We start from the raw sequence: 72,089 nt of genomic DNA, 5'->3' as shown, positions 1-72,089 counted from the left end.
ACATGTACTTAAAAACTGTATTTAAAAGAAAATAGATATACCAATTACTGTGAAACTGCTTAACTCCAATAACCAGGCATTAACAATCTTAAAATTAAAAATAATCACCAAAACTATCACTTAAACAAATACAACAGAGTTAGTGTTTCTTCTAAATGTCTTTAACACATGTATAACGTATATATTTGAAAATCCACTAGTCTGCAATTACATTCAGAGTCTTGGTACAGTAAAGTTGGTACACCAGCTTTTTGAAAACAGTACCATTACATATGTGTTGATGATGATACTGTTGATTCTGATGATACTGGTTTGCTAGGCTTCAATTAGCGCTCACTGCTGTGCATCAGGTTGTCACATTTCCGGGTCGCCATGTTTCCAGTTCAGTTGAAGCAAATATCTGAGTCAGCTTTGAAGGTGTTCTGTTATGTCCCAATCTATGCTACAAAGCCACAAATCACAAATCTGTAACCACCACACTTGTGGCCTCACCAGTTCTCGGTTGAGCACAACATCATGACTGACTAACACGTGCCAGTGAATTTGGGTCATCTTGCTGCACAGCTCGTTTAAGATCTATTCAGAAACGTCCTATAATGTTTAGATTAAGCTCCAAAAGCTCCAGTTTATGGCTCTCCAGATAGCCCATGCTGGATTTGAGATGCCATGTTCCTCGAGATAGTTGCAGATAGTTTGACATTTGCATCCAGGATTTGCTGGTGCTTTGTGGAATTCATTGGTCCTCCACTTGTGCAATACTGCCAGTGCAACTGGTGGCAAGACAACCCCAAATCATGATAGATCCCCCAACGGCTTCACAGTTGGCAAGGTGTGCCTTTGTCTGGCCTTTGTTAGATGTTCTGTAGCAGACTTTAAACGCTGAGTTTGGGACAAATGTAGGTTTTCTTGTTGTGATGCTTTCTTTTAGATTATTTTTTGTAAGGAGCTCTGCACAGTGGCAGGTGCACCGCCCACTTGACTCAACTTGCATGCAGGTTACTGGCAGGATTTTGGGGGTACTTAAGTACATTAGTTACAATTGGTTACTCTGTGCCTTTGCCATGCTTTAACTTGTGTGTAGGCTGTGTACTACTTCTTATACATATTCTATATATATATACAGTGGAGGAAATAAGTATTTGACCCTCCACTGACTTTAAAAGTTTTAATACAAAAAAATAAATGAAACGTCTCATAATTTTATGCCAGTTTTATTTTAACTGTGACACATAGAATATCAAAAGAAAAACTGAGAAAATTACATGAAATGAGAAATAAAAATTAACTTGAATTTCATTGAAGAAAATAAGTATTTGACCCCCTAGTAAAACATAATTTAATACTTGGTGGCAAAACCCTTGTTGGCAAGCACAGCAGTCAGATGTTTCTTGTAGTTTTTTATAAGGTTTGAACACACTTCAGGAGTAATTTTGGCCCACTCCTCTCTGCAGATCATCTCGTGCATTTGGAAACGCGAAGCTTCAGCTCTCTCCACAGATTTTCTATGGGATTGAGGTCAGGAGACTGGCTAGGCCATTCCATGACCTTGATATGTTCCTATGAAGCCACTCCTTTGTTTCTTTGGCTGTATGTTTTGGGTCGTTGTCATGCTGGAAGACCCATCTATGACCCATTTTCAGTGCCCTGACAGAGGCAAGGAGGTTGTCACCCAGGATTTTGCGGTACATGGCCCCGTTCATCTTCCTGTCGATGCAGTGAAGTTGGCCTGTGCCCTTAAAAGAAAAACACCATGCTTGACGGTGGGGATGGTGTTCTTAGGGTCATATTCTGTATTGTTCTTCCTCCAAACACGTCGAGTTGAGTTGAGGCCAAAGAGCTCAATTTTGGTATCTTCTGACCACAGCACCTTCTCCCAGTCTCTCTCCGAGTCATTAATATCTAAATTGGTGAACTTGAGGCGTGAGACATGAGCCTGGGTTTTTTTTGGAGACTGTGGTCCCAGCTGCCTTGAGATCATTAACCAGCTCCTCCCATGTAGTTCTTGGCTGATTTTTAACCTTTCTCATGATCAATGAGACTCCACGAGGTGATTTCTTGCATGGAGTAATAATACAGTTACTTAAGAAATGATGGCATCACTCAGGATCCAAGTTCAGGGAATCAGTGATATTCCCTTAATACTAAGCTGTGACCTGCTTTCATTTCTCTTTAGACAACAAAGACATTTTCCTTTCAGTGTTTATGAAGTTTCCCACGCTGTCTCCCTCCTGCAGTGCTACACTACACCCTACATAAAGCTGGCTATTCAATGGTAAGATTTAAACATAGCTAAACATTTAGGGTCTGTGCTTTAAATCTATATGAGGCAAGTCTAGTCCTAGTGAACTGAGTTAGCACTGATGCTAAACAGCCTATTAGCCTAATATCACTTACTTATTAGCCGTCCACAGGGTGAAAAATGTTGTGCCTCCTCAGTCATTTATTTTGCCCCTTGTGTAATTAACCCGGCAGGCAGCTGGGTGTGGTTACAACTAAGCCTCCCAGGAGGAAGTCCATTTGCCCCAGTGGGGAACCTTCTGAGCCTGCTAGGTCTTCAAAGAAGGCCTAATGATTTCTGAGAATTGAAAAAAGACCTGTCTGTAATCTTGGTTCAGTTGAATTCAGCATGCTTGCTTTAAACTAGTAGTAAACGTATTTAACTGATCTCATAGGATTAGGATTGTCATACAGCTGGGTTTTTCTGAGGCCTGAACTGAAGGCCTGGCTCCAGTTCTGTTTGACACTCTCTTCCCTGCTGAAAAGTCCAGCTCAAGACCAGTTTCTGCTGCTTGTCTTTGATTGTCAGTGTGGTTGAAAATCTGATCATCCAGGTGAAAACATACCCCACGCTCGTCAACCAGCTGGTTAAGCTATTTACCAGTACGGCATATGAGCATGACAAACGTAACCAAGCTGGTCATCACACAGGTTATACTGGTCGACTAGATTGGTCAGCTCAGTCATGCTGGTTGACCAGCTAAGCCATCACATACCAACATACCCTATGCTGGTCATGAGCTGAACTGGTCAACAGGCAGTGGTGGCTCAGCGGTTAGAGCTCTGGCCTATTGATGACAGGGTTGTGGGTCTGATTTCTGGGCTCGGCAAGCTGCCACTATTGGGCCCTTGAGCAAAGCCCCTCTCTCTTTCTTGTCTCCGGGTGCTGGAGTTGGCTGCCCACTGCTTTGGGTGTGTGTGCGCACTGCCCCTAGTTCACTAGTGTGTGTGTGTGTGTGTGTGTGTGTGTGTTCATTACCACAGATGGGTAAAATGCAGAGGTCACATTTCGCTGTACACAGTACAGCGACAAATACGTGCACCTTCACCAGACATGGTCAGGCATGGTCATGCTGGTCAAGCACATTGACCAGCTTGGTCATACCAGTCTGTTCAGTCTGACCTGCTGGTTTACACTAATTACACTAAGTATTTCTAGGTATTTATGTTGTAAAGCTCATCTGGTTACTAAATCATTTGAAGTTGCAACTTGCACCTGTCAGTATACAGGGTATAAGGTATTCAACATCCCTGCTGTATTCTGAAGCAGCCCGGCTCTGATGGTAGGGCGCTCGACAAAAGATAAGGTCCTTACAACACCAGTTCCACGTGTTACAGGGGGAGGTGAGCCAACACACCTCTTTAGAAGACATACACCCAAGAGTAAAGAGGGTGAGCAGTCATTTAGAACCTCTCTATGTTCTTGTCAGGACAAGCAGTGATCCAGCGTATTAAAGATGTTGGCTTAACCATAAACCCTGCCAAGTGTTTCTTGCAAAGCATGTAGTTTATGTTTTAGGAAATAGTCTCATCAAGCCACAAATACAAAAAATTCTGAGCCATTCAGTCTTGAGTTTTTTTGGGGTCTTGCTGGATGGTATAAGCATTTCATTCCACATATTGTTAAAAAAGAAGCATGATGGATGCTTGTACACATTTATTGATCTTTTTCAAATATTTTTATTAATTATTAAAAGGTATTTCCCTTAAGTATAACTGTATGTTGTAGCAGCTTGGCTCTGATGGTTTTTACTTTAAAGACTGGTTGTGAAACACCATTGACACGAAGGAGAAGAAGAGATCTTTGCAGGGCAGGTTGAGCATAGCGTTAGATGAAAGAGCTTCGTGGTCATGTGGTTTCCCACTGAAGAAGGTTCTCTGGTCCACAAAGCTGAATTCACAAAATACTGCACAACCTTGTTAAGTCTTGGAAATACTGATCCACTGGGTAACGGTGTAAGGGGTGGCTCTAGGGCAAGGCCTCCCCCTGCTACCAGGGGGAGGCCTCGAGTCACCCCAGCCAGTGATTGAGCCCAATTCCCTACACCTGGGCAGTAGGTTATATAGGCACACAGATCCAGTTGCCCTGGCTGCTGGATCTTTTGACTCTGGTGGTGTGTGTGTCTGTGTGTCTGTGTAGTCTCGAGTGGAAGGCTGAGTGTGTATATAAACAAAGGCTGAAGCAAGAGCTTCCGGTGGTGAGAGAGGTCGAGCGCTGGACGGACCAATCAGTGGCCACGCTGCAGGACGCTCTTGATGACGCGGACTGGGACATGTTCCGGCGCAGCTCCGATGATGTCAACATGTTTACGGAAGCGGTTGTGGGTTTTATCGGGAAAGTAGCGGACGACACCGTCCAGAAATCTACAATCAAAACATTTCCCAATCAGAAGCCCTGGGTGGATAAAAGCATCCGGGAGGCTCTGAATGCCCGCACTGCTGCCTACAACACGGGACTGATCAGCGGAGATATGCAGGAATACAAGTCTGCGTCATATGGAGTAAGGAAGGCGGTAAAGGAGGCGAAGCAGCGCTACGGGAGGAAACTAGAGTCCCAGTTCCAGCAAAACGACTCTAGGAGCCTGTGGCAGGGACTGAGAACAATAACGGACTATAGGAGCCCACCCTGTGGACTGGGAAGTGCAGACTTATCTCTGGCGAACGAGCTAAACACCTTTTATGCTCGCTTTGATGCTGCAGCCGGCAACGTTAACTACAGTGACACCGGCACAGCTGATATAGAGGAGCACGTCAGAGAACAAAGAGCCTTCACCATCACAGAGAGAGATGTACGGCGGGTGTTCAGAAGAGTGAATACCAGGAAGGCTGCGGGACCCGATGGCATCTGTGGTCGAGTCCTAAAAGCCTGTGCAGATCAGCTAGCCCCGGTATTCACGGACATCTTCAATCTCTCACTGACGCAGGGGATTGTTCCATCGTGCTTCAAACAGTCCATCATCGTTCCTGTCCCGAAGAAACCACAGCCAGCCTGCCTCAACGACTACCGCCCAGTCGCCCTCACATCAGTCATGATGAAGTGCTTCGAGAAGCTGGTGAGAGACTTCATCACATCCACGCTGCCCGACACCCTGGACCCGTTTCAGTTTGCATACCGTCCAAACCGTTCCACAGATGATGCCATCGCTCACCTTCTCCACACATCGATGACACATCTGGATGCTGGGAGGGGTAATTATGTTAAAATGCTGTTTGTGGACTACAGTTCAGCATTTAACACTATTATTCCCTCAAGACTCACCACAAAGCTGGAAGATCTAGGTCTCCACCCATCCATCTGTGACTGGATCTCCAACTTCCTGACTAACAGACCACAAGCTGTTCGGGTAGGCAAGCATGTCTCACCCACCCTCACCCTCAGTACCGGAGCCCCTCAGGGCTGTGTCCTTAGCCCTCTGCTGTACTCGCTGTACACCTCAGACTGCAAAGCCACTTCCAGCTCCACCAACATCATTAAGTTTGCTGATGACACAGTTGTGGTGGGCCTGATCTCAGGAAATAACGAGAAGGCCTACCTGGAAGAGATTAGAACCCTGGAGAACTGGTGCCAGGATAATAATCTCCAGCTAAATGCCAGCAAAACGAAGGAGCTGATTGTGGACTTTAGCAGGAAACAGCAGAGGAGCTACCAACCTGTCCACATCAGTGGAACGGCGGTGGATAGGGTAGGAAGCTTCAAATACCTTGGAGTGACCATCTCTCAGGACCTGTCATGGAGTTGCCACATCAACACCATAACGAAGAAGGCTCGTCAGCGCCTATACCACCTGAGACGACTGAGGGACTTCAGACTGCCCTCCAAGGTACTACGATCCTTCTACTCCTGCACCATCGAGAGCATCCTTACGGGGAACATCACAGTCTGGTTTGGGAACAGCACCAAGCAGGACAGGCAAGCGCTACGACGAGTGAGACGTTCAGCAGAGCGAATCACTAGGATGGAGTTTCCTGACCTGCAGTCCATCTACAAGAAGCGGTGTTGGACCAAGGCCAAGAAGATTGTGAAGGACCCCAGTCATCCCAACAATGGACTGTTCTCTCTGTTGCCATCGGGGAAACGCTTAAGAACCCTGAAGGCTAACACAGAGAGAATGAGGAGGAGCTTCTTTCCACAAGCCATCCGTGCCTTGAATGGGGACAGGGACTTAGGACACTAAATCAAAGTATCTACATACACAAACTGGACCCTCACTCACTACAATACACAACCATGGCTCACGGAAAACACACTACGGACAACAATGAAAATATTTCTTTTAACTCACACATACACTCACATACAGATAAATATGTACATATGTATATGTATGTGTATATATATATACACACACACACACACACGCACTATTTCATCTCTGTATATATATTTGTATATTTGTATTCTGTACTTTTTTTTGCTTATATTTCTATATTTTCATTTTTATATTCTATTCTTAACTTAAATGTAACTTATTCTATTTTTATTTTCTTCATTTTTATTTTATTTTTCTTTTGCATTTTTGCACTTTACTTCATTAAGTTAAGGTTTAGTTAAGTTTAAATGTAGATTTTTATTGTATAGCTTGATGTGAGCAGACTGTCAAAAAAGCATTTCACTGCAAGTTATACTGTGTATGACTATGTATGTGACAAATAAAATTTGATTTGATTTGATTTTTTTTTTAGTGTGTCACTCCCCTTCATGTGTCTCTCCCAAGTCTGTGTGTGTCTGTGTGTGTCTGTGTGTGTCTGTGTGTGTCTGTGTGTGTCTGTGTGTGTGTCTGTCTGTGTGTCTGTCTGTGTGTGTGTGTACCAGAGGAAGGCAGGAGTGTCTGTCTTCCCTGTAACTTCTCAGTTTTCTGGTTTCTTTTGGGAGATCCTTTTTGCCCCTTAGTTGTATTTCCCTGTAGTGTTAAAGAGGTAGCCAGCTCTCCCCTGGTGTCCTTAGTTTTCCCGCCTTTATTTCGCGTTAGATGTGACGTCTCCTTGTTTATTAAATCCACCCCTTTACGTTTCTTCTGTTGGCCGCTTCGATAACTGGTCTCGCGACGCGGCGGCCTGGGTTCGAGTCCCGGGTGGTTTATGTCTCATTTCCGTTTTACCTGCTCTAAGATTAAAGACTCTGCACTTGGGCCCGTTGGCCACGTGATCGTGGTAGCTCACTCAGTAGCGCGCCGGCCCTCCAACACGGCGGCCTGGGTTCAAACCCCGCTCTAAGTGAGCACCACATTACAAACGGTCTACAAAACCAGACATGAATGGAAATCACAGGTTGTAAATCTGACTATAAGAAACTATAGAATGTAATGAACATCTACAAATATTGTTAAGCAGAGAACGGAGGAACCAGCACCTAAAAGTAGTTTCACTAAACAGTCCTAAACGAAAGGTGGAATCACAGCAATTTCGTTTGATATGTATTCAGAGAGTCAGAGACATGAAGGTGCCACTCAAAACCTGAACTATTAATGATTTGTCAATCCAGTCTTAAAGAGTGGGGGTGGCCACCACATTCAATATAAGAGGCACTTCCTGACTTGCATTCAGACGAAGATCATCACAGGTAGGTGCCTGGCTTTGCTCTGCCATTTCTAAACCTTTTACTGAAATATGATATCTGAAGTAAATATGAAGTAGATCTGTGTACCTGAGAAAGTATATATTCTTTATTTTTTTGGAACTGTGTTATAAAATGGTAGTGATGTCCTAATTTGATTAGTGTACTTTAATGTTGAGTATTGATCTGATTTTCATTTTTATACATAATAAAAGTGGTTTAGCTTAGATATGTTGGAAGTATTATTACCTGAAGATTTAGAAAAAGTCATGTTAAAAAACCCTTTTAAAATGCCTTTTGGTTTCATACCGCTGCTTCTTTTAGCACGGATACAGGGGCTTTCCACTATGTAATGGTGGCGAGCTTAACGGCACAATAAACACTTTTCATGTTTAACTATGAACTAGTTCCACACTGCAGACACTTCTGTATATGAAAAGTGCTTTATAAATAACTTTTATTATTATTATTTCGGATTACTATTTTCAGATATGAAATATTAAATGTTTACTAGTAATAATACCACATCTGGTTGGTGTGGCGCAACAGATAACACCACTACCTGCCAGTGAGCTAGTCCTATACAGTCATATCTAGTTTTGAGTGGTCATATTATTCGGAAAACATATCCTTAATGTAATTCTCACCAATTATATTAGCTTCAATTTATTGTCTAGAATTACATTTTCACTCCTCAACTGGTTAAGAACTATTTGATTAAAAAGAGTCAATTATTAATCAGTCTTATTTCTGTTTTTACAGGATTCCAACATTTTAGCCTGACATCAACTTAACATCAAGATAATTGAAGCAACTTAAATTTGTAAAATAATTTTGCAATACAACTATGTTTATTTATACATTCCACAGTTCATCATATCCTTTTGTTTTTAAAAGATTTAATTTTTTGAAAATGATTCAAAGTTTTTTTGAACAACTACAGAGACTATTCTACTACTATACATCAAATGGACCCATTTATTATGAAAACAAAAAAATTACTCCATTTATTCCCAATAAACTACAAATACCAAATGATAATCCATGCATTATAAAAATAAAGAATGATAAAGACGTGATTGTTAGTGGTTTAGGGACCTACTACGGAGACGGGTGGGTCCTTACCGCACATCATGTTCTAAAAGAACAGTATAATTCAAACATACTTGTTCTCTTTCCCACCAAAAAAGGTTTGGTAGCTTATGAAGCCCAATTCAGTAAAAATTGCAAAACTTACCCAGACAGAGATCAGGCCTTTCTTAAACTGCTTGGAAACACTGATCTACTGGGTAACGGATTACAAAACCAGATTGGAAACGTTCATGAAGATGATCATGTATATTTTTATACAGTAACAGACTCTGGACATTTTCAAAAGCAGGAATGTAGAGTCATTCGCCCATATCCAAATATGAAGCCTCATATGTGTGAGGCCGAATTCATATTGTCTAAAGCAGGTATAAATGGGGACAGTGGCTCCCCTGTTTTCTGTAATGGGAAATGGGTTGGCATGTATCGTGGAGCCTTTAGTAATGCTAGGTGTAATTTACAGTATGGGCGTGTTACAGAAATTTATCCTGAAATGAACCCCTGGGTACTCCCTGTGGAAAGAAATTGGTTTGACCTGTTGTTTGATCAGTTGTTTGGGATTTCTGAAGAAATCTGGGTGTAGGCAAAGTTAAGTTCTGATTCACCAGTTAGGAAAACGGCTTACAAGTACAGAGATGGAATGACCAAGAGAGAGCTCTGGATGAGCCGACCTTCGCTTCATCGAAACACCCCAGACATCTTAATCCATTTTCATGACCTGGAAGCTGAAGCTGATTCAAACACCTGAAAGCCTGAACAACATGGAAGACAACAGCGAGGAGAATGCGAACAGAATACAACTGAAACGTACAAGTTCTTTCTCTCTGTACTTGTAAAATTGTCAAATAAAATTTGTCAAATGAAGAAATTTGCTCAGCACGTTGAGATCATTTTCAACAGCACATTCAGACTAAATAATACCATTAGACCTGGTCATCTTGATCTCATTGGTTGTATTCATGTGTTACCTGTCTCAGGGCCAGGGGTACATTCCTTAGAGGAAGTGAAAAAAGTTTTAAACACTATAAAAAACATTTTGTATGTAATACATACATTAATTTATATCAACACATTAAGCCAAAACAAAGTATTTGCTCAATTCCAATAACAGCATTAAAAATACCAAATTATCTTAAACAAAAAAAATCTTCTTTTAGCAAAATTTACTAATACTATTAGTTAAACCAACACAAAAGAATTAGTGTTTCATTCTTTAACCTTTTATAGTTCAATTAGGTCAGGATTTATTTGTTATTTGCACAACATGTCATGACCTGTGGTGAGGCTCGGGTAATTACTCTATGGCAGGATAACACTAATACTAACTACAAAGGACAACTTTGTATTCTTATGGAAGTTCTTATGAAACTCTATACTACTGTTGTATACTTGTATTTCTGTGCAGAGAAGAAGAAAAGAAAATGTATATTCTTTAAATTAATGGTCAATCTAGGCAGTTGCAGTCTCATTATTTCTGTTTTTACAGGATTCCATCATTTTAACCTGACATCAACTTAACATCAAGCTAATTGAAGCAACTTAAATTTGTAAACTAATTTTGCAACACTTCAACTATATTTATTTATACATTCCACAGTTCATCCTATCCCTTTGTGATATTTCTAAGTTTCTAAAATGATTCATTGTTTGAAAATGATTCAAAGTTTTTTTGGAGATCAACTACAGAGACTATTCTACTACTACATGTCAAATGGACCCATTTATTATGAAAACAAAACAATTACACCATTTATTCCCAATAAACTACAAATACCAACTGATACTCCATGCATTATAAAAATAATGAATGATAAAGAAGTCATTATTAGTGGTTTAGGGGCCTACTACGGAGACGGGTGGGTCCTTACCGCACATCATGTTCTAAAAGAACAGTATAATTCAACCATACTTGTTCTCTTTCCCACCAAAAAAGGTTTGGTAGCTTATGAAGCCCAATTCAGTAAATCAGGCCTTTCTTAAACTGCGGATCAGGCCTTTCTTAAACGGATTACAAAACCAGATAGGAAACGTTCATGAAGATGATCATGTATATTTTTATACATTAACAGACTCTAGACATTTTCAAAAGCAGGAATGTAGAGTCATTCGCCTAAATCCAAATAGGGAGCCTCATATGAGTGAGGCCGAATTCATATTGTCTAAAGCAGGTAGATATGGGGACAGTGGCTCCCCTGTTTTCTGCAATGGAAAATTAATTGGTGTTTATCGTGGATCCTTCAGTACTGATAGTCCTAGTATGGAGTATGGGTGTGGTGCAGAAGTATATGCTCCTAAGGACCTCTTTTAATTCCCTGCTGGAAAAATAACCCTTAGACAAATTAGATTTTCTAAGACTAGAGAATGATCAGCATGGATGAATTTCTCAAGTTCACAATATGGAACAAAGATTTTGGCATTTAATGCAGAACCGCGGCTTTTTATAGCTGTGCTCAGCTCAACATACGAATAATGACGGGCAGCATGCTGATTTGGCAAAGAGATGGCTTGCAAGTACAGCGATAGGAGCCTGCAAGTATGCGCTACGACCCCAGATTACTTAACCCACCTCTGTGATCTTGAAGCTAAAGGCTTGAGGCTGAACACCTGCATGCCTGGACTACGTAGAAGACAAGACAATGATGACAGAACGCTTGCAGTCTCTTTACATTTTCTGTACTTATAGACAAATTGATTTGTCAAATAAAGACATCTGCTCAACACGTTGTAATTATTGTCTACAGCACACTCAGGCTTCACTGATACTGATTAGACCTGGTTGTCTTGGTTGTGTCGGTAGTACATCCGTAGGCACAGTACAAACCACGTTTCCTCTCAGCAGAAGTGAAAGCAGACACAGATGTAAGCTAAAGAGAAGATCCGGCTTCAGCTTCAGTTGTTGAACATGTACTTAAAAACTGTATTTAAAAGAAAATAGATATACCAATTACTGTGAAACTGCTTAACTCCAATAACCAGGCATTAACAATCTTAAAATTAAAAATAATCACCAAAACTATCACTTAAACAAATACAACAGAGTTAGTGTTTCTTCTAAATGTCTTTAACACATGTATAACGTATATATTTGAAAATCCACTAGTCTGCAATTACATTCAGAGTCTTGGTACAGTAAAGTTGGTACACCAGCTTTTTGAAAACAGTACCATTACATATGTGTTGATGATGATACTGTTGATTCTGATGATACTGGTTTGCTAGGCTTCAATTAGCGCTCACTGCTGTGCATCAGGTTGTCACATTTCCGGGTCGCCATGTTTCCAGTTCAGTTGAAGCAAATATCTGAGTCAGCTTTGAAGGTGTTCTGTTATGTCCCAATCTATGCTACAAAGCCACAAATCACAAATCTGTAACCACCACACTTGTGGCCTCACCAGTTCTCGGTTGAGCACAACATCATGACTGACTAACACGTGCCAGTGAATTTGGGTCATCTTGCTGCACAGCTCGTTTAAGATCTATTCAGAAACGTCCTATAATGTTTAGATTAAGCTCCAAAAGCTCCAGTTTATGGCTCTCCAGATAGCCCATGCTGGATTTGAGATGCCATGTTCCTCGAGATAGTTGCAGATAGTTTGACATTTGCATCCAGGATTTGCTGGTGCTTTGTGGAATTCATTGGTCCTCCACTTGTGCAATACTGCCAGTGCAACTGGTGGCAAGACAACCCCAAATCATGATAGATCCCCCAACGGCTTCACAGTTGGCAAGGTGTGCCTTTGTCTGGCCTTTGTTAGATGTTCTGTAGCAGACTTTAAACGCTGAGTTTGGGACAAATGTAGGTTTTCTTGTTGTGACGCTTTCTTTTAGATTATTTTTTGTAAGGAGCTCTGCACAGTGGCAGGTGCACCGCCCACTTGACTCAACTTGCATGCAGGTTACTGGCAGGATTTTGGGGGTACTTAAGTACATTAGTTACAATTGGTTACTCTGTGCCTTTGCCATGCTTTAACTTGTGTGTAGGCTGTGTACTACTTCTTATACATATTCTATATATATACAGTGGAGGAAATAAGTATTTGACCCTCCACTGACTTTAAAAGTTTTAATACAAAAAAATAAATGAAACGTCTCATAATTTTATGCCAGTTTTATTTTAACTGTGACACATAGAATATCAAAAGAAAAACTGAGAAAATTACATGAAATGAGAAATAAAAATTAACTTGAATTTCATTGAAGAAAATAAGTATTTGACCCCCTAGTAAAACATAATTTAATACTTGGTGGCAAAACCCTTGTTGGCAAGCACAGCAGTCAGATGTTTCTTGTAGTTTTTTATAAGGTTTGAACACACTTCAGGGTAATAAACCACTCCTCTCTGCAGATCATCTCGTGCATTTGGAAACGCGAAGCTTCAGCTCTCTCCACAGATTTTCTATGGGATTGAGGTCAGGAGACTGGCTAGGCCATTCCATGACCTTGATATGTTCCTATGAAGCCACTCCTTTGTTTCTTTGGCTGTATGTTTTGGGTCGTTGTCATGCTGGAAGACCCATCTATGACCCATTTTCAGTGCCCTGACAGAGGCAAGGAGGTTGTCACCCAGGATTTTGCGGTACATGGCCCCGTTCATCTTCCTGTCGATGCAGTGAAGTTGGCCTGTGCCCTTAAAAGAAAAACACCCCCAAAACATAATATCCAATATCCACCACCATGCTTGACGGTGGGGATGGTGTTCTTAGGGTCATATTCTGTATTGTTCTTCCTCCAAACACGTCGAGTTGAGTTGAGGCCAAAGAGCTCAATTTTGGTATCTTCTGACCACAGCACCTTCTCCCAGTCTCTCTCCGAGTCATTAATATCTAAATTGGTGAACTTGAGGCGTGAGACATGAGCCTGGGTTTTTTTTGGAGACTGTGGTCCCAGCTGCCTTGAGATCATTAACCAGCTCCTCCCATGTAGTTCTTGGCTGATTTTTAACCTTTCTCATGATCAATGAGACTCCACGAGGTGATTTCTTGCATGGAGTAATAATACAGTTACTTAAGAAATGATGGCATCACTCAGGATCCAAGTTCAGGGAATCAGTGATATTCCCTTAATACTAAGCTGTGACCTGCTTTCATTTCTCTTTAGACAACAAAGACATTTTCCTTTCAGTGTTTATGAAGTTTCCCACGCTGTCTCCCTCCTGCAGTGCTACACTACACCCTACATAAAGCTGGCTATTCAATGGTAAGATTTAAACATAGCTAAACATTTAGGGTCTGTGCTTTAAATCCATATGAGGCAAGTCTAGTCCTAGTGAACTGAGTTAGCACTGATGCTAAACAGCCTATTAGCCTAATATCACTTACTTATTAGCCGTCCACAGGGTGAAAAATGTTGTGCCTCCTCAGTCATTTATTTTGCCCCTTGTGTAATTAACCCGGCAGGCAGCTGGGTGTGGTTACAACTAAGCCTCCCAGGAGGAAGTCCATTTGCCCCAGTGGGGAACCTTCTGAGCCTGCTAGGTCTTCAAAGAAGGCCTAATGATTTCTGAGAATTGAAAAAAGACCTGTCTGTAATCTTGGTTCAGTTGAATTCAGCATGCTTGCTTTAAACTAGTAGTAAACGTATTTAACTGATCTCATAGGATTAGGATTGTCATACAGCTGGGTTTTTCTGAGGCCTGAACTGAAGGCCTGGCTCCAGTTCTGTTTGACACAGTCTCTTCCCTGCTGAAAAGTCCAGCCTCAAGACCAGTTTCTGCTGCTTGTCTTTGATTGTCAGTGTGGTTGAAAATCTGATCATCCAGGTGAAAACATACCCCACGCTCGTCAACCAGCTGGTTAAGCTATTTACCAGTACGGCATATGAGCATGACAAACGTAACCAAGCTGGTCATCACACAGGTTATACTGGTCGACTAGATTGGTCAGCTCAGTCATGCTGGTTGACCAGCTAAGCCATCACATACCAACATACCCTATGCTGGTCATGAGCTGAACTGGTCAACAGGCAGTGGTGGCTCAGCGGTTAGAGCTCTGGCCTATTGATGACAGGGTTGTGGGTCTGATTTCTGGGCTCGGCAAGCTGCCACTATTGGGCCCTTGAGCAAAGCCCCTCTCTCTTTCTTGTCTCCGGGTGCTGGAGTTGTCTGCCCACTGCTTTGGGTGTGTGTGCGCACTGCCCCTAGTTCACTAGTGTGTGTGTGTGTGTGTGTGTTCATTACCACAGATGGGTAAAATGCAGAGGTCACATTTCGCTGTACACAGTACAGCGACAAATACGTGCACCTTCACCAGACATGGTCAGGCATGGTCATGCTGGTCAAGCACATTGACCAGCTTGGTCATACCAGTCTGTTCAGTCTGACCTGCTGGTTTACACTAATTACACTAAGTATTTATAGGTATTTATGTTGTAAAGCTCATCTGCTTACTAAATCATTTGAAGTTGCAACTTGCACCTGTCAGTATACAGACAGTAGGTGCTGGAAAGGAGATGGTTGCTTGTATAAAAGAATTACTTTATATTATTATTATTATTATTATTATTATTATTATAAGGTATTCAACATCCCTGCTGTATTCTGAAGCAGCCCGGCTCTGATGGTAGGGCGCTCGACAAAAGATAAGGTCCTTACAACACCAGTTCCACGTGTTACAGGGGGAGGTGAGCCAACACACCTCTTTAGAAGACATACACCCAAGAGTAAAGAGGGTGAGCAGTCATTTAGAACTTCTCTATGTTCTTGTCAGGACAAGCAGTGATCCAGCGTATTAAAGATGTTGGCTTAACCATAAACCCTGCCAAGTGTTTCTTGCAAAGCATGTAGTTTATGTTTTAGGAAATAGTCTCATCAAGCCACAAATACAAAAAATTCTGAGCCATTCATTAAAGCCGTTTTTTTGGGGTCTTGCTGGATGGTATAAGCATTTCATTCCACATATTGTTAAAAAAGAAGCATGATGGATGCTTGTACACATTTATTGATCTTTTTCAAATATTTTTATTAATTATTAAAAGGTATTTCCCTTAAGTATAACTGTATGTTGTAGCAGCTTGGCTCTGATGGTTTTTACTTTAAAGACTGGTTGTGAAACACCATTGACACGAAGGAGAAGAAGAGATCTTTGCAGGGCAGGTTGAGCATAGCGTTAGATGAAAGAGCTTCGTGGTCATGTGGTTTCCCACTGAAGAAGGTTCTCTGGTCCACAAAGCTGAATTCACAAAATACTGCACAACCTTGTTAAGTCTTGGAAATACTGATCCACTGGGTAACGGTGTAAGGGGTGGCTCTAGGGCAAGGCCTCCCCCTGCTACCAGGGGGAGGCCTCGAGTCACCCCAGCCAGTGATTGAGCCCAATTCCCTACACCTGGGCAGTAGGTTATATAGGCACACAGATCCAGTTGCCCTGGCTGCTGGATCTTTTGACTCTGGTGGTGTGTGTGTCTGTGTGTCTGTGTAGTCTCGAGTGGAAGGCTGAGTGTGTATATAAACAAAGGCTGAAGCAAGAGCTTCCGGTGGTGAGAGAGGTCGAGCGCTGGACGGACCAATCAGTGGCCACGCTGCAGGACGCTCTTGATGACGCGGACTGGGACATGTTCCGGCGCAGCTCCGATGATGTCAACATGTTTACGGAAGCGGTTGTGGGTTTTATCGGGAAAGTAGCGGACGACACCGTCCAGAAATCTACAATCAAAACATTTCCCAATCAGAAGCCCTGGGTGGATAAAAGCATCCGGGAGGCTCTGAATGCCCGCACTGCTGCCTACAACACGGGACTGATCAGCGGAGATATGCAGGAATACAAGTCTGCGTCATATGGAGTAAGGAAGGCGGTAAAGGAGGCGAAGCAGCGCTACGGGAGGAAACTAGAGTCCCAGTTCCAGCAAAACGACTCTAGGAGCCTGTGGCAGGGACTGAGAACAATAACGGACTATAGGAGCCCACCCTGTGGACTGGGAAGTGCAGACTTATCTCTGGCGAACGAGCTAAACACCTTTTATGCTCGCTTTGATGCTGCAGCCGGCAACGTTAACTACAGTGACACCGGCACAGCTGATATAGAGGAGCACGTCAGAGAACAAAGAGCCTTCACCATCACAGAGAGAGATGTACGGCGGGTGTTCAGAAGAGTGAATACCAGGAAGGCTGCGGGACCCGATGGCATCTGTGGTCGAGTCCTAAAAGCCTGTGCAGATCAGCTAGCCCCGGTATTCACGGACATCTTCAATCTCTCACTGACGCAGGGGATTGTTCCATCGTGCTTCAAACAGTCCATCATCGTTCCTGTCCCGAAGAAACCACAGCCAGCCTGCCTCAACGACTACCGCCCAGTCGCCCTCACATCAGTCATGATGAAGTGCTTCGAGAAGCTGGTGAGAGACTTCATCACATCCACGCTGCCCGACACCCTGGACCCGTTTCAGTTTGCATACCGTCCAAACCGTTCCACAGATGATGCCATCGCTCACCTTCTCCACACATCGATGACACATCTGGATGCTGGGAGGGGTAATTATGTTAAAATGCTGTTTGTGGACTACAGTTCAGCATTTAACACTATTATTCCCTCAAGACTCACCACAAAGCTGGAAGATCTAGGTCTCCACCCATCCATCTGTGACTGGATCTCCAACTTCCTGACTAACAGACCACAAGCTGTTCGGGTAGGCAAGCATGTCTCACCCACCCTCACCCTCAGTACCGGAGCCCCTCAGGGCTGTGTCCTTAGCCCTCTGCTGTACTCGCTGTACACCTCAGACTGCAAAGCCACTTCCAGCTCCACCAACATCATTAAGTTTGCTGATGACACAGTTGTGGTGGGCCTGATCTCAGGAAATAACGAGAAGGCCTACCTGGAAGAGATTAGAACCCTGGAGAACTGGTGCCAGGATAATAATCTCCAGCTAAATGCCAGCAAAACGAAGGAGCTGATTGTGGACTTTAGCAGGAAACAGCAGAGGAGCTACCAACCTGTCCACATCAGTGGAACGGCGGTGGATAGGGTAGGAAGCTTCAAATACCTTGGAGTGACCATCTCTCAGGACCTGTCATGGAGTTGCCACATCAACACCATAACGAAGAAGGCTCGTCAGCGCCTATACCACCTGAGACGACTGAGGGACTTCAGACTGCCCTCCAAGGTACTACGATCCTTCTACTCCTGCACCATCGAGAGCATCCTTACGGGGAACATCACAGTCTGGTTTGGGAACAGCACCAAGCAGGACAGGCAAGCGCTACGACGAGTGAGACGTTCAGCAGAGCGAATCACTAGGATGGAGTTTCCTGACCTGCAGTCCATCTACAAGAAGCGGTGTTGGACCAAGGCCAAGAAGATTGTGAAGGACCCCAGTCATCCCAACAATGGACTGTTCTCTCTGTTGCCATCGGGGAAACGCTTAAGAACCCTGAAGGCTAACACAGAGAGAATGAGGAGGAGCTTCTTTCCACAAGCCATCCGTGCCTTGAATGGGGACAGGGACTTAGGACACTAAATCAAAGTATCTACATACACAAACTGGACCCTCACTCACTACAATACACAACCATGGCTCACGGAAAACACACTACGGACAACAATGAAAATATTTCTTTTAACTCACACATACACTCACATACAGATAAATATGTACATATGTATATGTATGTGTATATATATATACACACACACACACACACGCACTATTTCATCTCTGTATATATATTTGTATATTTGTATTCTGTACTTTTTTTTGCTTATATTTCTATATTTTCATTTTTATATTCTATTCTTAACTTAAATGTAACTTATTCTATTTTTATTTTCTTCATTTTTATTTTATTTTTCTTTTGCATTTTTGCACTTTACTTCATTAAGTTAAGGTTTAGTTAAGTTTAAATGTAGATTTTTATTGTATAGCTTGATGTGAGCAGACTGTCAAAAAAGCATTTCACTGCAAGTTATACTGTGTATGACTATGTATGTGACAAATAAAATTTGATTTGATTTGATTTTTTTTTTAGTGTGTCACTCCCCTTCATGTGTCTCTCCCAAGTCTGTGTGTGTCTGTGTGTGTCTGTGTGTGTCTGTGTGTGTCTGTGTGTGTCTGTGTGTGTCTGTGTGTGTCTGTCTGTGTGTCTGTCTGTGTGTCTGTCTGTGTGTGTGTGTACCAGAGGAAGGCAGGAGTGTCTGTCTTCCCTGTAACTTCTCAGTTTTCTGGTTTCTTTTGGGAGATCCTTTTTGCCCCTTAGTTGTATTTCCCTGTAGTGTTAAAGAGGTAGCCAGCTCTCCCCTGGTGTCCTTAGTTTTCCCGCCTTTATTTCGCGTTAGATGTGACGTCTCCTTGTTTATTAAATCCACCCCTTTACGTTTCTTCTGTTGGCCGCTTCGATAACTGGTCTCGCGACGCGGCGGCCTGGGTTCGAGTCCCGGGTGGTTTATGTCTCATTTCCGTTTTACCTGCTCTAAGATTAAAGACTCTGCACTTGGGCCCGTTGGCCACGTGATCGTGGTAGCTCACTCAGTAGCGCGCCGGCCCTCCAACACGGCGGCCTGGGTTCAAACCCCGCTCTAAGTGAGCACCACATTACAAACGGTCTACAAAACCAGACATGAATGGAAATCACAGGTTGTAAATCTGACTATAAGAAACTATAGAATGTAATGAACATCTACAAATATTGTTAAGCAGAGAACGGAGGAACCAGCACCTAAAAGTAGTTTCACTAAACAGTCCTAAACGAAAGGTGGAATCACAGCAATTTCGTTTGATATGTATTCAGAGAGTCAGAGACATGAAGGTGCCACTCAAAACCTGAACTATTAATGATTTGTCAATCCAGTCTTAAAGAGTGGGGGTGGCCACCACATTCAATATAAGAGGCACTTCCTGACTTGCATTCAGACGAAGATCATCACAGGTAGGTGCCTGGCTTTGCTCTGCCATTTCTAAACCTTTTACTGAAATATGATATCTGAAGTAAATATGAAGTAGATCTGTGTACCTGAGAAAGTATATATTCTTTATTTTTTTGGAACTGTGTTATAAAATGGTAGTGATGTCCTAATTTGATTAGTGTACTTTAATGTTGAGTATTGATCTGATTTTCATTTTTATACATAATAAAAGTGGTTTAGCTTAGATATGTTGGAAGTATTATTACCTGAAGATTTAGAAAAAGTCATGTTAAAAAACCCTTTTAAAATGCCTTTTGGTTTCATACCGCTGCTTCTTTTAGCACGGATACAGGGGCTTTCCACTATGTAATGGTGGCGAGCTTAACGGCACAATAAACACTTTTCATGTTTAACTATGAACTAGTTCCACACTGCAGACACTTCTGTATATGAAAAGTGCTTTATAAATAACTTTTATTATTATTATTTCGGATTACTATTTTCAGATATGAAATATTAAATGTTTACTAGTAATAATACCACATCTGGTTGGTGTGGCGCAACAGATAACACCACTACCTGCCAGTGAGCTAGTCCTATACAGTCATATCTAGTTTTGAGTGGTCATATTATTCGGAAAACATATCCTTAATGTAATTCTCACCAATTATATTAGCTTCAATTTATTGTCTAGAATTACATTTTCACTCCTCAACTGGTTAAGAACTATTTGATTAAAAAGAGTCAATTATTAATCAGTCTTATTTCTGTTTTTACAGGATTCCAACATTTTAGCCTGACATCAACTTAACATCAAGATAATTGAAGCAACTTAAATTTGTAAAATAATTTTGCAATACAACTATGTTTATTTATACATTCCACAGTTCATCATATCCTTTTGTTTTTAAAAGATTTAATTTTTTGAAAATGATTCAAAGTTTTTTTGAACAACTACAGAGACTATTCTACTACTATACATCAAATGGACCCATTTATTATGAAAACAAAAAAATTACTCCATTTATTCCCAATAAACTACAAATACCAAATGATAATCCATGCATTATAAAAATAAAGAATGATAAAGACGTGATTGTTAGTGGTTTAGGGACCTACTACGGAGACGGGTGGGTCCTTACCGCACATCATGTTCTAAAAGAACAGTATAATTCAAACATACTTGTTCTCTTTCCCACCAAAAAAGGTTTGGTAGCTTATGAAGCCCAATTCAGTAAAAATTGCAAAACTTACCCAGACAGAGATCAGGCCTTTCTTAAACTGCTTGGAAACACTGATCTACTGGGTAACGGATTACAAAACCAGATTGGAAACGTTCATGAAGATGATCATGTATATTTTTATACAGTAACAGACTCTGGACATTTTCAAAAGCAGGAATGTAGAGTCATTCGCCCATATCCAAATATGAAGCCTCATATGTGTGAGGCCGAATTCATATTGTCTAAAGCAGGTATAAATGGGGACAGTGGCTCCCCTGTTTTCTGTAATGGGAAATGGGTTGGCATGTATCGTGGAGCCTTTAGTAATGCTAGGTGTAATTTACAGTATGGGCGTGTTACAGAAATTTATCCTGAAATGAACCCCTGGGTACTCCCTGTGGAAAGAAATTGGTTTGACCTGTTGTTTGATCAGTTGTTTGGGATTTCTGAAGAAATCTGGGTGTAGGCAAAGTTAAGTTCTGATTCACCAGTTAGGAAAACGGCTTACAAGTACAGAGATGGAATGACCAAGAGAGAGCTCTGGATGAGCCGACCTTCGCTTCATCGAAACACCCCAGACATCTTAATCCATTTTCATGACCTGGAAGCTGAAGCTGATTCAAACACCTGAAAGCCTGAACAACATGGAAGACAACAGCGAGGAGAATGCGAACAGAATACAACTGAAACGTACAAGTTCTTTCTCTCTGTACTTGTAAAATTGTCAAATAAAATTTGTCAAATGAAGAAATTTGCTCAGCACGTTGAGATCATTTTCAACAGCACATTCAGACTAAATAATACCATTAGACCTGGTCATCTTGATCTCATTGGTTGTATTCATGTGTTACCTGTCTCAGGGCCAGGGGTACATTCCTTAGAGGAAGTGAAAAAAGTTTTAAACACTATAAAAAACATTTTGTATGTAATACATACATTAATTTATATCAACACATTAAGCCAAAACAAAGTATTTGCTCAATTCCAATAACAGCATTAAAAATACCAAATTATCTTAAACAAAAAAAATCTTCTTTTAGCAAAATTTACTAATACTATTAGTTAAACCAACACAAAAGAATTAGTGTTTCATTCTTTAACCTTTTATAGTTCAATTAGGTCAGGATTTATTTGTTATTTGCACAACATGTCATGACCTGTGGTGAGGCTCGGGTAATTACTCTATGGCAGGATAACACTAATACTAACTACAAAGGACAACTTTGTATTCTTATGGAAGTTCTTATGAAACTCTATACTACTGTTGTATACTTGTATTTCTGTGCAGAGAAGAAGAAAAGAAAATGTATATTCTTTAAATTAATGGTCAATCTAGGCAGTTGCAGTCTCATTATTTCTGTTTTTACAGGATTCCATCATTTTAACCTGACATCAACTTAACATCAAGCTAATTGAAGCAACTTAAATTTGTAAACTAATTTTGCAACACTTCAACTATATTTATTTATACATTCCACAGTTCATCCTATCCCTTTGTGATATTTCTAAGTTTCTAAAATGATTCATTGTTTGAAAATGATTCAAAGTTTTTTTGGAGATCAACTACAGAGACTATTCTACTACTACATGTCAAATGGACCCATTTATTATGAAAACAAAACAATTACACCATTTATTCCCAATAAACTACAAATACCAACTGATACTCCATGCATTATAAAAATAATGAATGATAAAGAAGTCATTATTAGTGGTTTAGGGGCCTACTACGGAGACGGGTGGGTCCTTACCGCACATCATGTTCTAAAAGAACAGTATAATTCAACCATACTTGTTCTCTTTCCCACCAAAAAAGGTTTGGTAGCTTATGAAGCCCAATTCAGTAAATCAGGCCTTTCTTAAACTGCGGATCAGGCCTTTCTTAAACGGATTACAAAACCAGATAGGAAACGTTCATGAAGATGATCATGTATATTTTTATACATTAACAGACTCTAGACATTTTCAAAAGCAGGAATGTAGAGTCATTCGCCTAAATCCAAATAGGGAGCCTCATATGAGTGAGGCCGAATTCATATTGTCTAAAGCAGGTAGATATGGGGACAGTGGCTCCCCTGTTTTCTGCAATGGAAAATTAATTGGTGTTTATCGTGGATCCTTCAGTACTGATAGTCCTAGTATGGAGTATGGGTGTGGTGCAGAAGTATATGCTCCTAAGGACCTCTTTTAATTCCCTGCTGGAAAAATAACCCTTAGACAAATTAGATTTTCTAAGACTAGAGAATGATCAGCATGGATGAATTTCTCAAGTTCACAATATGGAACAAAGATTTTGGCATTTAATGCAGAACCGCGGCTTTTTATAGCTGTGCTCAGCTCAACATACGAATAATGACGGGCAGCATGCTGATTTGGCAAAGAGATGGCTTGCAAGTACAGCGATAGGAGCCTGCAAGTATGCGCTACGACCCCAGATTACTTAACCCACCTCTGTGATCTTGAAGCTAAAGGCTTGAGGCTGAACACCTGCATGCCTGGACTACGTAGAAGACAAGACAATGATGACAGAACGCTTGCAGTCTCTTTACATTTTCTGTACTTATAGACAAATTGATTTGTCAAATAAAGACATCTGCTCAACACGTTGTAATTATTGTCTACAGCACACTCAGGCTTCACTGATACTGATTAGACCTGGTTGTCTTGGTTGTGTCGGTAGTACATCCGTAGGCACAGTACAAACCACGTTTCCTCTCAGCAGAAGTGAAAGCAGACACAGATGTAAGCTAAAGAGAAGATCCGGCTTCAGCTTCAGTTGTTGAACATGTACTTAAAAACTGTATTTAAAAGAAAATAGATATACCAATTACTGTGAAACTGCTTAACTCCAATAACCAGGCATTAACAATCTTAAAATTAAAAATAATCACCAAAACTATCACTTAAACAAATACAACAGAGTTAGTGTTTCTTCTAAATGTCTTTAACACATGTATAACGTATATATTTGAAAATCCACTAGTCTGCAATTACATTCAGAGTCTTGGTACAGTAAAGTTGGTACACCAGCTTTTTGAAAACAGTACCATTACATATGTGTTGATGATGATACTGTTGATTCTGATGATACTGGTTTGCTAGGCTTCAATTAGCGCTCACTGCTGTGCATCAGGTTGTCACATTTCCGGGTCGCCATGTTTCCAGTTCAGTTGAAGCAAATATCTGAGTCAGCTTTGAAGGTGTTCTGTTATGTCCCAATCTATGCTACAAAGCCACAAATCACAAATCTGTAACCACCACACTTGTGGCCTCACCAGTTCTCGGTTGAGCACAACATCATGACTGACTAACACGTGCCAGTGAATTTGGGTCATCTTGCTGCACAGCTCGTTTAAGATCTATTCAGAAACGTCCTATAATGTTTAGATTAAGCTCCAAAAGCTCCAGTTTATGGCTCTCCAGATAGCCCATGCTGGATTTGAGATGCCATGTTCCTCGAGATAGTTGCAGATAGTTTGACATTTGCATCCAGGATTTGCTGGTGCTTTGTGGAATTCATTGGTCCTCCACTTGTGCAATACTGCCAGTGCAACTGGTGGCAAGACAACCCCAAATCATGATAGATCCCCCAACGGCTTCACAGTTGGCAAGGTGTGCCTTTGTCTGGCCTTTGTTAGATGTTCTGTAGCAGACTTTAAACGCTGAGTTTGGGACAAATGTAGGTTTTCTTGTTGTGATGCTTTCTTTTAGATTATTTTTTGTAAGGAGCTCTGCACAGTGGCAGGTGCACCGCCCACTTGACTCAACTTGCATGCAGGTTACTGGCAGGATTTTGGGGGTACTTAAGTACATTAGTTACAATTGGTTACTCTGTGCCTTTGCCATGCTTTAACTTGTGTGTAGGCTGTGTACTACTTCTTATACATATTCTATATATATACAGTGGAGGAAATAAGTATTTGACCCTCCACTGACTTTAAAAGTTTTAATACAAAAAAATAAATGAAACGTCTCATAATTTTATGCCAGTTTTATTTTAACTGTGACACATAGAATATCAAAAGAAAAACTGAGAAAATTACATGAAATGAGAAATAAAAATTAACTTGAATTTCATTGAAGAAAATAAGTATTTGACCCCCTAGTAAAACATAATTTAATACTTGGTGGCAAAACCCTTGTTGGCAAGCACAGCAGTCAGATGTTTCTTGTAGTTTTTTATAAGGTTTGAACACACTTCAGGAGTAATTTTGGCCCACTCCTCTCTGCAGATCATCTCGTGCATTTGGAAACGCGAAGCTTCAGCTCTCTCCACAGATTTTCTATGGGATTGAGGTCAGGAGACTGGCTAGGCCATTCCATGACCTTGATATGTTCCTATGAAGCCACTCCTTTGTTTCTTTGGCTGTATGTTTTGGGTCGTTGTCATGCTGGAAGACCCATCTATGACCCATTTTCAGTGCCCTGACAGAGGCAAGGAGGTTGTCACCCAGGATTTTGCGGTACATGGCCCCGTTCATCTTCCTGTCGATGCAGTGAAGTTGGCCTGTGCCCTTAAAAGAAAAACACCCCCAAAACATAATATCCAATATCCACCACCATGCTTGACGGTGGGGATGGTGTTCTTAGGGTCATATTCTGTATTGTTCTTCCTCCAAACACGTCGAGTTGAGTTGAGGCCAAAGAGCTCAATTTTGGTATCTTCTGACCACAGCACCTTCTCCCAGTCTCTCTCCGAGTCATTAATATCTAAATTGGTGAACTTGAGGCGTGAGACATGAGCCTGGGTTTTTTTTGGAGACTGTGGTCCCAGCTGCCTTGAGATCATTAACCAGCTCCTCCCATGTAGTTCTTGGCTGATTTTTAACCTTTCTCATGATCAATGAGACTCCACGAGGTGATTTCTTGCATGGAGTAATAATACAGTTACTTAAGAAATGATGGCATCACTCAGGATCCAAGTTCAGGGAATCAGTGATATTCCCTTAATACTAAGCTGTGACCTGCTTTCATTTCTCTTTAGACAACAAAGACATTTTCCTTTCAGTGTTTATGAAGTTTCCCACGCTGTCTCCCTCCTGCAGTGCTACACTACACCCTACATAAAGCTGGCTATTCAATGGTAAGATTTAAACATAGCTAAACATTTAGGGTCTGTGCTTTAAATCCATATGAGGCAAGTCTAGTCCTAGTGAACTGAGTTAGCACTGATGCTAAACAGCCTATTAGCCTAATATCACTTACTTATTAGCCGTCCACAGGGTGAAAAATGTTGTGCCTCCTCAGTCATTTATTTTGCCCCTTGTGTAATTAACCCGGCAGGCAGCTGGGTGTGGTTACAACTAAGCCTCCCAGGAGGAAGTCCATTTGCCCCAGTGGGGAACCTTCTGAGCCTGCTAGGTCTTCAAAGAAGGCCTAATGATTTCTGAGAATTGAAAAAAGACCTGTCTGTAATCTTGGTTCAGTTGAATTCAGCATGCTTGCTTTAAACTAGTAGTAAACGTATTTAACTGATCTCATAGGATTAGGATTGTCATACAGCTGGGTTTTTCTGAGGCCTGAACTGAAGGCCTGGCTCCAGTTCTGTTTGACACAGTCTCTTCCCTGCTGAAAAGTCCAGCCTCAAGACCAGTTTCTGCTGCTTGTCTTTGATTGTCAGTGTGGTTGAAAATCTGATCATCCAGGTGAAAACATACCCCACGCTCGTCAACCAGCTGGTTAAGCTATTTACCAGTACGGCATATGAGCATGACAAACGTAACCAAGCTGGTCATCACACAGGTTATACTGGTCGACTAGATTGGTCAGCTCAGTCATGCTGGTTGACCAGCTAAGCCATCACATACCAACATACCCTATGCTGGTCATGAGCTGAACTGGTCAACAGGCAGTGGTGGCTCAGCGGTTAGAGCTCTGGCCTATTGATGACAGGGTTGTGGGTCTGATTTCTGGGCTCGGCAAGCTGCCACTATTGGGCCCTTGAGCAAAGCCCCTCTCTCTTTCTTGTCTCCGGGTGCTGGAGTTGTCTGCCCACTGCTTTGGGTGTGTGTGCGCACTGCCCCTAGTTCACTAGTGTGTGTGTGTGTGTGTGTGTTCATTACCACAGATGGGTAAAATGCAGAGGTCACATTTCGCTGTACACAGTACAGCGACAAATACGTGCACCTTCACCAGACATGGTCAGGCATGGTCATGCTGGTCAAGCACATTGACCAGCTTGGTCATACCAGTCTGTTCAGTCTGACCTGCTGGTTTACACTAATTACACTAAGTATTTATAGGTATTTATGTTGTAAAGCTCATCTGCTTACTAAATCATTTGAAGTTGCAACTTGCACCTGTCAGTATACAGACAGTAGGTGCTGGAAAGGAGATGGTTGCTTGTATAAAAGAATTACTTTATATTATTATTATTATTATTATTATTATTATTATAAGGTATTCAACATCCCTGCTGTATTCTGAAGCAGCCCGGCTCTGATGGTAGGGCGCTCGACAAAAGATAAGGTCCTTACAACACCAGTTCCACGTGTTACAGGGGGAGGTGAGCCAACACACCTCTTTAGAAGACATACACCCAAGAGTAAAGAGGGTGAGCAGTCATTTAGAACTTCTCTATGTTCTTGTCAGGACAAGCAGTGATCCAGCGTATTAAAGATGTTGGCTTAACCATAAACCCTGCCAAGTGTTTCTTGCAAAGCATGTAGTTTATGTTTTAGGAAATAGTCTCATCAAGCCACAAATACAAAAAATTCTGAGCCATTCATTAAAGCCGTTTTTTTGGGGTCTTGCTGGATGGTATAAGCATTTCATTCCACATATTGTTAAAAAAGAAGCATGATGGATGCTTGTACACATTTATTGATCTTTTTCAAATATTTTTATTAATTATTAAAAGGTATTTCCCTTAAGTATAACTGTATGTTGTAGCAGCTTGGCTCTGATGGTTTTTACTTTAAAGACTGGTTGTGAAACACCATTGACACGAAGGAGAAGAAGAGATCTTTGCAGGGCAGGTTGAGCATAGCGTTAGATGAAAGAGCTTCGTGGTCATGTGGTTTCCCACTGAAGAAGGTTCTCTGGTCCACAAAGCTGAATACAAAATACTGCACAACCTTGTTAAGTCTTGGAAATACTGATCCACTGGGTAACGGTGTAAGGGGTGGCTCTAGGGCAAGGCCTCCCCCTGCTACCAGGGGGAGGCCTCGAGTCACCCCAGCCAGTGATTGAGCCCAATTCCCTACACCTGGGCAGTAGGTTATATAGGCACACAGATCCAGTTGCCCTGGCTGCTGGATCTTTTGACTCTGGTGGTGTGTGTGTCTGTGTGTCTGTGAAGTCTCGAGTGGAAGGCTGAGTGTGTATATAAACAAAGGCTGAAGCAAGAGCTTCCGGTGGTGAGAGAGGTCGAGCGCTGGACGGACCAATCAGTGGCCACGCTGCAGGACGCTCTTGATGACGCGGACTGGGACATGTTCCGGCGCAGCTCCGATGACGTCAACATGTTTACGGAAGCGGTCGTGGGTTTTATCGGGAAAGTAGCGGACGACACCGTCCAGAAATCTACAATCAAAACATTTCCCAATCAGAAGCCCTGGGTGGATAAAAGCATCCGGGAGGCTCTGAATGCCCGCACTGCTGCCTACAACACGGGACTGATCAGCGGAGATATGCAGGAATACAAGTCTGCGTCATATGGAGTAAGGAAGGCGGTAAAGGAGGCGAAGCAGCGCTACGGGAGGAAACTAGAGTCCCAGTTCCAGCAAAACGACTCTAGGAGCCTGTGGCAGGGACTGAGAACAATAACGGACTATAGGAGCCCACCCTGTGGACTGGGAAGTGCAGACTTATCTCTGGCGAACGAGCTAAACACCTTTTATGCTCGCTTTGATGCTGCAGCCGGCAACGTTAACTACAGTGACACCGGCACAGCTGATATAGAGGAGCACGTCAGAGAACAAAGAGCCTTCACCATCACAGAGAGAGATGTACGGCGGGTGTTCAGAAGAGTGAATACCAGGAAGGCTGCGGGACCCGATGGCATCTGTGGTCGAGTCCTAAAAGCCTGTGCAGATCAGCTAGCCCCGGTATTCACGGACATCTTCAATCTCTCACTGACGCAGGGGATTGTTCCATCGTGCTTCAAACAGTCCATCATCGTTCCTGTCCCGAAGAAACCACAGCCAGCCTGCCTCAACGACTACCGCCCAGTCGCCCTCACATCAGTCGTGATGAAGTGCTTCGAGAAGCTGGTGAGAGACTTCATCACATCCACGCTGCCCGACACCCTGGACCCGTTTCAGTTTGCATACCGTCCAAACCGTTCCACAGATGATGCCATCGCTCACCTTCTCCACACATCGATGACACATCTGGATGCTGGGAGGGGTAATTATGTTAAAATGCTGTTTGTGGACTACAGTTCAGCATTTAACACTATTATTCCCTCAAGACTCACCACAAAGCTGGAAGATCTAGGTCTCCACCCATCCATCTGTGACTGGATCTCCAACTTCCTGACTAACAGACCACAAGCTGTTCGGGTAGGCAAGCATGTCTCACCCACCCTCACCCTCAGTACCGGAGCCCCTCAGGGCTGTGTCCTTAGCCCTCTGCTGTACTCGCTGTACACCTCAGACTGCAAAGCCACTTCCAGCTCCACCAACATCATTAAGTTTGCTGATGACACAGTTGTGGTGGGCCTGATCTCAGGAAATAACGAGAAGGCCTACCTGGAAGAGATTAGAACCCTGGAGAACTGGTGCCAGGATAATAATCTCCAGCTAAATGCCAGCAAAACGAAGGAGCTGATTGTGGACTTTAGCAGGAAACAGCAGAGGAGCTACCAACCTGTCCACATCAGTGGAACGGCGGTGGATAGGGTAGGAAGCTTCAAATACCTTGGAGTGACCATCTCTCAGGACCTGTCATGGAGTTGCCACATCAACACCATAACGAAGAAGGCTCGTCAGCGCCTATACCACCTGAGACGACTGAGGGACTTCAGACTGCCCTCCAAGGTACTACGATCCTTCTACTCCTGCACCATCGAGAGCATCCTCACGGGGAACATCACAGTCTGGTTTGGGAACAGCACCAAGCAGGACAGGCAAGCGCTACGACGAGTGAGACGTTCAGCAGAGCGAATCACTAGGATGGAGTTTCCTGACCTGCAGTCCATCTACAAGAAGCGGTGTTGGACCAAGGCCAAGAAGATTGTGAAGGACCCCAGTCATCCCAACAATGGACTGTTCTCTCTGTTGCCCTCGGGGAAACGCTTAAGAACCCTGAAGGCTAACACAGAGAGAATGAGGAGGAGCTTCTTTCCACAAGCCATCCGTGCCTTGAATGGGGACAGGGACTTAGGACACTAAATCAAAGTATCTACATACACAAACTGGACCCTCACTCACTACAATACACAACCATGGCTCACGGAAAACACACTACGGACAACAATGAAAATATTTCTTTTAACTCACACATACAGATAAATATGTACATATGTATATGTATGTATATATACACACACACACACACAGACACGCACTATTTCATCTCTGTATATATATTTGTATATTTGTATTCTGTACTTTTTTTGCTTATATTTCTATATTTTCATTTTTATATTCTATTCTTAACTTAAATGTAACTTATTCTATTTTTATTTTCTTCATTTTTATTTTATTTTTCTTTTGCACTTTTGCACTTTACTTCATTAAGTTAAGGTTTAGTTAAGTTTAAATGTAGATTTTTATTGTATAGCTTGATGTGAGCAGACTGTCAAAAAAGCATTTCACTGCAAGTTATACTGTGTATGACTATGTATGTGACAAATAAAATTTGATTTGATTTGATTTTTTTTTGAGTGTGTGTCACTCCCCTTCATGTGTCACTCCCCTTCATGTGTCACTCCCGTGTCTGTGTGTCTGTCTGTGTGTGTGTGTGTGTGTGTGTGTGTGTGTGTGTGTGTGTGTGTGTGTGTGTGTGTGAGAGAGAGAGAGTGTGTGTGTACCAGAGGAAGGCAGGAGTGTCTGTCTTCCCTGTAACTTCTCAGTTTTCTGGTTTCTTTTGGGAGATCCTTTTTGCCCCTTAGTTGTATTTCCCTGTAGTGTTAAAGAGGTAGCCAGCTCTCCCCTGGTGTCCTTAGTTTTCCCGCCTTTATTTCGCGTTAGATGTGACGTCTCCTTGTTTATTAAATCCACCCCTTTACGTTTCTTCTGTTGGCCGCTTCGATAACTGGTCTCGCGACGCGGCGGCCTGGGTTCAAGTCCCGGGTGGTTTATGTCTCATTTCCGTTTTACCTGCTCTAAGATTAAAGACTCTGCACTTGGGCCCGTTGGCCACGTGATCGTGGTAGCTCACTCAGTAGCGCGCCGGCCCTCCAACACGGCGGCCTGGGTTCAAACCCCGCTCTAAGTGAGCACCACATTACAAACGGTCTACAAAACCAGACATGAATGGAAATCACAGGTTGTAAATCTGACTATAAGAAACTATAGAATGTAATGAACATCTACAAATATTGTTAAGCAGAGAACGGAGGAACCAGCACCTAAAAGTAGTTTCACTAAACAGTCCTAAACGAAAGGTGGAATCACAGCAATTTCGTTTGATATGTATTCAGAGAGTCAGAGACATGAAGGTGCCACTCAAAACCTGAACTATTAATGATTTGTCAATCCAGTCTTAAAGAGTGGGGGTGGCCACCACATTCAATATAAGAGGCACTTCCTGACTTGCGTTCAGACAAAGATGATCACAGGTAGGTGCCTGGCTTTGCTCTGCCATTTCTAAACCTTTTACTGAAATATGATATCTGAAGTAAATATGAAGTAGATCTGTGTACCTGAGAAAGTATATATTCTTTATTTTTTGGAACTGTGTTATAAAATGGTAGTGGTGTCCTAATTTGATTAGTGTACTTTAATGTTGAGTATTGATCTGATTTTCATTTTTATACATAATAAAAGTGGTTTAGCTTAGATATGTTGGAAGTATTATTACCTGAAGATTTAGAAAAAGTCTCAAGTTAAAAAACCCTTTTAAAATGCCTTTTGGTTTCATACCGCTGCTTCTTTTAGCACGGATACAGGGGCTTTCCACTATGTAATGGTGGCGAGCTTAACGGCACAATAAACACTTTTCATGTTTAACTATGAACTAGTTCCACACTGCAGACACTTCTGTATATGAAAAGTGCTTTATAAATAACTTTTATTATTATTATTTCGGATTACTATTTTCAGATATGAAATATTAAATGTTTACTAGTAATAATACCACATCTGGTTGGTGTGGCGCAACAGATAACACCACTACCTGCCAGTGAGCTAGTCCTATACAGTCATATCTAGTTTTGAGTGGTCATATTATTGTAATGTAATTCTCGCCAATTATATTAGCTTCAATTTGTTGTCTAGAATTACATTTTCACTCCTCAACTGGTTAAGAACTATTTGATTAAAAAGAGTCAATTATTAATCAGTCTTATTTCTGTTTTTACAGGATTCCAACATTTTAGCCTGACATCAACTTAACATCAAGATAATTGAAGCAACTTATATTTGTAAAATAATTTTGCAATACAACTATATTTATTTATACATTCCACAGTTCATCATATCCTTTTGTTTTTAAAAGATTAAATTTTTTGAAAATGATTCAAAGTTTTTTTGAACAACTACAGAGACTATTCTACTACTATACATCAAATGGACCCATTTATTATGAAAACAAAAAAATTACTCCATTTATTCCCAATAAACTACAAATACCAAATGATAATCCATGCATTATAAAAATAAAGAATGATAAAGACGTGATTGTTAGTGGTTTAGGAACCTACTACGGAGACGGGTGGGTCCTTACCGCACATCATGTTCTAAAAGAACAGTATAATTCAAACATACTTGTTCTCTTTCCCACCAAAAAAGGTTTGGTAGCTTATGAAGCCCAATTCAGTAAAAATTGCAAAACTTACCCAGACAGAGATCAGGCCTTTCTTAAACTGCTTGGAAACACTGATCTACTGGGTAACGGATTACAAAACCAGATTGGAAACGTTCATGAAGATGATCATGTATATTTTTATACAGTAAAAGACTCTGGACATTTTCAAAAGCAGGAATGTAGAGTCATTCGCCCATATCCAAATATGAAGCCTCATATGTGTGAGGCCGAATTCATATTGTCTAAAGCAGGTATAAATGGGGACAGTGGCTCCCCTGTTTTCTGTAATGGGAAATGGGTTGGCATGTATCGTGGAGCCTTTAGTAATGCTTGGTACAATGTAGAGTATGGGCGTGTTACAGAAATTTATCCTGAAATGAACCCCTGGGTACTCCCTGTGGAAAGAAATTGGTTTGACCTGTTGTTTGATCAGTTGTTTGGGATTTCTGAAGAAAACTGGGTGTAGGCAAAGTTAAGTTCTGATTCATCAGTTAGGAAAACGGCTTACAAGTACAGAGATGGAATGACCAAGAGAGAGCTCTGGATGAGCAGACCTTCGCTTCATCGAAACACCCCAGACATCTTAATCCATTTTCATGACCTGGAAGCTGAAGCTGATTCAAACACCTGAAAGCCTGAACAACATGGAAGACAACAGCGAGGAGAATGCGAACAGAATACAACTGAAAAGTACAAGTTCTTTCTCTCTGTACTTGTAAAATTGTCAAATAAAATTTGTCAAATGAAGAAATTTGCTCAGCACGTTGAGATCATTTTCAACAGCACATTCAGACTAAATAATACCATTAGACCTGGTCATCTTGATCTCATTGGTTGTATTCATGTGTTACCTGTCTCAGGGCCAGGGGTACATTCCTTAGAGGAAGTGAAAAAAGTTTTAAACACTATAAAAAACATTTTGTATGTAATACATACATTAATTTATATCAACACATTAAGACAAAACAAAGTATTTGCTCAATTCCAATAGCTTTAAACAAGACCAAATTATCTTAGACAATAAAATCTTCTTTTAGCAAAATTTACTAATACTATTAGTTAAACCAACACAAAAGAATTAGTGTTTCATTCTTTAACCTTTTATAGTTAAATTAGGTCAGGATTTATTTGTAATTTGCACAACATGTCATGACCTGTGGTGAGGCTCGGGTAATTACTCTATGGCAGGATAACACTAATACTAACTACAAAGGACAACTTTGTATTCTTATGGAAGTTCTTATGAAACTCTATACTACTGTTGTATACTTGTATTTCTGTGCAGAGAAGAAGAAAAGAAAATGTATATTCTTTAAATTAATGGTCAATCTAGGCAGTTGCAGTCTTATTATTTCTGTTTTTACAGGATTCCATCATTTTAACCTGACATCAACTTAACATCAAGCTAATTGAAGCAACTTAAATTTGTAAACTAATTTTGCAATACTTCAACTATATTTATTTATACATTCCACAGTTCATCCTATCCCTTTGTGATATTTCTAAGTTTCTAAAATGATTCATTGTTTGAAAATGATTCAAAGTTTTTTTGGAGATCAACTACTATTCTACTACTACATGTCAAATGGACCCATTTATTATGAAAACAAAACAATTACACCATTTATTCCCAATAAACTACAAATAACAACTGATACTCCATGCATTCTAAAAATAATGAATGATAAAGAAGTCATTATTAGTGGTTTAGGGGCCTACTACGGAGACGGGTGGGTCCTTACCGCACATCATGTTCTAAAAGAACAGTATAATTCAACCATACTTGTCCTCTTTCCCACCAAAAAAGGTTTGGTAGCTTATGAAGCCCAATTCAGTAAATGTTGCAACACTTACCCAGACAGAGATCAGGCCTTTCTTAAACTGCGGATCAGGCCTTTCTTAAACGGATTACAAAACCAGATAGGAAACGTTCATGAAGATGATCATGTATATTTTTATACATTAACAGACTCTAGACATTTTCAAAAGCAGGAATGTAGAGTCATTCGCCTAAATCCAAATAGGGAGCCTCATATGAGTGAGGCCGAATTCATATTGTCTAAAGCAGGTAGATATGGGGACAGTGGCTCCCCTGTTTTCTGCAATAGAAAATTAATTGGTGTTTATCGTGGATCCTTCAGTACTGATAGTCCTAGTATGGAGTATGGGTGTGGTGCAGAAGTATATGCTCCTAAGGACCTCTTTTAATCCCCTGCTGGAAAAATAACCCTTAGACAAATTAGATTTTCTAAGACTAGAGAATGATCAGCATGGATGAATTTCTCAAGTTCACAATATGGAACAAAGATTTTGGCATTTAATGCAGAACCGCGGCTTTTTATAGCTGTGCTCAGCTCAACATACGAATAATGACGGGCAGCATGCTGATTTGGCGAAGAGATGGCTTGCAAGTACAGCGATAGGAGCCTGCAAGTATGCGCTACGACCCCAGATTACTCAACCCACCTCTGTGATCTTGAAGCTAAAGGCTTGAGGCTGAACACCTGCATGCCTGGACTACGTAGAAGACAAGACAATGATGACAGAACGCTTGCAGTCTCTTTACATTTTCTGTACTTGTAGACAAATTGATTTGTCAAATAAAGACATCTGCTCAACACGTTGTAATTATTGTCTACAGCACACTCAGGTTTCACTGATACTGATTAGACCTGGTTGTCTTGGTTGTGTCAGTTGTACATCCATAGGCACAGTACAAACCACGTTTCCTCTCAGCAGAAGTGAAAGCAGACACAGATGTAAGCTAAAGAGAAGATCCGGCTTCAGCTTCAGTTGTTGAACATGTACTTAAAAACTGTATTTAAAAGAAAATAGATATACCAATTACTGTGAAACTGCTTAACTCCAATAGCCAGGCATTAACAATCTTAAAATTAAAAATAATCACCAAAACTATCACTTAAACAAATACAACAGAGTTAGTGTTTCTCCTAAATGTCTTTAACACATGTATAACGTATATATTTGAAAATCCACTAGTCTGCAATTACATTCAGAGTCTTGGTACAGTAAAGTTGGTACACCAGCTTTTTGAAAACAGTACCATTACATATGTGTTGATGATGATACTGTTGATTCTGATGATACTGGTTTGCTAGGCTTCAATTACCGCTCACTGCTGTGCATTAGGTTGTCACATTTCCGGGTCGCCATGTTTCCAGTTCAGTTGAAGCAAATATCTGAGTCAGCTTTGAAGGTGTTCTGTTATGTCCCAATCTATGCTACAAAGCCACAAATCACAAATCTGTAACCACCACACTTGTGGCCTCACCAGTTCTCGGTTGAGCACAACATCATGACTGACTAACACGTGCCAGTGAATTTGGGTCATCTTGCTGCACAGCTCGTTTAAGATCTATTCAGAAACGTCCTATAATGTTTAGATTAAGCTCCAAAAGCTCCAGTTTATGGCTCTCCAGGTAGCCCATGCTGGATTTGAGATGCCATGTTCCTCGAGATAGTTGCAGATAGTTTGACATTTGCATCCAGGATTTGCTGGTGCTTTGTGGAATTCATTGGTCCTCCACTTGTGCAATACTGCCAGTGCAACTGGTGGCAAGACAACCCCAAATCATGATAGATCCCCCAACGGCTTCACAGTTGGCAAGGTGTGCCTTTGTCTGGCCTTTGTTAGATGTTCTGTAGCAGACTTTAAACGCTGAGTTTGGGACAAATGTAGGTTTTCTTGTTGTGACGCTTTCTTTTAGATTATTTTTTGTAAGGAGCTCTGCACAGTGGCAGGTGCACCGCCCACTTGACTCAACTTTCATGCAGGTTACTGGCAGGATTTTGGGGGTACTTAAGTACATTAGTTACAATTGGTTACTCTGTGCCTTTGCCATGCTTTAACTTGTGTGTAGGCTGTGTACTACTTCTTATACATATTCTATATATATACAGTGGAGGAAATAAGTATTTGACCCTCCACTGACTTTAAAAGTTTTAATACAAATAAATAAATGAAACGTCTCATAATTTTATGCCAGTTTTATTTTAACTGTGACACATAGAATATCAAAAGAAAAACTGAGAAAATTACATGAAATGAGAAATAAAAATTAACTTGAATTTCATTGAAGAAAATAAGTATTTGACCCCCTAGTAAAACATAATTTAATACTTGGTGGCAAAACCCTTGTTGGCAAGCACAGCAGTCAGACGTTTCTTGTAGTTTTTTATAAGGTTTGAACACACTTCAGGAGTAATTTTGGCCCACTCCTCTCTGCAAAAAACACCCCCAAAACATAATATCCAATATCCACCACCATGCTTGACGGTGGGGATGGTGTTCTTAGGGTCATATTCTGTATTGTTCTTCCTCCAAACACGTCGAGTTGAGTTGAGGCCAAAGAGCTCAATTTTGGTCTCGTCTGACCACAGCACCTTCTCCCAGTCTCTCTCCGAGTCATTAATATCTAAATTGGTGAACTTGAGGCGTGAGACATGAGCCTGGGTTTTTTTGGAGACTGTTTTCCGAGCTGCTTTGAGATCATTAACCAGCTCCTCCCATGTAGTTCTTGGCTGATTTTTAACCTTTCTCATGATCAATGAGACTCCACGAGGTGATTTCTTGCATGGAGTAATAATACAGTTACTTAAGAAATTATGGCATCACTCAGGATCCAAGTTCAGGGAATCAGTGATATTCCCTTAATACAAAGCTGTGACCTGCTTTCATTTCTCTTTAGACAACAAAGACATTTTCCTTTCAGTGTTTATGAAGTTTCCCACGCTGTCTCCCTCCTGCAGTGCTACACTACACCCTACATAAAGCTGGCTATTCAATGGTAAGATTTAAACATAGCTAAACATTTAGGGTCTGTGCTTTAAATCCATATGAGGCAAGTCTAGTCCTAGTGAACTGAGTTAGCACTGATGCTAAACAGCCTATTAGCCTAATATTACTTACTTATTAGCCGTCCACAGGGTGAAAAATGTTGTGCCTCCTCGGTGGTTTATTTTGCCCCGTGTAATTAACCTGGCAGGCAGCTGGGTGTGGTTACAACTAAGCCTCCCAGGAGGAAGTCCATTTGCCCCAGTGGGGAACCTTCTGAGCCTGCTAGGTCTTCAGAGAAGGCCTAATGATTTCTGAGAATTGAAAAAAGACCTGTCTGTAATCTTGGTTCAGTTGAATTCAGCATGCTTGCTTTAAACTAGTAGTAAACGTATTTAACTGATCTCATAGGATTAGGATTGTCATACAGCTGGGTTTTTCTGAGGCCTGAACTGAAGGCCTGGCTCCAGTTCTGTTTGACACAGTCTCTTCCCTGCTGAAAAGTCCAGCTCAAGACCAGTTTCTGCTGCTTGTCTTTGATTGTCAGTGTGGTTGAAAATCTGATCATCCAGGTGAAAACATACCCCACGCTCGTCAACCAGCTGGTTAAGCTATTTACCAGTACGGCATATGAGCATGACAAATGTAACCAAGCTGGTCATCACACAGGTTATACTGGTCGACTAGATTGGTCAGCTCAGTCATGCTGGTTGACCAGCTAAGCCATCACATACCAACATACCCTATGCTGGTCATGAGCTGAACTGGTCAACAGGCAGTGGTGGCTCAGCGGTTAGAGCTCTGGCCTATTGATGACAGGGTTGTGGGTCTGATTTCTGGGCTCTGCAAGCTGCCACTGTTGGGCCCTTGAGCAAAGCCCCTCACTCTTTCTTGTCTCCGGGTGCTGGAGTTGGCTGCCCACTGCTTTGGGTGTGTGTGCTCACTGCACCATGCTGGTCATGCTGGTCAAGCACATTGACCAGCTTGGTCATACCAGTCTGTTTAGTCTGACCTGCTGGTTTACACTAATTACACTAAGTATTTCTAGGTATTTATGTTGTAAAGCTCATCTGGTTACTGAATCATTGCAAGTTACAACTTGCACCTGTCAGTTTACAGACAGTAGGTGCTGGAAAGGAGATGGTTGCTTGTATAAAAGTATTACAAATTATAAAATTGAATTATAAAATTATTATTATTATTAATATTATTATTAAAAGGTAAAGATGCACGTATTTGTCACTGTACAATGTACAGCGAAATGTGTTCTTCGCATATAACCCGTCTGGGGTTGAGCACACACACACACACACTAGTGAACTAGGGGCAGTGAGTACACACACACACCCAGAGCGGTGGGCAGCCAACCTATTAACCCATTATTATTATTATTATTATTATTATTATTATTATTATTATTACTATAACAAGGTATTCATCGTCCCTGCTGTATGTTGAAGCAGCCCTGCTCTAATGGTAGGGGGCAGTATTCTGCTTTAAGGACTGGTGGTGAATCACCGTTGACACGCACCTGAAGAAGAGCTCATCGCAGGGCAGGTTGAGCTGAGTGAGGGAGAGAAGAGCTCCTGGGTCTCCTCTAAATGAAAAACCACCTTACCCAGTTTAACCAGATATTTAAGAAGCTCTAGCCGCCACCAGTAGACCGTGTAGACCCGTATCCGTGTGTATTTTGGGGTAAGTCTTGTCTTTTTCCTTCCTGTAGCGCTTCTCACTGCAATTATCCGGTCCACCTTAAATAATGCAGCAGTTCCACTCTGGCGCCTGAAGGGGCCCGACCGTGGCTGCAGCGCTATTTAAGGTGGACCGGAAAACTCGACGGAGATGCCAAATTCAGCTGCGTTTCAGACAACAGCTCCGTCTAATCCAGCGCTCACAAGCATGTCAGAGGTCGCCAGAGGTCGTATCTACACTGTAGGGTGGACAGAAACCTGAAACTGACAGAAAGACAAGGCGTGAAGACCGTGATAGCCGGCTAGGAGGCTAGCTAGTGCTAGCGAGCTAGCGAGCGCGCTGCCTTCCAGGGTACAGCTCTGGCCGCTGTTATTAAAGCTGAGCTGTACTTCAGCACGACCTGCATGTGGGCTTTAGTTTAACGGAGCTACCAGTTAGCTGGCCTGGCTGATTTCCCTCTTTCTGTACTGGGGGTTTCTCTGACGGCTGTCAGGACTGAATGCTAACGTTTACACTGCAGCTGTAGTCCAGGGGGGAGGCAGCTCTGACCCTGGAGGGTCCAGATCCGGTCCTGGTGGGAACAGCTCTGGTGCTGGTGCCAGCTTCAGCTCATAGGTCAGTCACAAAATCAGCAGGGTGTGTCATTTTATTAGAGGGTGCCAAAACTTTTGCATATGACTGGATATGCATATGTATATGCCATTAACTCTTATTATTATTATTATTATTATTAATAATAATACAGCACTTTTTATACATATTCAGCTTAAAATGCTTTACAGTATGACAGAAAATGCCTCATGCAGCGGTTAGAGCACCGGGCTGTCGATAACAGGGTTGTGGGTTCGATTCCCGGGCTCGGCAAGCTGCCACTGTTGGGCCCTTGAGCAAGGCCCTTTACCCTCTCTGCTCCCCGGGCGCTGGAGTTGGCTGCCCACCGCTCTGGGTGTGTGTGTGTACTCACTGCCCCTAGTTCACTAGTGTGTGTGTGTGAGTGTGTGTGAGTGTGTGTTCACTACCACAGATGGGTTAAATGCGGAGGACACATTTCGCTGTACAGTGTACACTGTACAGTGACAAATACGTGCACCTTTACCTTTACTTTTTAAATAATAATAATATGATATATATAATATATAAATAAAAATATAATTAAAAATACAAATCTTGCTTTGTAATATTTGGTGTCTGATCAATATCTAGCTGAAGTGTGCAGAACAGCAGCGATGCTGAAACAGGTGCACTATGTAAGAGAGTCACGATAACCTTTTATTTTCGGAGGACACGCTGAAACGCTGTCCCAGAAATAATTATGATAAACAACACTGTTGTCCTTTAAATCCTTTTATATACCACTGATATAATGGTAATATAATTGCTGTGATGATGATAATAATAATAATAATAATAGTGATGATGATGATGATGATGATGTTACACCTGTTTAAATAGCAATGTTTAATAATAGTTTGGAAGATTTTTAATTTTATGAGCAGATTGGTGTAGTCCTTACACACAGTATCAGTATTGGCTATAGAGAGCACCGATAACATGAAGCTTACTGGCACCCTACTTTTTGTTTTTTTTTTAATAAAACATTTTGTTTGCATATTTTATTATGAAAGCAAACGTTTAAACAACCAGTAAAAAAAACTGTCACAGATTGTTATTACCATTAAACAGTGGTTGGTGTTGCGCAACAGATAACACCACCACCTACCATTGCGTTACAACAACACCATGTGGGAGACCAGGGTTCGATACCCGGTCTGGGTGACTATGCTGCGCTACACCAATAAGAGTCCCTGGGCAAGACTCCTAACACTACATTGGCTCTCCTCTGTAATACGAGTAACCAAAGTCCCTCTGGATAAGAGTGTCTGCTAAATGCCATAAATGTAAATGTAAACAGGCATTCGATAGAATTTTTGCCTTTACAGCATTTCTGTTTCCGTGTGGTGTGTTTTTTTTTTTTTTTTTTTTTTTGGTTGAGTATTTTTAATTATAATTTTATTATTTGTGTTTTTAGCCGATTTTATTATACTGTTATATTTTTTATTGGTTACTTTTTAGGCATTTTATTTCATACTGTGAAGCATTCTAATGTATATATGTATACAAAGTGCTATATTATGCTGTTATTAATAATAAATAATAATAATAATTAATGGCAGCTTGTTTAAAAGCCACACACTGAAGTTTATAACCTTTTTACACAGAGACCCTAATGTAAAATTGCTGCACTTTCTGTTTCTAAACTGGTGTTTTCTTTTCTGAAATGTGAATTTTTAACATCAGTTAAAAGCTGTTTGGTGAAGCTTAGCAAGATTATGCTTCCTGACCTGCAGGTGTTTCTGCATTGTGGCAAAGTTTATTTTTTTCATAGCTCTGAAACATTTCAAATGTGCAGTTCCTCAACCAGTACATGCTGTTCTTTTAAATTATATCTTATTTGGGATGTGGTATAAAAAAGTACAACCTCTAAAAGTGGAACACTATAAACATCAGTATTTTTAGCTGTCTATCCATTATTTAAGTCAGAGTTGATATTGGTATGGGTAATCAGTATCAGCTTAAAATCTGGTATCTTAAAAGGGAAAAGGTGGTATCAGTGTATTGCTAGTATCCCCAAAGGCATTTGGTTAAGAGCATCTGCTAAATGCCATAAATGTAATTGTAAAGACACAGTGGATGATTTAAAGGTCTGCAGAAATTATTGAGAGTATGTTCATATATTATACGATAAGTTGATCTTATAATTGTTGTGACATGCCCATTAGTATGTTCTCGTTTTCCTGTAAGTGGTCGTACTCCTCGCTGCTACAAGTTGCACTCAGTCTACTGTGGTTTTTGGTAGGGCTGTGTATTGGCTAGAACGTGGCAATATGACATGGGGATTACAAGTCAAAAATATTGCAAGCTCTTGATCTTGTCAGCAAGGCAATATGTTGCTTATATATAAAACTGTCATAGTATAAAAACACACCATCATCTGCATACAATCAGTGAAACAGTTTACTTTTTATCCAGTCGGAACAGTGGGATCTGAAGATTACACCACTGCTATATAGTCATCTAGGTTTAATCACAGCTCTACATGAACCACCAGTCTTTAAATATTTAAAGTATTCATTAAAAATCGATACAATATTGCAAAATGTTACATAGCAATGCTTTGTTATATTCTTATATTCTACGTTATATATATTTTTTACACCCGTTTTTTTTATTGCATTGTAAAGTTTAGATGTGAAAGTATAAGAGATTATATAAACTAACCCTTTTCAGCTGTGTGTATATATATTCTGTATATGTATAAGTGTATATATTACCTAAGTGTGTGTGTGTGTGTGTGTGTGTGTGTATATATATATATATATATATATATATATGTATATGTATATATGTATATGTGTGTGTATATATATATATATATATATATATATATATATATATATATATATATGTAGAAAATATAACCTATATAACAATATAACGAAGTATTGCTATGTAACATTTTGCAATACTGTATCAATTTTACCCCAAATGTGACTTTACAGGAGAAAATTACAGCATTTCTATCAGCCCATGGGGAAATATATAATAGTTTGTTGATCGTGACAATGTATTTATACTGACAGTCAAAAACAATTACCCTGATGCTTATATGTCATATTATGATATTTATGATGTTTAGCTGATGTATTTGATGTATTCAAAAAAATCCACCCTTCTCATCCCCAACAAGAAGTGATTGTAGTGTGTAGAACAGTGAGGAAGTTCAGGTGATGTTATGAACGTCACAGTCAGCAGTTTCAAAACACCACTGACAGCTAGTGGGACTTTCATGAGAAATGTTTGGAGAACAAAATCCAATCCAAAGAAAAACAGCAATAAAAAAAATGGACTGTAGCTTATTTACTAAATTTTTATTAAAAAATGACAGTGACAAACATGATCAGACAGGCATCCGGTCTAGAAGAGGAGCTACACAGGATTGATGTGCACACACACATTGAATACCAAAAAAACCCCACAATATTTGTTCAGTTATTTTTGACTAACTGTTAATATTTAACGTTGGGAGCTGTACTGTTCCTTTCCCCTCCAGGTGTGATGGATAAGGTGTTGAGCAGTGGTGGTGGTGGTGGTGGTGGTGGTACTCCCACTGGCTCAGTGGTCCAAGTATGTTTCCCCAACGTGCGAGCGTCGGTGCTGGATAACCTGAACCGGCAGCGAGAGGAGGGCCGACTGTGTGATCTGTCCATCCAGGTCCAGGGCCAGGTGTTCAGGGCACATCGCTGTGTGTTGGCAGCTTCCTCCCCTTATTTCCATGATCAGGTACACATCCAGCCAGTTTCGGTTATGCATCCCTAAGTTTAGCAGAATTAGGCCCTTTCAGTATTTATTTAGATAATAATTTGGCATCAGATCCGTGTGCTTATGTTTGTCTGTATACCTACAGGCTATAGAAACCCAAAACCTAGGATATTCACTCCACCATAAAACAGTTATTTCACATTAGTACTCGACAAACAACAACAGATGTCAGCCCAGAGTGAGACACACACACACACACACACACACAAAATGACAAGACTGCAGACTGCATTTTAAAGGAACTGGGACCTGAATGGTCCTTAGACACAGTCGGTTTAATGAAGACTAAAAATACTTTGCAAGTAAAATGCAATAAACTGTATAGAGATTGTCTTTATTTTATACTAAACAAATGTTTTATAAAACCTTTATAATAAATAGTCATGTCCTGATCTTTAGGTTTGCTGTAGCAAAAAGGCCAGCTGGCACTATTAATAGACCTGATCCTCAGCTGCTGATTTATTTATTTATTTATTTATTTATTTTTCAAAAACTACCCTAGACAGTTCATCTGTGACATTATTTCAGTGAAGAAAACAAAACCACTTTATTTTACATAATAGATCTGATAAGTGTGGTTACATTACCAGTTTCAGCCAAAACAAAAGCTACAGTTGGCGTCTAATGCTAACTCTCCATTTCACCTTAAATAGTGCTTTACTTAGAGTGTGTAGATTTCAACAGCAGAATGTAAATGCTGCATTGAGGTAGAACAGAAAGTTCTGGGAAAAGGAAAACTTTAGCTTAGAGCCTTGCTGTAAACGTGACACAGCAACAACACATGGCACATAGAGCCACAGGTAAAGAGTTTGTTCATTAATGTGTCAGAAGAGGAGGATTAAAACCACTCGTTTAGAAAATGTTTATTTTCTGATGTTTTTGTCAAAACCTCCCAGTTTGTTTGTAGTTGTAAGCAATTTTAGTTCGTTATCTCCATCCCGTCTTTACTCCTGAATTACGCTTGGTTAAAAACCAAACTGTCATGGAAATGCTCTGTTTGACCAGCAAGAGAACCACATGCCTTTCTTTGGTTCTGTGTGTATTAGCACATCTTACCTAAGTTATAGGGCTGTGTTTTTTTTTTATAGTAACACAAAGATCAGATTGGTATCAGCCAATATTTAGCATTAAAAGACTTTGGGGATAAGAAACATCCCTGATATTAAATGTGATGTAACATGTCAATTGATGTAAAATGTCAAATTGGATTCATCAGTTATAGAATCGGCAAGTTCTGTGTAAAGGATGTGTACTGAAAGTATGAATAGACAAGGAGTTCCTGAGCCTTTGTAAAAGACTGTATTTCTATTTTGTCCAGGTTTTGCTGAAGAATGTCACCACGGTGTCTCTGCCGTCAGTTATGGACCCCCTGGCCTTCGAGAGCGTCCTGAACTCCGCCTATACGGGTCAGCTGAGCATTGTGCGCGACGACATCGTCAACTACGTCACGGTGGCCAGCTTCCTTCAGATGTGGCACATCGTGGATAAGTGCACGGACATCCTTAAGAGGTCACGGCCTCTGACCCAGGTCAGCCCTGGGGAAGCCAGCTCCTCCAGGCACCAGTCTCCCAGCAGCTCGGACTGCTGCCTGACAGACCCTGAGGAGCGCGAGCGGAGTCAGGGAGAGCGTGGACCTGCCCAGGAGAGGAAACCCCTTACAGGGGACCATGGCACTCTGCCTCCTCTGGCCACCTGGAGGAGGCCACAGCAGCTCCAGCAGGGCAGATGGGGGAGGTCCAGGCTCTCTCTCCCCTCCCAAAACAGACCCGAATCTCCTCCTTCCAACTGCAGCCCCACCGGGGACGGAGATCAGCCCTGCAGCCCTGAGAGCCTCTGGATGACCAGCAGCAGCGCTGCTGCCAACGATAGACACAGAGTCCGTGCCCGCCTCCGGGGAGTGCAGGATAGCAGGGAGCGAGGGATGAGGGATGAGGAGGAGGAGGAGAGGAGGCGAGGGGAGAGGTGGATGGAGGCAGATGAAGGTGTAGGGGAGGAGTTGGAGGAGGAGAGAGTGAAGGTGGAGTTGGAGGAGCGTGGCGCCGGTGAGTGGAGCGTCTGCATCACTGCTGTTTAACTTCCGTCCGACCGGGGTGGGGGGTGGGAGCTCTCTCTCTCTCGCAAAGCAGCAGCATCAAGCGCTGCCCCCTGATCTTTAAGAGGGAGCGTCCCCCATTCTGACAATGTTCTGCACCGTATGTCTGTGTGTGTCTGTGTCTTTGTTTGACCGTCTCTTCTCTGCTCTTCTCTCTCTCTCTCAGGAGGCTGTGGCTCAGGGGCAACTCTCAAAGAGGAGGGAGAGAGAGAGGGAGAGAGAGAAAGTGCAGAGAGAGACAGACAGCAAGAGGAAGGGTTTCTGTCAGCTCAGGTTCATGCCAATGACCCGCAGGGAGCGCTCGTCGCCTCAGGAAGTGCCCCTCCTCTTCTTCCCGGGCCCTCTTCGCGCCCTCAGTGGCAGCCTGCGGCTGAGTGGCCGGCAGGTCCGTACGTTCAGCCTGGCGGCAGGTTGCTGGAAGATCACTCCAGAGCAAAAGACGATGAGGACGAAGTGGAGGAAGAGATGGACTTCAGCCGATTTGCTGAGGCAGGTTTTGAGGGAGAGACGTATGACGAGATTGAGGAAGGCACAGGACAGGTGTCCCAAAGGCCTTTGCTGCCGGTGTCACCAGGTGGTGGCGGCAGTGGGGGCGACTTTGTGCTGGGACCTTCAGAGCTGACCTGGACATCCGGAGCGCTCTCTCCCCCGTCACACTCTTCCTCTCTCCCTCCTTCCTCCTCTCCCATCCCCTCCTCCTCCTCCCCCCCGTCCCTGGCCGGGGCGCCCTACACGGGCAAAGTGCACTTCTGTCACTGTGGCAAGGCCTTCACTCTGAAGAGCATGCGTGACCGCCACGTGAAAATGCAGCACCTGAACCTGCGACCCTTCGCCTGCCCTGTATGCGCCAAGAGCTTTAAGATGAAGCACCACCTAACCAAGCATGTGAAGACCCATGGCGGCCTGCGCCCATACGAGTGCGCACTCTGTGGCAAGAAGATCGTCTGGAGGGACAGCTACCTAAAGCACCAGGCACGGTGTCAGCGCCTCGCCGCCAAGGCAGCCACTTCTGGGCAACACGATGACGTCGATGTGCTTGCAGATGGCAATGAGGCCGAGCCAGAGCAGGACGAGGCAGGGTTTGAGTACGGAGCTTACTTGTGTGATGGGCAGGGCCAGGTAAAGATGGAGCAGGGAGAGGGACAGGCAAACGAAGGCTGCATGGAGGGTTTAGTGGGGAGAGTTTCGGGACAGCACAGAGCTCTGATGGAGCAGGTCTTGAAGGAGGAAGATGGAGGCAGGTACACATGAGAGAAGGAGAAACCTGCTGTTCTAATCAAACCTCTCCATCTGCGAGCTGATCCGAGGTCAGCATCTAATTTCAGTGTCCTAGTCCAGGCTCACTAGGGGGCAGGTTTTCCAAAGTTGTCCACAGTTATCGTCTCCTAGAGTGGATGCAGCCAATGAAAAAGCCAGTGATCACACAGTCCAGGACCCTGTCCAACAATCCGGAATTGACAATCCAGCTGGGTAAGATGGCCAGTTCTTTCAAAGATCTTGGTCTATGATGGTCTCTTTTTTATTTTTAGGATTTTTAGAGTGGGTGCTTATGTCTGGGCTGACGATACCATTCAGTTCACTAAAAAGCCTCCGTAGTGTCGGCTTAGTCGCTGAAAATAAAGTCATAATGCTTGACCTGCAGGAACAAGCCTGCACGTAGCACATCTGGTCATGTTTAGGCTGTAAGTAGCACATCTGGTCCTTTTGATCTTTTTAACTTAAAGTTTTTAGTTTAACACTGCATGAAGGGGAGGGTCGTTTGAATAAAAGCCACGTGAATGAACTGTATGTGTCCTACAAAACAGGTACAGGTGAAGTATCTCAGCTGCTGGACTGACCGTAAAAATGCAAGCTGGACATCGTCTGACGGCAAGGCTAGATAGTACAACTAACCACAATACATTCACTCTGATACTTGACCTACACAAGATGAATGACTGATTGTCGATATGATTGCTGTCAAACAGTTGATTGATGTTGCTGCTGCCATTGGCCTTAATGGATTAACACATGAATCTACAAGAAGAGAGAAAGCTGTCCACAGTGTACCTGGGGTATTTGTATATGGAACGTTTTGGAAAGTGTTCATGTACCCAGACATGCTTTGTTTTCTAAAGTGTTGGTTTTCTTTAACCAGGTAGATGTTTAACAAATTTAAACACAGGCTTCAAGTATTCTGTTAAGCACTTGCTACTTTAAAGTCGTGTGAACCTAAACAACTCACAGATGTTAGCTTAGACCATCCATATGGAGAAATCAATGTCCTTTTATTGTGCCACATATCGTGTACACGGATGTACATGAAATGTGTGTTATTTGGGTGTAAAATGTGTCGCCTGGGCCTTAAAACGGGCTTTGCTTTGTGTAGCTTCATATGCAGTTCCCATTCGTTTCCCTCTGAGGGAGTGCTGGCAGAGCTTTAGTGCTAAATGTTCAGAATTTGTATGAATCCAAGTGACGTGTATAAATAAAGAATTTTCCGACACATAAAGATAATGTAGGAAGTTATGTCAACTGAGAGGTCTTTTTGAACATATTTAAACGGATGGACGTATTTGAGCTTCATTTGACCAATATGGAGATGAAGCTACTATAACTAAACACATACACATGAGAACTCACTGGTCACTCCTTCTACAGAAGCTCGAAGCCTTGGTGTAGTCATGGATGATCAGCTATGGTTCTCAAGCCCTGCAGATTTCTCCTGTACAACATCCGGAGAATTAGACCCTTCCTCTCTTGAGAGGCTTGTTCAGTCTCTCGTCATTTCCAGACTTGACTACTGCAACTCTCTTCTGGCTGGTCTTCCTTTACGCACCATCAGACCCCTGCAACTCATCCAGAATGCAGCAGCACAGGTCGTCTTCAACGTTCATAAATTCAGCCATGTCACTCCACTGCTGCGTTCTCTTCACTGGCTTCCTGTAGCTGCTGCCCGCATCAGATTCAAAACCCTGACTCTGGTCTACAAAGCCAAGAACGGACCAGCCCCTCCGTACTTGATGGCAATGGTCAAAAGCCGATCCGCACCAAGAGCCCTTCCAGCTTCAAGTACGGCTCGGCTCGACCCACCATCCCTCAAAATCCACGGAAGACAAGCATCCAGGCTTTTTTCTGTCCTGCACCAAAGTGGTGGAACGAGCTTCCCCTGGGTGATTGAACGGCCGAGTCGCTCGCTGTCTTCAAACCCAGACTGAAGACCCACCTCTTCAGAGAATACTTGGGTGAATAGCAGTGTACTATGGTCCCCTTATTGACTTGTGCTTAGTAATGTCTAAAGCTTAGAGGTATCTTTGAATTATTAGTCTATTCAAACTAGCTGAGGTCTTTCTTGGGTAAATAGCAAAGCACTTTTGTAAGTCGCTCTGGATAAGAGCGTCTGCTAAATGATGTAAATGTAAATGTACAACTAAAGAACTGTCTTTAAACTAGTAAATGATTTAGCAGTCAGTGGAACGGCCACTTCATAATGTTCTGAGATAAACGTCAAGCATAGACAGCCATTCCACAAGGTTTTTAAAAGCGTTTGCAATCATCAGCAAATGTCCCAGCATTTTATTCAGACTTGCTCTCCAGAGGGTGATGTGTCGAGCTGAGCACATCATTCGGACCAAGGCCCCCTGACCTGTAGACCATCTACAGCAGGTGGTGAAGGACCAAGGCCATCCAAGCAATGGACTGTTGGGACTGTTGGGAAGCACTTCTGCTCCCTGAAGGAAAATGCTTTAAGATGAGAAGGAGCTTCTTTCCACAAGCCATTCAGACTCTCAACTTGACTTAGGTCAAGAAGACTGTTTTCTACCTCTCCAAGGCCCAAATTGTGGTAAGTACCTACTGACCGTGGTCCGAGAAGGTTGACGAACCACGAACCAGTGACAGCACCAAGTCTTTGTGATGCATGGGGCAACAAAGGCTGTCCCATCTGTGTGTGGCTGCAGACCAGTCAGAATTCCCATGCGGACCCATGTCCGTCATCAGAAACACCTTCTAGAAGCACACCCTCTTAGACCCTCTAGCTGAATGAATATCTATCAAGATGACATGGCTGGGTACACGTTTACCTGTGTGAGGCACTGGAACAAGCCTAATCTGTGTTGCCTCCACCTCACAACTTACAAGACTTAAGGGGTCTGCAGATCAGTATATTAAGCTGGTGCTCTTTACACTTTGGCTTTTGCTCACTGCTCATTGGAGAAAATTATTTCCAGTTGTGAAAAATTAGGACACCTCATGACTTTGTCTTTAATATATTTAAACATATGAATATTTGATCTTCATTCGAGCAACATTGGAAGATGGAGGTAGTATCAGGACACGGCCACATTTATTACTACTAAAATGTCTACAATTAAAATCAGGAAACTCAAATATGATTTCAGTGCCTCTGTAATCTTATACGTGCAGCCTGATCAACAGTGGGAAGGGGGGCCAAGGCAACCGGGCCTAGGGTTTGGTTTGCTGTTGACGATTGAAGTGAGTGAGAGCACCATGGCGATCGTATAATTTGTCAAACATAACTAATAGCAATGCGGTTTCTTTGTAAGGAAAAAGGAAGGACCCCCAGGAATGGTGGAATGGCTGATTTCTACTTGTACGTGTCTGAAGGCCTCAGAGAGCTTCTTTGGATCTGGCCATGGTGAGCTTCACCACTCACTTCAACCATCAAGAGCAAGCCAAGCTAAATGTCCTTCAGAATCCCCTCTAACCATGTTCATGTTGTGATGTTCTGCACCTGATTCTATTTTAAAGTATTAATAAATGTGGGTCTTATTCTACAACAAGTGTCGCTTTCAAAATCTTTAATAAGAACAAAGCATTTGTAATAATCTTAACAGCTGGAAACCGGTGCACTGATCAGTGGAGAATCACTCTGCCTGCAGCCACTGTAGCAACCAGACCAAACCCAGTGTGTTTACTAAACTCACACTACCTGCAGAGAGAGAGAGAGAGACAGAGAGAGGAAAGTGATGTTATAGTGTCAGAGTCATCACTATCAGAGTACAGCGTCAAAAAATAAATGACTGTAGGCTGTTAAGGCAGCATTGGTTGCATTGGGAATACATATTCAGAAAGCAGAAATGAGCTATCTGTACAGGTCCCTGTTCCCCTCACTCAGCATCCAACCAATTAGCATGATTTCATACAGCTGGACAATGGAACAGAAATAATATTAATCACAACAGTCAAAATAAGGTCTCAGACTCTGACTCTGACTACATGTTTGGGTCTTGGTTTTGACTCTACTATATGTTTAGGTATGGGTTTTGACTCTACAGTACTATATGTTTAGGTATGGGTTTTGACTCTACTATATGTTTAGGTATGGGTTTTGACTCTACAGTACTATATGTTTAGGTATGGGTTTTGACTCTACTATATGTTTAGGTATGGGTTTTGGCTCTGGCTCTACTATATGTTTAGGTATGGGTTTTGGCTCTGGCTCTACATGTTTGGGTCTAGTTTTTGACTCTACTATATGTTTAGGTATGGGTTTTGACTCTACAGTACTATATGTTTAGGTATGGGTTTTGACTACTATATGTTTAGGTATGGGTTTTGACTCTGACTACATGTTTGGGTCTCGATTTTGACTCTACTATATATTTAGGTATGGGTTTTGACTCTGGCTCTATATGTTAGGTCTTGGTTTTGATTCTGACTATGTTCAGGTCTCGGTTTTCACTTTGACTACACGTTTGGGTCTAGGTTTTGACTCTGTATATGTTCAGGTCCCCGTTTTTACTCTGATTACATGTTTTTCACAGCTGTAGAGGAATGCACTTCACAATTTAATTACCTATTAAATTAAAAAATATACAATATATCTTGAAAACAAACTCCATGAGTGCTGATTAATCAATATTTTATATTTTAGTGTTCTTCACAACTTTAACTAGAGTATGAATTAAGGCAACAAAAAAATACGACATACGCTTTTAGAATTTTAACAGACTAAGAGGGGCATTGTTAACCCAGTTTTAGGAGGGTTTTATACTATAAATGTACAATATTAGTATTACTAATATCTGTTACTATATCTGTTTTTTTAAACAAACCTTTTCATTTTCAGTGTTCAGCTGGACCATCCCATCTCCAGATGTAATCAAAATGTACTACTGCTGTTACTCTAATCCAAACTGCTTTACAACTAGAGAGAGTATGTAAAAGCATTGCATGCAAATTGTACAAAGGGATTTTACAGGGAATCTGCATGAGAAACAGCAGAGTTTACCTGCAGATGATATGAAAAAGTTTTAACTGTTCATTTGTGTTGCACAATTAATACTCATGTAGCCCAACAAACAATAAAATTAATCTGTTTTATAGACAGCCATTATAATTCAGCTTTAGAAAGAACATTTGGTCGGAACAAGACTTTGTTTCTCTATAGCAAAAAAAAAAACTTTTTATATAATTTTTACTTCAAATTTTGGACCATTTTAATTGATCTAGTCATCAATTTTCTCACAATGTAAAGAATGTCTGGGGATTAACAATTATGTAAAACAAAAAAAGACAAAAAAAGAAACCGGGTTTCATTCAGACAGTGATTAAATTGTACTGTAAATACAAAACCCTCAGAAGTCTCACTGGGGAATTTTTTCTATTTACCTTGATGTTATGCCACTTCACGGTGAGCTCCACTGTGGTTCCATCGCAGTAGTATCTCCCAGCGTCTGCCTGTGATACTTTGAATATGGTCAGAACTAGATTAGCTCCTGACCCGTAACGTCTGTCTGGATCAGCGATGTGTTTGGTCACCTTTCCATTGTGATTGGTGAGAAGGTCCACTCTCTCGCCGTTGATGTCTCGGCTCCAGGTCACTTCACCTTTAGTCAGTTTTCCACAATTGAGGATAGCGATGTTTTTCTCCTTCTGTGTCACATGTAGAACATCTGCTAGCAAATAGAGAGTGAGTCAACAGTCGAAAAAACTGAAGATATAACCTGAATACAAATGCAACCTTAAAGTAGATTTATTAAGCATGATTCATCTTTTTTTATCTTCTGATATCAATATAAACTAAAAAAAAAAATCACATTTCATCTCCTCCTCCAATTGGAGAATGGATTTTTGACATTGTTCAGGTTGGAGGACTGTAAGGGCCATGGCAAAAGCTTCAGCTTGTGCCTTTTGATGTAGACCTGCGTCTTCTCTTTTAGTATACACACGTGGACAAAATTGCTGGTACCCCTTGGTTAATGAAAGAAAAGCCCACAATGGTCACAGAAATAACTAGAATCTGACAAAAGTAATAATAAATAAACATTCTATGAAAATGAACAAATGAAAATCCGGCATTGATTTTGAACCACGCTTCAACAGGATAATTTTAAACAGTAAACTCATTTAACAGGCCTGGACAAAAATGAGGGTACCCCTGAAAATAATGTGACCAAAGGCACATGTTAAATCAAGGTGTGTCCACTAATTAGCATCACAGGTGTCTACAATCTTGTAATCAGTCAGTGGGCCTATATATAGGGCTACAGGTAGTCACTGTGCTGTTTGGTGACATGGTGTGTACCACACTCAACATGGACCAGAGGAAGTGAAGGAAAGAGTTGTTTCAGGTGATTAGAAAGAAAAGGTAAAGGTTATAAGACCATCTCCAAGCAGCTTGGTGTTGTGATAATCAAGTCTTGAAATGACAGACTAAACAAGCACCTGAGTGACCTTTCTGGAGAGGGAGGGTCAAATTATTTGGATGATGAAAATGTTTCTCATTCAGGACTATCTGGAAGCCCACATAACCAAACTGAAGCTCTCTTATTTTGGACATATCACAAGATATCAGTCAGTTCACTGGAAGAAAAAATAATGCTTGGAACAGCTGAAGGTAAAAGAGGAAAAAGATGACCAACAACATGATGGAAGGATGTAAACAGATGAATCATGGGTGAGCTTACAAAGATACAACTAGAGGACATGATCTTCTGGAGAGTTCTCTTTATATGATTCTTTTAGTATGTAAAAATGATTTCTGTTCAACTAATAAAAGGTAAAGCTGATTGGACAGTGTTGGTTGTTTGTGTTAATGTGTTTAAGTAGGGCTTCAAAGCTTTAGTCCTGAACTTCTGGATGATTTCCATTGCTTTACTGAGTCACTTCTGTTCGTTCAAAAAAATAATGGAGTCTTAAAAGAGCGCTTATGTCTCATTTTTGTGTAATGCTATTATTTCTCCTAAGCAATTTTTAGGAGAAACATATGTGACCAAACTGATCTCTAAAAGAAACCTGAGTAAGATCAAAAATATGTCTCCTGAGACCGCATTTGAGCAATAAAATGTTCCTCTGGGTGATCACTGCCTTTATGTTTATTTGTATTAATTGTGATGTTATGTAGTGTTAGAACTGGGAAAACTGATCTGTAGTTTTAAGCTATTGTGACGTGTGTAAAGTACAGGATTTAGCTAAAAATGAATAAATTTAGCTCTGAAAGCCTTACTGATTTCTGGTATCACGGTGAGCTCCACTGTGGTTCCATCGCAGTAGTATCTCCCAGCGTCTGCCTGTGATACTTTGAATATGGTCAGAACTAGATTGGCTCCTGACCCGTAGCGTCTGTCTGGATCAGCGATGTGTTTGGTCACCTTTCCATTATGATTGGTGAGAAGGTCCACTCTCTTGCCGTTGATGTCTCGGCTCCAGGTCACTTCACCTTTAGTCAGTTTTCCACAATTGAGGATAGCGATGTTTTTCTCCTTCTGTGTCACATGTAGAACATCTGCTAGGAAGAATTGTAATGCAGCAAAGGGTCAAGAAACACATGTCAACCTGAAATTAAAATTGATATATTAAGCATGATTCATCATTTTTTGCTGAAGTACATTTTAAATGTCTTGACTTTGCTGATTTGATCTGCCCAGCATTTTGCCAAGTACCTTTGTCTGCTGCATCACTGCCTGGTTTGGGACCTGCACAGCCTCTAACTGCAAGACCCTCCGTTGCATTGTGAGGACAGCTGAGAGGATCATCGGAGTCTCTCTCCCCTCAGTCATGGACATTTACACTGCCCGCTGCATCCGCAAAGCAACCAGCATTGTGGATGACTCCACCCACTCTTCACACAGACTGTTCTCCCTCCTGCCATCAGGAAGAAGGTACCGCAGCATCCGGTCCAACACGACCAGACTCTGCAATAGCTTCTTCCCCCCCAAGCCATCAGACTTCTCAACTCAACTTCTGAACTGATGTTTTTTTTGTTACCCCTCTCTCGCAGGGGGTCTTGTTACCCGCACAAAACTTTAGTACCTCACTGGACTCAATATTTATTATACATATATTTTGCATAATTTGCACACTAGCCCAAATTATTTATTATTCTCGGTCTGTATTGTGGTGGTTTGTCTGTCTGCACTTGTACTGTGTTGCACTTGTGTTTTGTATGCGCTGTGTCTATGTTGCACCATGGTCCTGGAGGAATGTGGTTTCATTTTAGTGTACTCTGTATGTAGTTGAAATGACAAACCCACTTGACTTGATGTCAGGAAGGTTAACAGTCAGTGTGAAAGTAATGTGCGTTAGTGTCAGGCAGTGTTGGACCTTTTTACTTTTTTAAGAAAAGAACCTTCCACAGATTCAGTCAGAAAACTGAGGACCATGGCTGAACCTTCAGCTTGTGCATTTTGAGGTAGTTCATGTTGGATTTGGAGTCTTTATTTTCAGCTTTCACAGACATTTTGCTTCTAAAATATGGTGGTATTTAACTGGAGCAATTCTTCCCTCTACCAATAAAAATGTTTTGTGCCACAGGCTGCAACACAAGCTCAGAGCATGTTCAATCTACTCCGTGCTTAATAGTTGATGAGGTGTTCTTTTCATGAAATTCTGCATCCTTTTGTAATTGTGCCCCAAAAGTTCTGTTTGGACCTTAACTGTCCACAGAATTTGTCTTTAAAATGTATCAGGCTTGTGTAGATTTTCATTTGAAAATATCTGATGCTGGATTGTATGGTGAGGACACACAAACCATAAGTGTACAAAAAGCCTTAAGGAGAGTGTGACAAAACAAATCCAAATTTAGATTTGTTTGATTAATTTTGTTACATACCAAATAATGCAAGGTGAGGTTTTCTTTATAGAAGGCTTAAACCTGCAGGCTACTCCAGTCAATATGGCTCGAACCTCTAGACCGAATCCAACGGATTTCTAGTGATGCTGATGTAGAACCGGAAAGCGGTTGGTTCTTATGTGCCTATTCACTAAGCTCTTCTCTGAAGTTGTGTAATGGCTGAGCCATGTAACCCCCATATTGCCCCCCCACCCCCCTAAAAAAAAACGAGTATGTTCCATGATCCTCCTGTCTCCCTGTAATTTGCCTTGGAACCTGGATGATCTATCACTAGGCCGAACTGCACTCACCGCTGTAAGAGGCGTGTAGATTCCCACAGATGAGGAGCCAAAGTAAAATGATGCAAGCCATTCTCTTGACCTGTGAGCAGAGGGTAAGGCTGTAGATGTGTGTGAGGAGCTTGGTAAAACGCTGCAGATGTATGAGGCATATGGGTGGGGCAATGTCACAGTCTCAACTACCACAAACCACTTGACATACCACATGAACATTTAATCATCTGACACATATTTCACTCTGTATGAGTAGGGTCACCATGAGTTCTGTTTGTCCTGGACATGTCCTCTTTCTGGGATATAAAAAGGTGAAATCAGTTCTAGATATAAAAAAAACAGTGGTTTCCGTCTTTGTGGAACCAAGTCGATCAACTATTCAGAGTAAATTAACAAATTATCAAATCAATCTTACACACAGTTATAGCCTGTCAGAAACGCCAGTGAAATAGTTGATATTTTATGGCAACTGACTTTTTTTTATTTATGTATTTTGAATGTACATTTTCACTTGAAAATAAAATGTGTAACAGGGTGGTAAAAGCAAAACCTTTTCATTTATTTAGGCTATTAAGGCTATTTATTAATCTTGATAAATGAGTAAATGTGTTTTTCATCCTGTTACACCAGCGCATGGTTTAAAAGGTATTTAACTCCCCCCGCCTACCCTTACACACACTTACACACTGCTACAGTTAGACCTACTTAAAGCACCATGACCACAACACACTAACCACAGCAGAAGCCTGTCTATCCCCACTGTCCTCTACTAAATGTGGTCTGGCTGTATATAGACTGGTCAAAATTCCCCAGTAAATACTTAAAATAGTGAGTAATTGTTATTTATTAAACACTAGGAACAGCACGTAAAACAAGTCCTTATTTCCTCAATTGTTCCAAAGTTCAATGGGTTTAAAAATTCACAGAACATATGTTTTGATAGATTATCTGTATTAAAGTCTAAAATGTCATTTAAGGCAATAAACAACAAGTTGTTAAAATGTTCTACCACACAGAAGCAGGTTTTCTCAATTAGCTGCAAGGATAAAGCAAAAAAGAGATCCCCTAAGGTCTTGTCAGGCCATCGTTATCGCGCCCTCCCCCGGGGCGATCCCGGGTCACCGCCGACCAGGCCCATATAAGGACTTCCGGATCCTTTGTGTTCAGTTCGTGTTCATGTGTTGCACCTGGGACTGGGAGCATCTAAGGTGCCCCCCTACAGAAAGTGACTGCCATACATTGAATCTTCACATGTTTGTGGCGTGATCCTGTTGGCTGGTATCTTATCCGGTTCTCTTCAAGTCTGGTTCTTAAGGCAAGTCCGTTACGTCATGTCCAGTTCATGCTCCCTGGGGCGGGTTTCCCTTTAGTATCTCCCAAGCATGGCTTGTGGCTGTTTAAATTTTCCCTGATCTATCCACTGTTGCTCCCTGCTCCTCCTAGTTCCAGGTTTGTTGTGTTCGCAGTTTTGTTTGTCACGTTCTGATTGCTGTTGGGACAGCTCTTGGGCACAAACAGCCTGATTTTAGGAAATCCAGACCAACCCCACCAAACATCAATGATATCTCCATCACATTCACCACCTGCAAAGAGACAGAGAGGCCTTCGGTGAGAGCTAGCCAGGCTTAAGTACAGCCTCTACACAGCCCCCTGTTAGTTTAACACATTGTGGAGATCCAATGAGAGAATTCCTGTATGCCTTCTGCTATTCAGTCAGATTACCCTTAAAGTCTGTACAAGCTGCCGCGTCAACAGGTTAAGACCTTAACGTCTGAATCTTTAACATGCTGATTTTTGGTAAGTGTGGTGACTTTTTATGTCATCTCAAGAAATCAAGGTTTATCATATTTGTTGACTAGCTGATGCTGTTAAATGTTGTTGAAGGACTAGGTAATGACGTCTGTTCTTTTTGTCTCTCACAACACTGGTTTATTTATACCACAAGCGTTGGAGAGGTTCAAGTTCCTCAGCTAAGCTAATGACACACTCAAGTCTAACTTTATCTCCTCGCAATCTGCCACCAATGATGCAATAAATGACTCTCTTTCTACTGGAAACCACAAACATGTACACCATACGTCCAACAGTGTCTATCTAGTGCTGAAAAGCTGCTATAAAGTGCTCCATTGCTGATACACGTGTTTAGTTACACACAAAGCTTGTAAAATCAATAGAGAACAGTACTGAGCCTAATGTCACTGTGCCCAATGGGGCTGTGGAGCAGTGGATCTGTGTTTTTTTTGGAGTGATTGAGCTCCATCCATCACATTTGGGCTGAGCTGGAGAGAGTTGGCAGAACTAATCATCCAATATTACAACCTGGCCTTAGTGATGATCTAGTGGAGACGGATGCATTTAAATTGTTCTCACAGTTTCAAGGCTCATTTAGCTCACATTCATCTACATGCCCTCTGCTTTGGCATGGATGTTAAGCAGTACATCCACTAAAGGGGCTGGTCAGAGTCAAAGGTTCTTGACAACAACAAACAGAGCGCCCTTGTGCCCAACGATGTAACATCATGTAGATAGCATATAGACAGCAGTGGTTGTGTTAGCTTAAACCATCAGCCACACCGCCCATAGGGCACCATTATTTCATGTTGATCTGCTCCAGAGAGTCCTATTATATTGGCAATACTATACACATATATACTATATTGTATAGATTATATATCCTATATACATTGTCGGCCCAGTGTCCTCAATGGCCTGCTTGGACGACCTTGGCCCATTGTGTTGGGGGTGTAAAACTTAACAGGAGAAGCTCCTTACTACTATTACTGCTAATACGTCTCTAGGCTCTGTACAGAGAGGGACCTACGGGAGGAAGTTGGGGCCAAACTCAAGATGAAATTTTTTAGGTTTTATTTTTATATTACTTTTACATATTTGTTTGCCATTATTATTATTGTTCAATTAGTTTTATATGTTTATATACTGTATGCTGTTCAGCCATAACACGTTGAGTAATTATATCTACAGTGGCATCTGTCAAGGGGTGAATAGATATATTTAGCAGCAACTGAACAGTCAGTTCCTGAAGGTGATGGAAGTGTTAAAAGCTTGAGAAATGAACAAGCATAAGAATCTGAGCCACTTTGGCAAGAGTCAGATTGTGATGTCTAGACAACTGGAGGGTCAGAACATCTCTAAAACACAAGGCAGGTCTTGTGGGTCAGTACCTACATAAAGTGGTCCAAGAATGGACAACCGGTGGACACCTAAGGATCATTACCGCGATCCAGGAGGACTTAAAGGATCTGCTGCTAACGTCTGGGTGCCGGATACCACAGCAAAGTGTCATTTGTGGAATCCATGCCTCAAATGCTCAGATCTGTTGTGTTGGCACAAGGGGGAACTACTAAATGTCAGTAGATACTTCATTTGTACATATATTTTACATACAATGTACATGGGAGCAGCAGATGTCTGCTGAACTGCAGACAGACTCATTGTAGAACCTACAGTGATTGGGTAGGAGTGAGTAGAGTGATGGATGGAAATGGATGAGTGGATAAGAATGATGAAATGAAGGTGCTACAAACAGTTCTTTGAGCAATACCACAGAACATTGGCTCTGAACCCTGGTGCTGTTCTGCAAATGTTAGTACTTACTCTGAACTGCTTCCAAAACACCTGATACAGCTACTCAGCTACTTATCTAATTACTTAGATTACCTTATTACTTAGCTAATTATCAAGCCCTTGCTGAGTTATAGGTGGTGTTTTAGACCAGGAAACCACTAAACGTACATGACAAGAGGTCCTTCTGGACCTTCTGGTAAGCTCCACTGTAGTTCCACTGCAGTAGTATCTACCAGCATCTGACTGTGAGACTCTGAATATAGTCAGATATAGAAAAGCTCCTGAACTGTAATGCGTGTCTGAATATATTCTTATGTTATTTTAAATTTGACCAGATTATTAATTTCAGTTTATTTATCTACCTTAAATTAAATAAATAAACCAGGCGCTCTGCTCCTGGAACCACAGTTCTCAGTTCTCAGTGCTTATGGTTAAGTGAGCAGGACATTTATCATATGCAACTTTATGACTAGTTTCATGAACCTTCTAAAAGAGGAACCCACCATATTTCAACATAGCATCATAGTATCTCACATCCTGTCTTTACCAGAGAGCAATCCACCCCGTGCACCAGTGACTCCACCCCAATGTATGTGTTATGTAGGGTGACCTTATTTGGGTTGTCAAAAAAAAGAGGACACCAGGAACACACAGGCATCCAACATAAATAGGATGTCATGGTCAGCGGGCTTCAAGTAGGACCATAGCTGCCTGTGTGTATGCACAGTCATACACCATCTACCAAATCTACAACCCTGCAGAGATTAGCTCCCCCCCCCCCGAATCTAACACACCTGATCCAGATAACGAAGGCCTTCAGGAGCAACTGAACATTAGAGTCAGTTGTGTTGGATCTGGATCTCTTCAGGGTGGTAGATTGACCGTCCCGGGTCAATTTCATTCCAAACCACGGGTGGTCATGATATTCTGATATGACTGTGACAGTGGCCGAAGGGTGGTAGCATCCCGGCAGCCACATCCCGGCATTTGCTTTTCCTTCAGACCGGCTTTCCCTCATAGAGTTCAAAGATGATCTACCACATTTCAAATGTTTTTATGTGAGCCAGTTACTGCTAAGTTACTACAGTTTGGTCCTGTTGGACTGCAAATGTCCTGTAGGGCATTACAAACCAAATGACCGCACTGAAGCTATTCATTCAAACCACGCTTTGAATAAACACTAAAGCATCCTCACAAGATTATTCCCACTATTGTTGGGATATACACCAATCAGCTAAAACATTAACACCACCTGCCTTGTGTAGACCCCCCCCCCCACCCCCCCATGCTGCATCAGAACTCTCAAGGCCTGCCTGATGTTCTGACCCAGTCATGTAGCCAAACCACTGTGGCTCTTATTAGAGTGGCTCAATCTCTAACGTTTGGCCATTTTTGCTTTTAAAACATAAATTTGACATCAACTGGCTGTTCACTTGCGGCTTAATATATCCCACCCCTGGGCAGATGCCATAGGAACCAGACCTGTCAGGGGTTTTAATGGTGAGGCTGGTGGTCAGTCACAGATTCAAGGTTTGATAGTAGAGAATTGGTGCAGAATATCATTAACAATACTTCGGCAAGATTTATTGCCAAGCAAAAGCTGGATTTCACAATCAGTTGTTAAAAAAAGGCCAGAGGCAGACATTTGTACCCTCTTACCTCTTTACGTAAAGCATTTGATTAGGTTCAAAATTGTAGGCAAATTATTAGGAAATTTCATATCATTGCTACGTCATCAAACTTTTCGAAAAAGAACTGCTGTTGGACTAAAGGTGCCCCAGAACAACATTTTTCTTGGTCCATAGTTAAATAATGAGAGTTCAGTACATGGAAGGCAACTAACCATGAATCTCAAACACTGTTGGTCCTCCTTCAAAAATCCAGCAGAACCTAAACAGAGCTGAAAAATGGGCCAATTCTAAAACTCCAGAACTGTTACATAACTTTTGTCTTGACTCGTCCCCAAAACCACATTCACACATTTCCTCACAATTGACATGAACTTCGCCCAGCAGAGAAAGCCTTTCAAGGTCAAACACTGTGTCTCCCTGCTGTCCAGCCTGCCAGCCAGGCTCGAAACAGTACCACTTGGCCTGCAGTTACTGACGCCAGGAGAAAGACCAGAGCAGCCAGACCAACTCCCCCTAACATCAGCCCTGTATCCACCCAGTTTTCACTGCCTGCTGAGAGAGAGAGAGAGAGAGAGAGAGAGAGAGAGAGAGAGAGAGAGAGAGAAGAAGAAGAAGAAGAAGAAGAAGAAGAAGAAGAAGTGTGATTTGGTCACATTTATCCACCAACATCTTACACCCTAAGATTCAGATAAGTAATTCAACACCTTTCTTAAGATATTTCATTTAAAACCCACTTATGCAGTTTTAAAGAAGATTCAGTGTTTTCTAATTTGAGATTTGTTGAGTTGATGAGAAGAGTGGGATCCATCATTATAAGAGCCATGAACAATGCTGCACTTTAAAAACATGAGTCTGGCCTACTTTCTGTTAGGTTTTATTCTTTTTAATTTAAGAAACCAATTAAATTCTTAAAGGAAGCTGTTGCTGAATTGGGCCCAGTGTGTTTACACCCACACCAGTAACATCACTATCAGAATACACAGTTATCTGATTTATCAAGTGCTCATGCGTACAGCATATTTCCTATGTCAGATTAAAGCCTTTATTAGAATTCAAGAACTGGATTTTAGCTCAGTCATCAGTTTTTCATAGCATGTATAACCCTCACATTTGCACATGTGAATGTGCACAAGGTCACAAATTGTGAACAACAAATGTCAACACTCTGTCCATGTAATGGTGACAAATGACTGAATTTGTGGAAATTTGGAACCATAATAAAATATTACCAGTAAAGAAATTGTATCTTAATTAAAGACGTGTTCTTTTAAAGTGTAAATGTAAATTATTGCTGAACTTTGATTTCAGATTATTCTGCACATGGAAACACACTCATTGTTTCTACAGTAAAATGTGAATGTCTACATGTGAGTCATTGTCACAAAGTGCTAGTGATTTACTGTCACCTGTGTCCTCTGTAGCCTTTAGTTGTTGATGTGGACCTGTTTATTAAAAGTGATTTTAATAATGCTTATTATTTATTATTATTATTTTATTCATTTATTTTTTTGCTACCAATTTGGTACTGCCAATTAATGCACCCATTCGTGGTAAAGTGGCATGGCTCGGGATTCAAACTTCTGACCCCCAGGCCCCCAGTGGTAGAATGCTGAGCCCCCGAAACTATGTATAAATTTACATATATTAAAACTCTGCTTATTCTGTTCAGCAAATGCCGTTTTTGCATTAACATATGCAGATACAAGATTAGTGAGTTAGCTGTTACCTGTGTCTTTCTTTGTAAAGCCTTCAGTTGTTGTGGATGTGAATGACGAAACTGGAATATCTAGAATAAATATAAAGAATAAATTATTGCTTTTTTTAAACATTACATTGTTAAATTTCTGATTATGAACAAATGTTCTGATATATTCCAAACATTCTGCAGGCATTAAGCTACCTTAATAATTATTATAAGAGAAAGAATTATATATTATAAAGAAATCTATACATACATGAACGAGTGAACACAGTAGAGATTAAAATTTATAGGATGTTAGATGAAGGTGTTCAAGCATGTCCCTCCTCCTAATTTATAACTTCACATATTTACCAAGAAAATATAATGGCCATGTGCTACATTTACATTCTATTAAAAACTAAGTTTACCAATGTTTTTTGACGATTACACAGGAAAACGCAAACACTTGTCTTTTTTTTTGTTAAGCCTTCAGTTGTTGGATATGAATAATGTACCTGGAGTATCTATTCATTAAAAATAACAATAAATTATTGTTTTTTTCTAAAAAAACATTCTGTTTCTGAGTGCAACATTCATGCATGTAGTTATCCACTTATGCTAATATGGAAAAACAGGTGAAGTTTTGATTTTAGCGCACACATACACAGATAATTGGTTTTGTTTTACCCGTGTCTGCTTTGATAAAGCTCTCAGTGTCTAGAATATCAATAAAGAATAAAGTTGTGCATTTTAACATATGACATATTACATTGTTAAATATCTGATTATGTATAAATGTTCTGAGAAATCACAAACATTGCTTCAGAATGCAGCATTAACGCATTTATTTTGCTACTTTTGCTAATATGAAAAACACTGCTTTGACAGTCTCTCAGTAAATATAATTCTTACTCACAGTGGATTTCTCCACAATGACACATTGCAACATACAGTGGGGCCAAAACATAATTAGTCAGTAAGTTCTCCTCCTTAGAAAGCTAAGAATGGTCTGTAATTTTCATCATAGGTACACTTCAACTATGAGAGAAAAATTTTTTTTAAAGAATTTATTTGTAAATGATGGTGGAAAATAAGTATTTGGTCAATAACAAAAGTTCAACTCAATACTTTGTAACATAACCTTTGTTGGCAATGACAGAGGTCAAACATTTCCTGTAAGTCTTCACCAGGTTTGCACACACTGTAGCTGGTATTTTGGCCCATTCTTCCAACTCCCTCCACAAATTTTCTATGGGGTTGAGGTCTGGAGACTGGCTAGGCCACTTCAGGACCTTGAAATGCTTTTTACAGAGCCACTCCTTCGTTGCCTGAGCAGTGCGTTTTGGATCATTGTCATTCTGAAAGACCCAGCCACGTTCCATCTTCAATGCTCTCCCTGATGGAAGGAGGTTTTGGCTTAAAATCTCATGATACATGGCCCAGTTCTTTCTTCCCTTAACACGGATCAGTCGTCCTGTCCCCTTTGCAGAAAAACAGCTCCATGCTTCACAGCAGGTATGGTGTTCTTGGGATGCAACCCAGCATTCTTCTTCCTCCAAACAAGACGAGTTGAGTTTTTACCAAAAAGTTTTATTTTGGTTTCATCTGACCACATGATATTCTCCCAATCCTCTTCTGGATCATCCATATGCTCTCTGGCAAACTTCAGACGGGCCTGGACATGTACTGGCTTAAGCAGGGGAACACGTCTGGCACTGCAGGATTTGAGTCCCTCTCTGCGTAGTGTGTTACTGATGGTAGCCTTTGTTACTTTGGTCCAGCTCTCTGCAGGTCATTCATCAGGTCCCTCTGTGTAGTTCTGGGATTTTTGTTCACTGTTCTCCTGGTCATTTTGACCCCACGGGATGAGATCTTGCGTGGGGCCCCAGATCAAGGGAGATTATCAGTGGTCTTGTATGTCTTCCATTTTCTTACAATTGCTCCCACAGTTGATTTATTCACACCGACCTGCTTGCCTATTGTAGATTCACACTTCCCAGCCCGGTGCAGGTCTACAATTTTCTTCCTGGTGTCCTTCGACAGCTTTTTGGTCTTGGCCATGGTTAAGTTTGGAGTCTGACTGTTTGAGGCTGTGGACAGGTGTATTTTATACAGACAACGAGGTCAAGCAGGTGCCATTAATACAGGTAATGAGTGGAGGACAGAGAAGCCTCTTAAAGAAGTTACAGGTCTGTGAGAGCCAGAAATCTTGCTTGTTTGTGGATGAGCAAATACTTATTTTCCACCATAATTTACAAATACATTTTTAAAAAATTCTACAATGTGATTTTTTTTCTCATTTTGTCTCTCATAGTTTAAGTGTACCTATGATGAAAAACACAGACCTCTCTCATATTTCTAAGTAGGAGAACTTGCACAATCAGTGGCTGACTAAATACTTTTTTGCCCTACTGTATATACATATTACTATTTTCTTGGAAGTATATGAACAGAACAAGTAAGAGTTTTGTTAACATTTCATAAAATTCATTACAAATCCATGGAATAGAAATGAATGTAGCTACTGTGAGATGTTTGTCCCACATTTTAAAAAATAAACGCAGATTACCATATTTACCATATCTTCTATTAGCATACTTTTCTCTCTAAAGATCCAGTCAATGGATGGTTGTTCACAAAACCATTTCTGTAAATAAGTCAGTTAACTTGGTCCTCAAGTATAGTAGTCAAACATGGTTCTTTAGACAACCAAAAGTGGGTCTTGTGAGGCAATGTTTAAAGAAGCATGTGAAGATGGCTTTTTATTAATGTTCACTACATACAAAATAATAGAAAAGATAAACTGTTCAAAAAGAAAAATAAATGTTTTAAAAGTACTCTAGTCTCACAGGACATCCTACAGTACATAAGGTAAGTATAACTGACTTAAAATCAGCCAGAATTAGTTTATAGCTGCAAAGCTATCTGGACACACCACTTTCCCTCCAAAAGAGACCCCCCTTTACAATGAATAACTTAACCATCTTTTCCCCCACAGGTTTCCAGAAGAAGAACTGAGCTGGCTGGGCCTTGAGCAGCAGGTTCAGGTAAGTACAAACACATTCTTACTTTATCGATACCTAGTGTCCATTAAAATGTCCCCAAGCAAGCTTGGTGATGGGTCAGGCATTCTGACTTCATCACAAAGCCTTTGGGACTTTTTAAGAATATACAGCAGTATAAGCTCAATAATGCATGGCAGAGACATTTTACAGTAAATGCTTCATTCTTACCTGGGTGCTTTCTCTTTTCACCTATATAAACATGTAAAAAACAACCACATCAGTATGTTTAATATGAGCTATAATGTGTATAATTGGAACAAGATTATGAAGTTTCTATACTTACTGATTTCTGGTATCACAGTGAGCTCCACTGTAGTCCCATTGCAGTAGTATCTACCAGCATCTGACTGGGAGACTCTGAGTATAATCAGCACTATATCAGCTCCTGAGCTGTAACGTCTGTCTGGATCACTGATGTGTTTGGTCACCTTTCCATTATGAGTGGTGAAAATGTCCACTCTCTCTCCGTCGATGTCTCGGCTCCAGGTCACTTTACCTTTAGATAGTTTTCCACATTGAAGGGTGGCCCTTTTTTTCTCTGTCTGTCTCACATGAAGAACGTCTATCAGGAGGGACACAGTGGAGTACAGAGTGTTAATGTTTTATGAAGTAACTTGTGCTGTGTTAACACACTGTACAGTACTGTATCACATCAGAGAACACAATTCCCATTCATTTCTCAGCACTGAAAGACTGATGGGACACACGTGTTCCATAGCAGAGGTTCTCAAAACTCTCTAAATAAATGTAGCTTGGCTAGCTTCATGGTCTTGTTTGCTAGAACCTTGAGACAGATTTCATTTGGGTTGAAGAAATGATAATTATAATTGCTAGACATCATGAACCCTTGGACACCAGGGACATCAGTAGCAAGACCATTTTGCTGATGCTTTTGTTCGTGTTTGGTCCTTTTTAAGCCCAGGGTGAGGGGTAGGTCTTGGGTTGAGGTTAAGGTTAGAATAAGGACTATGGTTAGAATTGTAGATTGAGGTTAAGGCCATGTTGAGAATTAGGTTTTGGGTTGAGGTTAAGGTTAGAGTTGGGAATAAGACTATAGTTAGCTTTTGAATTGAGGATAAGGTCTTGAGTTGAAGTTAAGGTTAGGATCAAGATTAAGGCCAGTGTTTAGGTTAAAATTAGGACTAGGGCCAGGTTTAGAGTTAGCAATTGGGTTGTGGCTGAGGTTAAGGCTAGTGCCAGGATTAGACTCAGGATGAAAGCAAGGTCTTGAGTTAAGATTAAGGTTAGGGTCTTGATTAGGACCAAAGCTGGAATTAGGTTTTGGGTTGATGTTATGTTAGGGTTAGGTTTTGGGTTGAGGTCAATGCTAGGATTGGGATTAGGTCCAGGGTTAGGGTTAATGAGAATTATAGAGATTGTGGTTAATGAAAGTAACATAGACAGTAACTCCCTCACATACATACATCACCAATACATCACCAATGCCATAGTTCTCATGCTTAAACCTTACTATTGAAACTGTGTTCACATCAGGAATATTACTTCTTTAAGTCATTCCAAGAAAAGAGTGCCATCTCTCATTGATTTATGCTTATTTCACTATATGATATATAACTATTATATTTAATGATATCTAATAATTATATCTAATAAATTTGATCAAATTAGTTGTTAAATTAATTGACTATGATGAAAATGGAGAAGAAAAGGGCTGGACGTTTATTGTTAAGATAATTGATATTATGAAGGACAACAAATGTTATTCTTCACATTAAAAACAGTTCATTATCAAGCCAATGTCACGAAGACTGCATTTTATCACTTGTGTGATACTTCTGCATGTTTTACTAAATTTCGTCTTCCCTCTTGCACAGCTGTCCTCTTTCTTTCCTATGATTAAAACTCCTTAATGTGACCACAACTTGATGCAGGACAAACAGGGAACAAAGCTTACATACTGGATAAATAGACCCAAGAGCTTGTTGGATTCCTTTCCTTCCCTCTTTTACCAAAGTGACCCTGATTTTAAACAGCCATTTAATGCGTGAATTCTGACCTGGCTATTCAGACTGCTGTGCCTTTGCCGTGTATTGGATAGGTATCAGATTCCAGTACCACATATGATAGTGGCCCAAACCAGAATTGAACATTTTACCTGCTTTGTGAATGTAGCATTAGATCCCCAGAAAATTGAAAAGCACAGTACTTTTGCAGAAAGGTGGAAAAAGTCTACTTACCACAGTAAGTGATGTATAGATTCCCACAGAGCAGGAGGCTGAATATAGGTTTTAGCTCCATTCTCTACTGCAAGATATGAAACGATGAGGCCCTGTTGTTCTTAGTGCTGTTTATCTGACCAGTGGCAGGAACTATCTAATGTTGTGGTTTCTCATCATCATGCTCCTATTTTAACAAGCATTCGATACCTGCTGATGATGGCAAATGACTCACAGAGAGAATTTAAAAAGAGTATGCTCTGCTGATATCCTGCATCCTGTGGGAGCCTTCTTTAGTGCAGTGTTTCGGGTGTAATTTTTGAGCTCTGATGGATCCAGCAGCAGGATGTCACGGAACCAAACTTTCAAGAAACTCAAAAGTTGTTTTTTGTTCTTCTGTGGGAGCCGAAAAAGCCTGTTTTCGATTAAAAGGGGAACCACTCAATTTCTCCATTTCTTCACTAGAATGTAAAAATAAATAATAAATTCCCCATTCACTCCCAGCTGACTCATGTAACACAGCAGATTATCAGACACCAGAGCTGGGTACTCTACCAGCCTAACATCACACACTATATCCTGTCACTATATATGGGCACCCTTCTAATGAATGCATTCAGCTACTGTAAGTTGCACCCACTGCTGACACAGATGTGTAAAAGCACACCCACAGCTTGTCTAGTCCCTGTAGAGACGTACAGTGGTATGAAAAGGTTTGGGCACCCCTAATCATTTTGATGATTTTCCTTAATAAACCATTGGTTGTTCGGATCAGCAATTTCATTTAAATATATCATATATCCTCTGTGGAGATCGTTAAGAGCACCAAGTTTTCTTGGTGTCCACCTAGCGGAGAACCTCACCTGGTCCCTGAACACCAGCTCTACAGCCAAGAAAGCCCAGCAGCTTTCTTGGGCTCGTCTCCCTCCACCCATCCTCACCCTCTTCTATAGAGGGACCATAGAGAGCATCCTAAGCAGCTGCATCACTGCCTGGTTTGGGACCTGCACAGCCTCTGACCGCGAGACCCTCCAACGCATTGTGAGGACAGCGGATCATCGGAGTCTGTCTCCCCTCCGTCATGGACATTTACACTGCCCGCTGCATCCGCAAAGCAACCAGCATTGTGGATGACTCCACCCACCCTTCACACAGACTGTTCTCCCTCCTGCCATCAGGAAGAAGGTACCGCAGCATCCGGTCCAACACGACCAGACTCTGCAATAGCTTCTTCCCCCAAGCCATCAGACTTCTCAACTCAACTCAACTTCTGAACTGATGTCTTTTCTGTTACATGCACTCTCTCTCTCTCCAACCATTTACCCCAGATAACATGGGAAGCATTTTTGCACAAAGCATTTGCACTAATAACTTTACTATCTCACTGGACTCAATATTTATTACACACGCATAATTTGCACACAACCCCCTATTATTTATTGTTCTCTGTCTGTACTGTGTTGTGTTATCTGTCTGCACTTGTTTGTGTTGCACTTGTGTTTTGTATGCACTGTGTCTATGTTGCACCATGGTCCTGGAGGAACGTTGTTTCGTTTCACTGTGTACTCTGTATGTAGTTGAAATGACAATAAAACCCACTTGACTTGACTTGACTTGACTAGCAGACGAACACGGTGATATTTGAGAAGTGAAATTAAGTTTATAGGATTTACAGAAAGTGTGCAATACTTATTTAAACAAAATTAAGCAGGTGCATAAATATGGGCACCCTTGTCGTTTTATTAATTTGAATACCTTTAGCACTAATTATTGGAACATTAAATTTGTTTTGTAAGCTAATTGACCCTTGACCTACATACACAGGTGAATCCAATTATGGGAAGGTTGTTAGAGGTTAAGGTGGCCAATTGCAAGTTTTTCTCCTCTTTGCATCTTCTCTGAAGAGTGGCAACATGCGAGCCTCAAAACAACTCACAAATGACCTGAAAACAAAGATTGTTAAACATCATGGTTTAGGGAAAGGATACAAAAAGCTATCTCAGAGATTTCAGCTGTCAGTTTCCACTGTGAGGAACATAGTGAGGAAATGGAAGACCACAGGCACAGTTCTAGTTAAGGCCCGAAGTGGCAGGTCAAGAAAAATTCCAGATAGGCAGAGACGAAGGATGGTGAGAACAGTTATAGTCAACCCAAAGACCAGCTCCAAAGACCTACAACATCATCTTGCTGCAGATGGAGTCACTGTGTATCGTTCAACTATTCAGCGCACTTTGCAGAAGGAGAGGCTGTATGGGAGAGTAATGCAGAAGCCTTTTCGGCACACACGCCACAGACAGAGTCGCTTGAGGTTTGCTAAAGCACATTTGGACAAGCCAGCTTCATTTTGGAATAAGGTGCTGTGGACCGATAAGTTATTTGGACATAACAAGTATGGCAGAAAAAGAACACAGCATTCCAAGACAAACACTTGCTACCCACAGTAAAATTTGATGGTGGTTCCATCATGCTATGGGGCTGTGTGGCCAGTGCAGGTACTGGGAATCTTGGATTCCAGTCAATATCAGCAGATTCTTCAGAACAATGTTCAAGAATCAGTGACAAAGTTGAAGTTGCGCCGGGGCTGGATGCTTCAACAAGACAACGACCCTAAACACTGCTCTAAATCTACTAAGGCATTCATGCAGAGGAGCAAGTACAACGTTCTGGAATGGCCATCTCAGTCCCCAGACCTGAATATTATTGTGTTTTCTGTGGTGTGGATTTAAAGCGGGCTGTCCAGGCTCAGAAACCATCAAACCTGACTGAACTGGAGATGTTTTGTAAAGACGAATGGTCCAAAATACCCTCAGCCAGAATCCAGACTCTCATTGAAAGCTATAGGAAGCGTTTAGAGGCTGTTATGGAAAAGGAGGATCTATTAAATATTGAAGTCATTATTCTGTTTGGGTGCCCAAATTTGCCTAATTTTGTTTAAATAAATATTGCACACTTTCTGTAAATCCTATTAACTTCATTTCACTTCTCAAATATCACTGTGTTCGTCTGCTATATGATATATTATACTGAAATGGCTGATCAGGGGTGCCCAAACGTTTTCGTATCACTGTATTGTCAATAGAATTGGACTCTCTGGAGCAGATACACATGAACCTATTGACATCCTCTTTTGCCTTCAATTGTTCCTAACTCATGTAGTGAACTGGTTCTTCTCATAATGTGTTCAAAGTAAGAGAATTTCAGTTTGGTTATCTGGGCTTTCAGTGAGAGACGATTACTTATTTGATTAAATCGCTGGTTTATTCAAATTAAACATAAATTGCAGTATTTGTCAGATGTTCAGATGTTAAGGTGAATAAAACAGCCCAAATTGAACAGTAATTCACAGCATCGGAACTGAAAAGGCTCTTGTTCCCGAATGAGAAATGGGTAAGTTCAAGTGGGTTGAGACTCCCATCTTTAGTAAACCAGTGTTATTATTTTGGCAGATCAGTCATTATCAAGGTGAGATCTGTACTAAAACTCAGGAGAAACATGTAAGATTACTGATGTCTTCATCTGATCTCACTGTCCTGTAGAAACTATGAAAATAGTGAGGCAAAGATTTCTTTCCCCCAGGTTCTCTCTCCGGTTTCCTCCCACCTTCAAAACTCACAAAGGAGTGAACTGACTTATGCTAAATTGCAATAGGTGTGAGTAAATGGGTGTGTGTTTTGTTATACCCTGCGATGGAGTGGTGCCCTGTCCAGGGGCTGTTCCTGCTTTGTGATGAATGATTCTGGGTAGGCCCTGGACCCA

At 41.3% G+C, this 72,089-nt stretch overlaps 1 protein-coding gene across 2 annotated transcripts; it reads left to right on the top strand.

The window, feature by feature from the left end:
- Positions 1 to 39,222: 39,222 nt before the first annotated feature.
- Positions 39,223 to 48,059, top strand: zbtb22a (zinc finger and BTB domain containing 22a). Of its 2 annotated transcripts, XM_072674300.1 has the most exons (5): positions 39,223 to 39,378; positions 39,896 to 39,990; positions 43,487 to 43,716; positions 45,074 to 45,797; positions 46,014 to 48,059. In XM_072674300.1, exons 3-5 carry the CDS (start codon positions 43,492 to 43,494, stop codon positions 47,096 to 47,098), a joined length of 2,034 nt encoding a protein of 677 aa, XP_072530401.1. In that variant the 5' UTR covers positions 39,223 to 39,378; positions 39,896 to 39,990; positions 43,487 to 43,491; the 3' UTR covers positions 47,099 to 48,059. The 2 variants fall into 2 exon arrangements, with proteins under 2 accessions (XP_072530401.1, XP_072530400.1); XM_072674299.1 differs by lacking the exon at positions 39,896 to 39,990.
- Positions 48,060 to 72,089: the final 24,030 nt, after the last annotated feature.

This window comes from Salminus brasiliensis, chromosome 2 (assembly GCF_030463535.1).
Source record: "Salminus brasiliensis chromosome 2, fSalBra1.hap2, whole genome shotgun sequence".
In the NCBI taxonomy this organism is placed as follows: Eukaryota; Metazoa; Chordata; class Actinopteri; order Characiformes; family Bryconidae; genus Salminus; species Salminus brasiliensis.
Note: the sequence above shows the minus strand (reverse complement) of the source record. Positions and strands in the feature narration are given on the sequence as shown.

Excerpts from the sequence above, each read along its gene's own strand:
- zbtb22a (XM_072674299.1), top strand. The coding sequence starts at position 43,492 with ATGGATAAGGTGTTGAGCAGTGGTGGTGGTGGTGGTGGTGGTGGTACT. Across the intron at positions 43,717-45,073 it reads CCCCTTATTTCCATGATCAG|GTTTTGCTGAAGAATGTCAC; the intron begins GTACACATCCAG and ends TATTTTGTCCAG. Across the intron at positions 45,798-46,013 it reads GTTGGAGGAGCGTGGCGCCG|GAGGCTGTGGCTCAGGGGCA; the intron begins GTGAGTGGAGCG and ends TCTCTCTCTCAG.